The sequence below is a fragment of the Plectropomus leopardus genome, chromosome 17 (genome assembly GCF_008729295.1).
Source record: "Plectropomus leopardus isolate mb chromosome 17, YSFRI_Pleo_2.0, whole genome shotgun sequence".
NCBI lineage: Eukaryota > Metazoa > Chordata > Actinopteri > Perciformes > Serranidae > Plectropomus > Plectropomus leopardus.
In genome coordinates, this window is record NC_056479.1 from 29,412,862 (window position 1) to 29,484,946 (window position 72,085).

Below are 72,085 nucleotides of genomic sequence, written 5' to 3' on the forward strand. Positions count from 1 at the left end.
TGAAATTGTGAAATCATACAGCCGTCGTACAGCATAATTTGGCGTCCCCTGCAGCTCTCTGTGATCTTTTCACGTGTGCAGTCGTACAGACGAGGTGGTTTGGCAGCACACAGCTGGAGCGGATAGTTTTCGGCATGTGGATAAACCTGCAGGCTTTTCCTCCGTATATATGAGCAACGTGTGTTTTACGATCTGCAGCGTGACTGCATCAGTAACAGCTTTGCAGCGGGCCGCTTTCCTGTCATACGGGACACAACGAAACAATGATTCCACTGATGTCGGCTGCTTTTTATCGGCTGTTTGTGGTGAGTGAGACACATTTCTCTCACTCGGCTGCCTCTGTTTGCGGTGTTGAAATAAGTCCATCGTGCTGCTGCATTTAGTCGCATCAGACTTTAAACAAACGTTGCAGCGGACTGTGGTTTGTTCAAGATCTGACGCTGCAAAACCGAACCAGCTCCAGACGACAGACGAGACTGAGCCTTTTGAGGGATCGGACTCTTTATTGTCATAAACTGTTGCTGTCATGTTGTCATGTGTGTATCTCTGGGAAGGAAGTGCGGGGGGAGGTCGCAGCCCTCTGTGAACTACCCAAAGAAGGCAGTGGAGGACGTTAAACAGAAAATTTTAATTTTAAAAACTGTACGAAACCACAAATTCACATTAACTGATAACATCGATTTATGGCCCAGCCCTACTTTCTATTGCAATCTGCATATCATCCAACCCTACTAATAACTGTAGCCCATCCTAGTCCAAGTCTTCATCCCCCAGAGAGAGTAAACCAGGCAGCCGGACCTGGACCAGAGGCGGCCCACAGGAGGTCCACTGCTGCCAGGATGCAGATTACCTGAGCTTAACGACCGAAATATCTGATTTAAATGAAAAATCTAGTCATTGAATTTAATTAGGCATAACTTATTTTCATCAGCAGTCATGTATTAACTTACTACACAGCACACGACCTCATCAACCCAAACACACACACACACACACACACACACACACACACACACACACACACACACATACATACACATACATATAAAGCCTCCACCTGCCCTCCTCCCTGACTACACATCATGCTGCCATCACTGGCATGTATATGTTTATACTGTGTGTGTGTGTGTGTGTGTGTGTGTGTGTGTGTGTGGTGTATGCGCGTGTGTGTGAGGTTCAGGAGTCCATCTTGTTTTTTCATTTGCCGTGCTCCGTGACATTTGTTCCTGCAGCTGAACATGTGCAGCACAATTTCTCGATTCTTCCAGCAGTGGACAGCTGCGGCGTGAATTACACTAAAGCTGCTGCTTTGGGGGGATTAGGCTGGTGTAGTGTGTGTGTGTGTGTGTGTGTGTGTGTGTGTGTGTGTGTGTGTGTGTGTGTGTGTGTGTGTGTGTGTGTGTGTGTGTGTGTGTGTGTGTGTGTCTCTCTCTCTCTCTCTCTCTCTCTCTCTCTCTCGGGACACGTTAACCCCGTGCAGTCAGAGGTCCTGCAGGTCCAGGACCAGGATTTGGACTTTTACTGTCTCTCTAACTCTGTCGAATTGACTTTCATCTTTTTTTTTTTTTTTACCAAACTGATTAAACGTGACTTGGCAGAGAGGAAGATGTACATGAACTTATATTTCGGGAGATAAAAGTCACTTTTCATGACTACACGTACCACAAAGAGTCAGCCTCGCTTGGTCAGTTCATTGTGTTAAAGTGAAGATTCTCCAAAGTTTGTTGGTTTGAACTTAATCTCTGAAAAGTGAGGCCAACAGCTGTGGCAAGTTCATGGAAAATCATAACTGTTGAAGGATAAAAGACACATATTTGTGTATTTTTTCTCGACTCGCTGGAACGTATGACCATCATTCGCCTTTGATTGACCCTCGCTGTCCGCCGTTACTATGGTTACACTTGTCATCTTGTGGCTCGGCCAGATTAGCAGTAACACTGGTCATCTTCCTCTCATGACTAATGCGTGGTGGATTAGGCACCTGGACCTTCAAACTGTCGCTTTCGTTAAAGTTTTTACTGAACCCCCCAATATTACACACACTCTTATTGCTCTGCACACAACATGCGCTTTTCAAAATCAAGCTTTGAAAAATATTATACATTAATGTCATTTTCTACTTTGATTAAGATTGATATTTTTAACCAATGTCAGTCTGAATTATTACGGCCATATTTTCAAAATTTTTAGCCTTTAAATGCCAGGTTTTTTCTCAAGATGCCACTATGTATTTAGATTAAAGAAATATATATATGCTACATGCGAAAGTAGATTTTTTTTTTTTGTTGATCACAGTCCTGGGATGTGTGAATGATCAGCAGCAACATTGATTGTGCCTGGTGGAAATAGCATGTATTTCCTCCATATGCCAAATATGATCAAAATGACCCCATCAGGTGGGAAATAGTCAAAATAACAAATTCCAAGGAAAAATGACACAAGTCCTGTTTTTCTGCTCTGATGGCTGTGGGATCAAAAATGTCAGTTTGAATGGGTTTCAATGGAGCATTTTTGGACCTGAACAGTCTGAATGTAACTATTTAGTTTCCACAGTGTATTTTAGACTTATTGTAAGAGCTGAGCTGCAAATTCAGAGATTAAACAAAAATACACCATCTTGCCAAAGTTTGTGCCATATGCATGAACACAGGCAAAATAATCAACAAATGAAAATTGAAAAGCGCATAAAAAGAGCCAAATAGTCCCTAAAGGGTTAAACAATGCGTCAGAATAAGACATAAACAGAAACATGAAGAAAAATCATCTTCTGCCTGGTTTCATTTTCAGTCTTTCTTGCTGCTGCAGTGACTGGACTTCCTCTTTGGGATTATTGTTTGAGTCTCAGACAAATCACAGTTGATGTCACATCTGTAGTGAGAAATGTCGGAGTAACTCGGCCGCCTGCTGGCTGACGGTTTCGAGGGTTAATCTGAAGGTCTGTGGATGAGCACTTTGAAGTATGGCCTTTCAGCGGCAGCAGCGGGCGGCCGCTGAGCCCAGGATTCGTTTTGGTTAGACCTTCACCGTGAATCATTTTTTTACCACAGAGAATATATTGATTTCCACAGGAAGACGCTTAAAACCCCTGAAAATCGGTGCTGGGTAACAGGACACCGTGCAGCAGAGAGGGGATTTCTGCCGCTCTGAGAGCCTCTTGTGTGTTAATCGTCGGCTCGATCTGCAGAATCTGAGCGTTGTGCCAAGTTGAAATCCTTTCATTGATAGTCTGCAGAGGCAGAGCGGGAGGCCGAGGCCGTGCCAGAGGTCTAAAGCTCCATTTGGTCCGGAGCTGCTTTTGCTCTGCTGGAAATGACCTCTGACCTCTGAGGAAAAGGTCAAGGTTGACTTTTTTGTGTTATGAACTTCTGTATGGACTTTGATGCAGAGAGGTGTGTTGAGCAAGGCACTAGGCTGGGTGCTATGTGATATTTCATACCTTCATACCTTCCTGACATTTCACCGGGGTGTACGGCGTATGCTACCTTACTCTCAGCTTTTCAGACTAATAATTAAGCAATATTACACTCGAGGGTGATCTTTAATATCATTTGAGCTCGACAGTGATCCGCAAGCATCACTCAAATGACGTTTGAACACACCCCCTTGTTTAATATTGCGATTATACAACTATAACCAACAAAATAAAAATGTATAATCGAAATGTATTCCAGTTTTGGGGCAAGTAGCTCTCAAAATAAAAAAGCTTTTTACAACTTTTATCTCTGTTTCCATGGAAACACACTGACTAATTACCACAAAACAGTCAGTCACGTTGAAACCTAGTTTACTACTTGGGCGCGTAGGTCGATGTTTAGTAACGACCTGCAGCGGACACATTTTCTCGTCCCTCCTCAGTCTGCCGGTCAACTCGTGCTGATACTTTCAAGAGATCGTGGGGTTTTCCAAACTAAATAAATACTCCAGATATAAACACAGCAATGTTATGAATAAGACATCTGCTGACAAAAACACATTTTCCAAATACAGATTTAGCGATTAAATCTGCAAACTTTACCTGTATTTTTAGCTCCGTGTTGCGGCACAGCTGCTGGAGGATCCCAAACATTTCCAGTAACTCTTTTCGATGGCGTTAAAACCTTTTTTCCGCAGTGGAAAACCAATCACTCATGCCTCGTGCTGGACTGAGTGGTTTTAGGTTTGCAGCGAAGTTTGCTGTTTTATGTTCATACACGCAAACATCGCTTTTTGTCAGTGTTTATAATGTGTCCGTTCAGAACATGGTGGTTTATGCTGGTTATTGGCATCTTTGTGTTAGTTTGTAGTTTAACCTTCACTCTGCGATATCGGCCTATTTTTACAGTACAAAGTCGAGGTTTTAATCAGGCTCCGCTCAAAACTGAACATAGCAGAGCACCATATAAATTACAGTTGTAATTTCGATAAGAATAAGCAATATTTCTGTGTATTCCTCTTTTATACAAGCACTACGAGCAGTCAGAAGCAGCTCTGGATTTTGTTAGTGTCTACAGAAATATTGGAGCTATTTACATGTCGATGATTGCCTGGATACACGTACGTTTGCGTCCGTTAACAGTTGACACAAATGCGTTCTGCTCACGTTTCATGAATGAGTTTTAATAAGAGGAGCGCCTTTATTTATGACAGCATTGAAAAATAAACCTTCAGAATTTCTAAAAACTGTAACTCTGTGATCCAAGCATACGAGGCACAGGCCTGTGTGAGTGTGTGTGTGTGTGTGTGTGTGTGTGTGTGTGTGTGTGTGTGTGTGTGTGTGTGTGTGTGTGTGCCAAAAATGAAACATTGTTTTCGAAGTATTCAGGATCTGGTTTAACGCTCAGAAAGTGACAAACACAAGAAACATTTTAACGCTGAAACCGAATCATTGCCTCTGAACGCTGCCCCGAGTAACTGACCTCTGATTCAGTTTGGAGGAATCTGACTTCAACCTGCTGAAAACACACTCACACACACACACGCACACACACACACACACACACACACTCACACACACACACACACACACACTCACACATACTCACACACTCACAGAAGAGAGAGAACATGTGGTACAAAATTCAACCTCTTTTTGTTCAAAGCCACAGAACTTTATTTCACTGTGTTCTTTGACACAAAAGCACGAACCACACACGCGCTGGAGTGATGCGTTCTCTCCTTCCTCTTAAACCTCCACACGCGTTTGGTTTCCATTAAAACTAAATCACCACAGAAGAAGAGTCTTTTGGTGAAGATGTAAAGACAGTATGTGACCCGACTGTAACACAGCACGACCCTTTGCTTCCTTTAACGGGCGAATGAAACCGCATCTGGGGGTCCGTCGTCAGTGGAGGCTCTTTGTTTTCGGGCCGATTTGTTTATCGAGGACTTCTGAAGCGGAAAACCATCTGCGCGTGTTTGTGAGGTGTTGTTTTCTCGGAGCGCCACGCCGGCCTCAAGGTAACGGGCTCTTTAATGAGGTGTTTTTACGAACGAGGCAAGTGGCAGCGTCGCGGGCCGCCACGAGGACGAGTTTACGAGCGCCCACACAGGGAGGCGGTGGGCGAGCGGCCTCGGTTTGATGGAGGGCCCCTCGATCTTTACGGCCTCTGAAAACGCAGAGAGGAGCGGTGGAGAGGAGGATCAGGTAGACCGAGGAGGAGGCGTTGGCGTCGCTGAGATGATGTTTAACGTTTAACAGACGAACAACTGCTGCAGTTGAAACTCATCATGATGGTCAGCCGGGATGACCTTTCCTGGTCAGTCAGGACGAGTCCCAACAAGTCCTCGTATCCAAACAAGTCACCATGTCAAAAAGACTTGAGTGTTTTCGTGTCGTGGTTAAGTTTAGGCATCACTGGATGCAGAACGTGGCTTTACGCCGCCATTAAGATCCACATTCTTCCCTCCGATTCGGCATGTTACTGCATAAAAATCTCCTTTCGTTACGGGAATCAAACAACGTTGGTCTGTTTTTTTGACGCGGCCTGTCAAAGTTAATTTGCCACACCTTTTGAAATGTCTCCTGCCAAAGGACACCAGATTATGATCCTGTTTGCACCGGGGGTCTGATCTCAGATCGTCCCGACTCCCTGCCTGACCAGCAAACGTCCTGGGACCTGATTTTAGGACATTTTTTAGGATTTAGGGGGTTTCTAGGATCATTTTAACAACTTCAGGACATTTCTATGATTTTAAGACATTTGTAGGATTTTAGGACAGCAGTGTCTTAGCTAGGACCTCTGGTAGGGGGTGTGGGGGATCCTCCCCTGGCACTTTTTTTTAAATCAAAAAGCTCTGTTTTAATGCTGTTTTATGCACTCAACAATTCCCAGTGTGAATCACTTTATTTTTATTCTTAATTAAAAAATGGTTGATGGGCCATCCAGCACCCTGTCAGGGGCCAGATTTGGCCCGCAGGCTGTATGTTTAGTATCACTGGTCTTAACTTTTAGGCAAGAAGGCATTATGCAAGACGGCTAAACTTTTAAATATTTTGCTTTGTGCCGAAACATTGCTAATATTGGTTGACGTTAGATATCAAAGCAGTGCCCACATGAACCAGTATGAATTTGGCCAGTTCACCCTGAGGAACCATCATGACTTCGTAAAATCTAACATCAATGTACCGAAAGAGGAAGATTTGCATCCGTTATGATTTCAGGGTGAATTGGGTTTTTCTGCAGATCGCTCTGAGCAGCAGCAGCAGCAGCAGCAGCAGTAATAGTAGCAGTAGTAGTAGCAGTAGTAGTAGCAGTAGTAGCAGTAGTAGTAGCAGTAGTAGCAGTAGTAGTAGCAGTAGTAGCAGTAGTAGTGAAGTGAAGTGACAGCTGCAGGTGGCCTCAGAGCAGCAACTGTTGGCCCAACGCCGGCAGATAAATAATAAACCAACTGTGAGCTGCGCGCTGGACGAACAGAGAACAAGAAGTGATGCAGCGGCGGCAGTTTAAACCTCGGCACTTGCGGTTTGGCTCACATCGATTAGGCCTGGAGTTTTAATTAAACAGATGTCGCAGCAAATATTTCGACTTTTGAGCAACACGATACGGACGGGAGTGATGTAATATGTGGAGGGGTCAGCCACGTGCAAAAGGCCACAGCGATGCCTCACTGCTGCGGACGCTCTGCGTGAGGGGACAGACTTCAGTCTCATCTCTTTTCCTTCAGTCACTTTGTTCTGTGGTGCTGTGTTTAGTTTTTATTGATCCTCCGTGCTGTGAAATCCAACCTTTACCACGTCATATAGAAACAATGAAAAATCACAATGCTTTCTGGGTACGATGTTGAGAAGGGAGGATGCCCCTAGTGCCAGACAATTTGGACCATAATATAATACTCGTAATTAGAGCACTAGTACGACCTCTCTGATGTTTTCGTAGAAGGTCCGGTTGAGCATGCATGTTTTAGGCCCAGACACACCAAACCAACGCAAAAGAGCAGGCAGCAATGACGCCGATTTTTGCATCACCTCACGTCCCCTCACTTCGCCTCACGTTGCCTCACATTGACTCACTTTGCCTCATGGTGCCTCAAGTCGCCTCGTGTCTCTTTATGTTGCCTCATGTCTCTTTATGTCGCCTCACGTCTCCTCACGTCGTCTCACATTGCCTCACGTTGCCTCACATCGCCTGGGTCTTGGCCAAAAAGTTGCAGATAAAAACACTGCAACGACTGCAACCAACTGGCAGCCAGCACGTACGTTCTGCAGTTGTGTGAGAGAAAATAACTACATTGTCGCAGAAGCATGGATCTCATTCTCCAGTTCCCTCCATGGTAACACTGGTAGGTCAGTCAGCACTGTTGCCACTGTTAGTGCTGTTTTTTCAGTTAGTACCGTTAGCTGCTAGCTACCAGCTCAGTCTAAATCGTAGATTTGTTCAATGTCGTATACTGCTCCTTAAAAGTTTTTGAGGAGGTGAAGATCATCTATCTTGCTTTTACACCTCAACTCAGATACTGAAATGAAGCCTCAGTCTTCACCCCTAAATAACCTTTTATTTTAACCCTTTGAAACCTGGAGCAGCATCACTTTTCTAGCGCTGCTCTCACCTTTCACAAGTCTTTAAACCTTTGAAGCCTGTGTGCAAATTGGTGTGATTTTTATTTCGCCCCAAAATATGGGGAAGAAAGACAATGAGCAACTCAGTAAGAAATAATATATTAGCACCAATTTTTTTTAATGTTTATAATTATCATAGCTACAAATATAAAATTAGGTTGCAAAATTACTGTGATTTTTAAGCACTTTTCCATTTTCATGTTTGTTTTTTAACTTTGTTTTTCTTTTCTTTTTTAAAAAATTAATTTATTTATTACTAATTTGCTTGTTTTTTTGTTTTTTTTTTACTAGTTTCTTGCTACATTTTTGGTTGTTTCTTCTTCGACAGCCCACTGACTTCCTTTCCATGTTTTTATAAGAAATTAAGCCAATTTGTTTAGGTTTCAAAGGGTGAAATAAACAGCAGAAGTGTTGTCTTTTTGATTTCCAAAATAAAATATTTTCATTTCTAATGTGCAGCATGCTGTTCTGCATGAACCAGTATTTGAGAAAACATCATTATTTTTCAGGTGTTGTTTTTTTAGCTCTTGAATTCATTATGTTCATTGCATTATCAGTAGATAAACTACTAACTCATCCCAGTTCACATACTAAGTCATGCTCCTTAAATTGTCGATAGTGATGATTTTCACCAGTTTGTGGCATATTTTTACCTCTAAAGTCGAGTCTGTGTATGAAGATAAACTCATCAGCTGAAGAAACAACACACTTAGTTCTTACTGACAGTTCAAAGGAGGAGAAAACAGAAGACTTATTGTTTTTTCCTGCTTATTTAACTGCAGTTACAGAGATTGTTAAAGTCTCGGACCTTGTGCGAAGTCCGTCCAGTAAACTAGCTGGTCGATGAGTTGCCCACTTTGCGAGACAGATTGACAGCTGCTGGTTTTGACGCTCTGAGTCGACAGCAGATCACGTGTGGGCGGTATAAACGGCCTGACGCTCGAACTGTGACACGTTCCATCTTCAGGGGGCATCGGAGGGTGAAGCAGCTGGGTGACACGCAGCCCAGGGGTGAGGGAGGGAGGGAGGCGGCTTAAGGGCTCGGGTGGTGTAGTGGTGGTCGTTGGTCCTCTCCAGCCACCTAACCCCCCCCCCCCCCCACCGCCACCACCACCACCACCGCTCCAGATGCCCCACGATGACAGAGGCCCCCGCCATCGGCCGCAGCAGGACACTTGGCAGTGACGTGAGCTGCCGGTTCTCCCCGAGGCCGGAGCGTGCCAGGCGACAGCTGCAGGGCTCAGGGTCTCTACTCATAACAACCCCCCCAAAGAACATCCACATCAACCCCCCCAAAACCCTCCATAACCCTCCATCCACGCCAGGCCACGCGGGGCAGCGTCCTCCTCAATACGACCATTGTTGTGCTCCGGGTCGGCTAAGCCCTCCATATCAGAGGGATGAAACCCCCTCCTCAACACACACAACACACACACACACACACACACACACACACACACACACACACACACAGCAGAGTTGGAGTGCTGTGTTAACGTGAAGCTGAGGATGATGGACTGGACTTTGATAGCTCAGCAGCTGTTTGCTGTGTAGAGACGCAGGAGAGAAAATCCACCGTTAAAAACACACCAAATACTGCAGAGAGGTTCATCCTGATGCATGTGCTCGTCCTGTGACAGACTTATTGTTGGTGTTGAGTACGTACTTTTAATTAGGGGAGGGCAATATATTGAATGTACTCGAGGTGCTGTGGCTGGTTCCATGTGCGATATATAAAATGACCATATTGTGAACGTTGAGTATAAGGCCTAAAAACGTCTTTTGTGCCATGTCTTCTTCAGTTGCTTATTGCATTTTCCCCATGTGTTTAAAGGGTTAACGTGGCATGAAAGGCCACAGAGGTGAGTTCTGTTACTGGATTCTTTTATTATATCACCAGCTTATAAAAACATCCACCTTGACGTCTGGGAGGATGAGGTGTTTTCTCTGATTGGCTGCTCGATGCAGCTTCTGGTCAGTAACTGATCGGTGTTTACTGAAAGTGAGAGCCGCACTCGTGTTTGTGGCGAGGAGGAGGTTATGTAACTGGTATGTTGCTATGGACACCACTCGACCTCTGACCCCGGGGTGGGTGTCGAGAGGAGCCCGATGACGCTCGGGCTCGGTGACCGGCATGTCATGCTACGTGCCACACAACTCAGGTGTCACAGTTATGTACAACTACTACTGAGGGAGGGGGGAGGTGTTTACTGAGCATGTGCAGAGTCAGGACATCAGGACACGTCGCTCTTAAAGTGTCGTGTGAATGAAGATTCAAAAACCAAAACGTTTCCATAACAGCCTTCAGAAATCAATCGCTGCTCAAAGAGAAACATTCATCCAGTTGTCTGTAAATGAACATGTTTGTAACACGCGTCCCATGTAGCTATATAATATTATGTGAATGTGGTAGGTGTAGTAGTACTTTGGGTGGGGCCCTGGGTACTTTTTAAATATAACAGGGCTCTCACCTGTAACCTAAAAATATCATAACTGTGGCCGATGGCGGGATGTCATGTTGCATCGTGAGACACTCAAAAATCAATAAAAAATCTGAGATTCAAATTGCTGAGATGAAAATTATACTGCAGTACTCTTTTTGAACAGCAGAGGGCTTGATATAGAATAGAATAGAGTAGAATATAGAATAGATTATATCTTTATTTTCCACCAAGGTGGAAATTTGTCCCACCAAACACAAAAGACAGCACAAAAAAACAGCTATATGCAGACATGTATTTACCTCCTGTCGATCACAAAAGTCCAAATCCATGAGATAACTGCTCATCAGCCACTAAGTCACGAATGTAATATCTGTCATACAATCAGCAATATTCACTGATATCTGGCTTCTGCGTTTCCCCGAGGCCTCAACCTGTGCAGCTCAGTTTATCCTCGCCTGTTTATGGCTGAGGCTCATAAATATAACACCCCCATTTTTAACCTACAAAACTGTTGAGGGATATTTTTGATTTGACTGCAGTGAGAACACATTCCTTTTTTAAATCAGTGCGCCTGCGGTCATGGAAAACCTGGAAAAGTCATGGAATTAACACTCATTTTTTCAGGTCTTGAAAAGCCACACAATTTATCGTTTCTGAATTGACTTTGTGATGCACAAGGGTCGCACCGCAAGACGTGCAATGTCGAGAAAAAACGAATGAACTCAAGTTATTTATTTGCTGAATAATAAAAAAAAAAACCCTTTTTTTTTCATTTTCCATGACTTTAAACTGTCAAATGTTCGGCTTTATTACAGGTTATGTGTACATGTGATGTCATGTGGAGGCATTTGTTGTGGGAAGCGAGACTTTTCTCTGTGTGTGTGTGTTGTGTGTGTGTGTGTGTGTGTGTGTGTGTGTAGAGACGGGGCCCAAAACATTTCTCATCGGTCCTTGAAAAGTCAGAAAAGGTGAACTTTAAATTTTGACTCACTGCTGTCGTGTTTGTTACTTTCTCTCATCATACTGAAGAACTGAAGTGTGTGTGTGTGTGTGTGTGTGTGTGTGTGTGTGTGTGTGTGTGTGTGTGTGTGTGTGTGTGTGTGACTGTGTGACTGTGTGACTGGGTGGGTGTGTCAGTGAAGCACTCTGACCATGTGATTTACTTTCGTCTCTGACACTGAGACCTCACTGTTACCAGATCCTCCACGACACCTCGAGGACGTGGAACCCACCTCATCAGCAGCTCTTACACACACACACACACACACACACACACACACACACACACACACACACACACAGAGTTCTGAGAAGTCTCGGGGGAAATGTGCTGGTGTGTGAGGACGCAGTCGGTGGTCGGCCGACCTTCATGACCCAGATCATAAAATGATGAAAGCAGTTAGTGTCCTTAAACCTGATCCATCACGTCACCACATTTTGATTTCTGTTTCATAAACTTCTGTTCTTTAACCTCAAAGACCCAAGGACCTGTGAGATGATGGATTTTTAAATATTAATAAAAAAAATATAGATTTTTGCGTACGATATTTTACTTCAATGATCTGAGGACTTCTTAGATGACGATGTAGTGCGTTCATCGTCTTGTGTTTGGGCTTCTTAGACGATGCATTTTCAATTGAAAAAAAATATACTACTTCAAAGATCTGCGGACTTCTTAGATGATGGATTAAAAAAATATATATATATTTACTTTTTTTGCATAATGATATTGATACTTTTACTTCAAAGATCTGCGGACTTCTTAGATGACGATGCACTGCGTTCATTGTCGTGTGTTTGTGGCTGTGGGCTCTTATGCTCTCTGTTTTTGTGATTTTTTGACTTTTACACTGAAAGTGAACCTTTGGAAAGTGCAGTGATTTCGTTTGGTCCTCGTTGCGTGCGCGGCCTCACAGAGCTGCGTGAGTGCTGACAGTTGTATGTGAAGTCTTTAAACAGCAGAGGGAGCTGTTGACTCATTGCTTCTCTGAGCTTTTCTCTGCAGACTTCATGTTTCTGCACTGACGCAGGAGCGTGTGTGTTAAAAAGGTTGTCATAATTTACACATCGTAATAACTTATATCCTCTCTATTTTTAATGTTATTGACATTTTAGTGGTTTATTAACCCATTGAAACCTGAACAAATTGGCATAATCTCTTTCAAAAACATGGAAAGAGTGCAATGAGCAGCTTAACAAGAAATGGCCCAAAAATGAGAAAGAAATTAGTATAAAGATGGCAGAAAGTAACAAAAAAAAGGCATAAAATGACCCCAATAAAAATAACTACACTTTTTTTCCTGTAACTTAATTTTAAATCTATAATTACCTGAATTTTAAATTATTTTCTGGATATATCGCCCTATCTTTTGGATAATAACTTATAATCCCTCCTAGGCTAATATACAAGTAATGTAAAAAATAATTATAATAATTAATGTATCATTATTATTATATATTATCCTAATTATTATTTTTATTTTATTATTAATTTTTTTTTTTTTTTGCATTTTGCAGGACATTTTTTGCCAAGTTACTCGTTACGTTTTTTGACGTATTTTTGAAAGAAATCAAACCAAATTTCTCAGGTTTCAGAGGTTTAAATCAGTGTAAAAGGTGTCTGAATGCAGCACAAGAGAACTGATTATATGCAGGTGTTAAAGGGTTAAAGGCACCGGAAGTGTCACGTTTGGTTTGTACTTGATTTATCAGTTTTAGAGTACTTACTGAAGTGAGTATCATCGTTCTGAGGACGCAGAGCGAGCGTGATCATGCGGTCGGTCACAGCGGTGAAGCGGCGGATCCTCTCTGACTCTCTGATCTTATTGATCGATCTGTGGTTATTCTTGTGACTCGGATCAATAATTAATGAACCGTGAAACCACCAAACTGCAGCCAGCAGACTTTTACATCCGAACACCTGAGATCTTTAGTCAGTTTGAGTCCATTGAAGAACGACTGCAGAGATCTGACAGATCGCCTACAGGTTCTAATAACTTTCCGAAGCAGCGTTTGAGAAAGCCTCAACCCGTGACTGTAAGTGGCTTTAAATTTCAGATATACTGTAAATAAGAAGGTCAAACTAATTTTGGACTTCAGAAGTAAACAGTCTTGTATTTGACACAGAATCAATGCGAAGAAACCAAACGTGATGTGATAGTTTTACTGGAAAAGTCACCTTTCTCAGTCTGGAGCTCAAAAAGTTTGACTCTTGTAGTTTTCAGCTCTCAGCTTGAGTCATCGTGGCTGTTTGATGCTTCATTTACTTCTTTATTAACAAAAAATTAGGATTTTACTCTTGTTAAACTTAAACCCCTTTGAAACCTGGATCAACATCAGTCAAATGCAAGTTTCTTCTAACGTTTCTGTATGTGTGTGAGTGTCATGTAGGCATGTCCGAATCCAATCCAGATTTATTTATGAAGCATATTTAAAAACAACAGAGTCGACCAAAGTGCTGTACGTGGATAAATAAATCAAAAAACAACACTGATAAAAAACAATAAATAAAAAAATGACATAATAGAGGACAAGAGAGGAAGAAAAACCAAGAATATGCGTTTATGTTATTTTACTGGTCGTTCTGTTACGCCGTGTGACAGTTTGTATGTTTTCTAAAATTCAATAAAAATATGTTTTTTAAAAATATATCAAGACACATGTAGTGCATTGACATATACCCTAAAAATATCACTATATCTTCAGCCCAGCGCCAGCATGTGGAATAACAGAAAACTTTTGCAATCAAATAACCCATGCTGTGTTTTTTTTTTTTATCCCAGAGCAGATGTGTTTCCCTGCAGCCGCTACTGCTGCTGAGTGAGGAGGAGGAGGAAGAGGAGGAGGAGGAGGAGGAGGAGGAGGAGGGAGGAGGAGGAGCGCGGATGATGGTGAGCTGTAATTGGTCAACAGCTTTGCCTCCAATTAGTTTTTATCAGATTAGACTCAAAGTCTCAGTCGATCTGCGCCAGACTGAAACTGCTGAGTGTGTGAAAAAAAAAAGTAAATTGAACTATATTTGCAATTATCGTAATAACACATTTAAAATTATTTTACACAAATATTGTAATTTTAAAGCATTTTTTCCAGGTAAATTCTTGCTTTGTATATTTTATGATTTATTTTTTCCAGTTTTTTTTGTTTTTGTCTTTTGTTTGCTTTTAGCGAATTCTCTGGTTTTTTTTTTTTTTGCTTTTTTTTTCGTTGCTAACCTCTGGGTCATTTCGTTTGGATTTCTCATCTTTGCTGAGCAGCAGTTTTGTGGGAAATGAACTAAAAGCTCGACACTTATAGACACCCAAATATCAGTTCAATGATTTGAGCAACAATTAAATAGCCCGCACAATAATTTACGTTTTACAGTATTTAGCTCGTTGTACGTGTGTGTGCGTGTGTGCGTGTGTGCGTGTGTGCGTGTGTGCGTGTGTGTGTGTGTGTGTGTGTGTTGGGGCATCATGTCACTGTTGGCCGCTCGCCCTCTGTCTCTCTGTCTCTCTCTCAGCAGCCAAACTGAACCTCAGGGTTTCTTCTCTTCCGGCCGCTCTGACGCTCTGATTGGTCACAGGAGAGCCTGTTGCCAGAAATCACTGTAATCCTCTTAGATAAAACGGAGCCCTCGTCCAATCCCACGCTCCAATCCCTCCCTCCTCGTCCCCCCTCCCCCTCCCTCCCTCCCTCTCTCTCTCTCTCTCTCTCCATGGGGAAGAGGAGTTTTTAATCCAAGTGGATTACGTTGCAAATTGGGTGACAGTGGAGGCGAGCGGCTGCAAAATCTGCCGCAGACTGCCGGCTTTGTGTCTCACTTAATAGCTGCAAGATGGAGAAATTAACACAATCATTGGTCCTGGTTTCATGAGGAGCAACCTGGAAAAACCTGGAAAAAACCTGGAGCAGGTGCACAGGAAACTTCTCTCCATCATGTTTTTCTCCTGTTTTTCTCTGAGAAGGACTCATTTTCATCTTTAAACTCAAAAGTTTTTCTTTTTGCACTTAAAAATCTGCTTGTTTTACATCTTTAAAGTTATTTAAAAGTTTTTCTTCGGAGAGGACGAGAAGCTGAAACAGGAAAAAGATGCCGGCTTTAGGACAGATTTGTCTGACGGAGAGCGCTCAGGGTCCGACCACCGTCATTTTCTTCTTCTTCTTCTCTCTGTAGCCAACATGAGGAAGCCGTTTCCCACAAACTCTTCATGATCTGAACTTCAGAGCAGTTTGTAAAAAACGCCTCCGAGATTTTCCAGTCGGCGCTGCGAGGAGCTTCGTGTTGGGAGTTGGAAGCAGGATGGAGGGCAGGACGCCGGGAATGAGGAAGCTCCTGAGGATTCTGGGATTTTTCTGCCTGTGGATTACAGCTCAGGCTCAGATGAAGATCCCACCGGAGACGTAAGTGTCCCTCACGTCCTCTGCTGGACCTTTGTCTTCCAGCTGCTGCGGGAGAAATCATTATCACATGTGTAACCACACAAACTCATTTAAGTCCTTAACGTGCAGGTGTCTCCTCTCAGGTAGAAGGGCTGTTTTTTTTTCATCAAATGGGAATATTCTGCATTTCTCAGCATATATTAGGAAACATTTGAAAATTATTTTTTTACATGGGGAGTGTACAATGAGTTACAAAAGAAGAAATAGCCCCCAAATTTGCAAGAAATTATTAAAAAATGACAATAAAATACCAGAAAAAAACCCCCCAAAAATTACCCAAAAAAATTAACAAAAAATTAACCTGGAAAAAGTGTAGTTTTTTTATTTAAAGTAAAAACAAAACTTAAATAAAGACTTGTCAAAAGTGCTTAAAATATATAATTCAGTAACAGCTTGTTATTATGTTTTGTAATAAGTTGTTTAACTGATTAAACTCCTGAACGTTCAGGTGTCTCCTCAGGTATAAGGGCTGTTTTTCTAAAAAACTGCAGCTTTCCATCAAAAAGGAATATTCTCAATTCATTTTGCATATTCAAACACAATGACCCCAGAAAAAAAGTCTTTTAAAATATATATTTAAAATTTAATATTGCTCTGGCTTTTCTTCAACAAATTAGCAAAAAGTTATTTAGAAAAAAATGACCTGAAAAATTGGTTTTTAAAAAAAAGTAAAAAAAAAAAAAAAAAAAACACAAAACTTGCCAAAATGTGCCTCAACATTATATTATTCTGTAACAGCTAGTTATTACTGTCTTTAATATAATATTTTTGTAAAATAATTCAAACCTTTAAGGTGCAGGTGTCTCTTCTCAGGTCCATGAAATTGGAATATTATCAGTTTCTTTTTGCACGATTAGACATATATTTAGTATATATAATAACACTTAGCCATACGTTGAATAGACATGTTGACATTATTTTTTATTACAAGCTGGCATGTCTGAAGACGGTTTCATTTGTACAAATCCTGCTACTTCACATGTGGACCGTTTGAGATTCTCATCATGTTATTTTGGGATTCCTTCATGCAGCCGTTTGAACAGTCACATTAATAGACCTAATGGGCTCTTCCCAGTGTGCAGTGTGGATTTTAACAGACAGCTGGTATAAAAACCGTCCTGACTGGAGTTGTTCCAGATAAACAAACTCCCAGAGTGCACTCTGTTTTCATGGCGGTCCTGAGGGAGTACGTTTGTGTCAGCTGACTGCAGTTTTCCCGCAGGACGCACTGAAATCTGCTGTCCTCTGTTTCTGAGCAGAGACATTATTCCACGTCCTGCAGATACAACTGCTTCAGCTGATATCAACTGTTTAATTTAGAGCTAAGCATTAACCCTTTGAAACCTGAGAGAACTCCCACGATTTCTTTCAAAAACTAACAATGAAAGAAGAAATGACCCAAAAATTAACAAGAAATTAGTAAAAAGTAAAAGGAAATTAGCTGAAATTTTGTCTAAAAAAAGAATAAGATATTTTAGATATTTTCCCTAGTTGTTTAAAAAAAGATTAAATGTACTAATTTCTTTTTAAGAAACACATACATTTCAAACCTGTGGTTCACCCCCCCCAAAATCCCCATTTAAACCACCAAAAATTTAAGAAAAAAAAAATGCTTTTTTCCCCTTAAAGATTTCCAACAATTCTTAGCTCTAAAATTTTAAAGGAAAAATTGCCGACATCTCTTAACCCTTTGAAACCTGACTGAATCAGCTTGATTTCTTTCAACATGCGAAGAAGGCTATAAACAACTTTTGCTAAAAAAAATTTAGCAGAAAGTTACTAGAAACTGACCTGATAATAAATGACAAAAAAGAAAAGTAAAAAGCAAAAAAAAAAAAAAAAATGTGATATTAAAAAATGATTTTACAAATTTAAGAAATCTTTTTTTTTTTTTTTTTTTTAAATATAATTATAAAATATATAAATATAGTCTTTTGGATATCATCCCGTAGTTTTGGGGTAATGATCTAACAATCCCTCCCAGATTATGTCATTTTCTTGTTACATTGTACTGTTTATTTACAGTTTTTTTCTCCATGTCATCAAAAAAAAGGACAAAAAAAGAATCAGACTGTTTTTCTCAGGTTTCAGAGGTTTAAATACTTGTGACGGCTGTCTGAACCAGGTGTGAAGGGTTAAGAAAAAAAAATCGCCAAACTTTTTCTTTGAAAATCACCGACACTGGGGCACCTGGTGGCTCAGTGGATCGAGCGGGTGTCCCATGTTTAGAGGCTGTGTCCTCACCGCAGCAGCCGCGGGTTCGATTCCAGCCTCAGCCTTTTGCTGCATGTCATCCCCTCTCTCCCCCCCCCACACTCATGTGGTCCGATCTATTAAAGGCAAAAACGCCCTAAAAATATCTTTTAAAAAAAAGAAAATCACCAGTATTTTAAAATGTGCAATGAAAAAGAACCGATAAGGAGTATCGATGGTCGTTTCAGGAAATGTCGTCTTGAAAATTTCATGGAAAAGTCAGAAATTTATTGGTTAAAAAAAACCCCAAAAACCGTGTATGAAGTGTGTGCAGTTGTGGTCGCTCATACTAACAGCCTCATTAGCATGAAGCTGTCGGCCCGTGTTAGCGTCCAGCGCTGCAGCTTCTCCCTCCTCTCTCACCATCTGCGTGCCCGCACGGATAACTGGCCACCGGCCACGCCCCATCAGCCCCGTCAGCCCGGTCACCTTCCACCCTGACCCACATTCCCCCGCCGACCCTCCGCCGCCGGCCTCCACAGACCGCCGTGTCACCTGGTGTCACCTGTGAGAAATACAGAGATAAAGAGATTCAACTTTTTGATAATGTGGAATTTAAATCAGTAAAAGTACAAACACCACACAGTAAAAATACAAATAAAAGTCCTGCTTTAAAAATGTTACTTCACTTAAGAGTGTTCAAAATCAGAAAAACGTAGTTAATAAGGATATTTTTAATATTATGTTACAGGACAAAAATGTTTTTTTTAGTACTTTTTAATGTCATTCTAGTGTTTTTGTTTTGTTTTGTTTCAAATTTTATTTATTATGATTTTTTAAATTGATTTTTTGATAATTTTCTTACAACTTTTTACCAATTCGTGCTAATTTTTGGGCCATTTCTGGTGCAGTTGTTCGTCTGTTGCTCCTCTCCACCTTTATACTCGGTCAGAGCTGGAATTGAACCGTTGACTCTCCGGTTCTTAAACCAGGACCCCCTCAGATACACAGACTTAGTTTAGTGTCAGATTTGTGATTTATGAATTTTGATTTGTCGACTGATTATTATTTTAAAGCCGTATTTAGGCCTTGTCTCTGGAGCTGAAAACAGATGGCATATCTTACAAAGAGATCATCACCTCGTAACAAGTTTACTTATCAAACTTTAAGGGAAAAAAACATCCTAAAATAAGAAGTTATAACTTTCTCAAAATGTTTGTGTAACTTTCCGGGCCGTCGGTCATCTCTGACACAGATTTGTAGCTTCAGCCGGTGGATGTTTTTTTTGTTTTTTCATGTCACCGCAGTGTCGTAATGTTTGACCTCCATCCTGTCGGTTGTAAATTTGAATATGATGAGTCGCGTCTGTCTCTGCGTCCACGTTACGGTCGGCAGATTTGGCTTCGGTCCGTGGGGCAGATCAGCCTCAGCACCGAGGATCAGATGATTAGATTTTAGAGGTGATCTTGATGGAGGATTTGTATTTTGGGGAGGATTTTTAGATGAAGTTGGTGACAGATGGAGAGAGACGGCAGGTTCATGAGCTTCATTATTTTATTATAAATTAGCCTGATTCAAATTTCTCTCTAAAGTCAGCAGCTCCTTACATGTGTCTCAGATTTTGGTACGTTTCAAAGATTTGTGGACGTTCATAGGGTTTTAGGACATTTCTCAGATTTTAGGAAATCTCTAGGATTGTAGGACATTTCTGGGATAAAAGGCCCTTTATTAGATTTAAGGAGGTCTCTAGGATTTTAGGACATTTCTAGAATTTTATGAAATTTGTAGGATTTTAGGACATTTCTCAAATTCAAGGACATTTCTCAGATTTTAGGACATTTATAGGATTTCAGGACATTTCTCTGGGTTTAGGAAGTTTCCGGGATTTTTGGACATTTCTCCGTCTCTTGAAACATTTATATGACTTTACAACCTTTCAAGGACTCTTAAGAAATTTCTCAGATTTTAGGAAATCTCTGGGATTTTAGGACATTTATGGGATATAAGGCCCTTTATCAGATTTTAGGAAGTCTCTAGGATTTTAGGACATTTCTCAAATTTAAGGACATTTCTAGGATTTTAGGACATTTCCAGGATTTTAAGAACATTTCCTAGATTTTAGGACATTTCTTGTATTTTCTGAGGTTTCTAGGATTTTAAGACATTTTTCAGATTTAAGGACGTGATCAATTTATTAGAAAATGATTGGGGGTCCTTCAGCGCCCTTTCAGGGGCCAGATTTGGCCCACAGACCATACATTGAGTATTACTGTCACAACCCATAAAATCTCCGCGCATGCGTAAATTGGAAAGACGAATAAGAGTTGCGTGTAGAGGATTCTGGGAGCTGCACCGCGCGTCACGTCCTCGCACTGACGGCCCTGTGTGTGTGTTTCTGTGCGATCTGATGGCTGAAGCTCTTTTGTTAAGAGCCTGAGATAAAAAGTAAATCTGCAGAGAGCTGAAGGATTTATTGTTGCCTCAGGGTGAGCAGCACTTTGAGAGGTCGTCATGAAACTGAAAGACAACACGTTTAACGAAAAACAACACAAATTCATGCAAAACCCGTCATCCGGTGTTTTTCTCGGGCTCTTGGGACTGTTTTGTGATTCCGCCACCACAGACACAAAGATTAAGAAGCACATAGACAGAGCCGCCTCCCTCCTCCATCCAAAAATAGTGAGTTTGTACACAGGAGGAGGACGACTAACTGCTTCCTGCACAGCAAAAACGAGTTTGACTGAAAACTGATTAAAAAAAAGGAGAGATCGAGATGAAGCAGCGCTGATCAAATATAAACCAAGATTCTGTCACTGATTTTTTATTTTTCACCTCAAATCGTTAAGAATAGTCAATAAATAAATATGTAAAGATAAAAATTTAAAGCGGATCTAAAAAGGCAGGGTTTTGAGTTTGCGTTTTAAGTTTGCGGCGTGAGGTGACGTGAGGCGGCGTGAGGTGACGTGAGGCGGCGTGAGGTGACGTGAGGTGACGTGAGGTGGCGTGAGGTGGCGTGAGGTGACGTGAGGCGGTGACGCCGTAGGCCGCATTGTGGCTGGATAAAGTATTGCTTAATGAAAATGAAAATGAACTAATATTGCTATTTGCTAATAAACAGTCAAACGAGAGAAAAAGAATCAATCTATCAAAGGCTCTAATCTTAAAAAGCTGACAGAAATGTAATATTTACTTTAAAAACTAACAATAAACATGAAAACAAACAACAGAAGATACACAACGTAAACAATAATTTGTCAAACATTTGAAAAGAAAGAAAACTCAGAAACATCTCCTCAGTATTTATTCTGTATGATTATTTATGACACACTGAGACTGAAACTTTGGCTGCACCGCGACTCTGCAGGTGTGAATGTGTGTGTGTGTGTGTGTGTGTGTGAGTGTGTGTGTGTGTGTGTGTGTGTGTGTGTGTGTGAGTTTGTGCTGAGCACACACCTGCAGCTCTCTGCTGTGACCCAGATGAAGAACAGATTATCTAAATCTCTTTCGTCACCGTCATATTTGACGGCCTTTTTCTGCCGTAAACTCGCTGCAGCTGCTGCAGAGCGTCACCATGGCAACCAAACACAAAGCAACACACGCCAAAAACCCACTGTTACACACACACACACACACAATCACCTGTGTACACAAGAGCCTTAAATCAAACGTATGAAACTCAACACATAAACAAATAATGACAAGTGGATGATGTGAAGTACAAATTAACATATGAGGTGTTTAACCCTTTGAAATCTGGAGCGACGTCACTTTTTCGTGCTGCTTTCAGCAGAACAGAGAAGGTCACCCAAAAAGTCACCCATCAGCGGGAGCGTTTGTTAGTGCAATGCATTGTGGTTGTTGTAGGTTTTCTGTCTTTTGAGAAAAAGTGAATCTCAAAGACCTTTTCTCTGTTTTCTCTGTTTTCTCTGTTTTCTGTTTTCTCCGTTTTCTCTGTTTTCTGTTTTCTCTGTTTTCTCTGTTTTCTCTGTTTTCTCTGTGTTCTCTGTTTTCTCTGTTTTCTCTGTTTTCTCTGTTTTCTCTGTTTTCTGTTTTCTCTGTTTTCTGTTTTCTCTGTTTTTTGTTTTCTCTGTTTTCTCTGTTTTCTCTGTTTTCTCTGTTTTCTGTTTTCTCTGTTTTCTCTGGTCACGATGCAGCAGTTTCAAATGTATTAGTGTCTTTCTTTATGTGAAGACTCTTTTTGTCTGTGAAATACTATTTTAACCCTTTAAAACCTGAGCAAATTGATTTCTTTCAAAAACACGGGAAGAAGACAATGATCAATTTGACAAGAAATGGCTGAAAATTATCAAGAAATTGGTAAAAAGTCACAAGAAAATCACCTGAAAACAAGCAAATAGTGATAAATTAAAAAAAAAAAAAAGAAAAAGAGACAAAAACATAACCTTGAGAAGTGTGAAAGTTTTTTTTTTCCTTTAACATATGATTAGAGTTATATTTATAAGAATTATAAATATAGTTTTCTGGACATTTATCTTTTTTTGATAACATAATTTCCACACAGCTAATTTTTTAAAATCATTTTCTTTTCACTTTTTTACTTTTGAAATTTTTTATCTCTATATTTTTCTTTTTTACTCGCAAAGTTGCTTATTTAACGGCCCTTTATGCTTTTATTTATTTATTTTGCCTACAAGCATTTTTAACTTCTTTTTATATAAAAAGAAACGGATAACTGTGTGTGTGTGTGTGTGTGTGTGTGTGTGTGTGTAACCAACATTTGCCTCTATGTGTGCTCGCTGTTATATATGGAAGTGACAATAAACTTATTCTGATTTCTCTTTCCTGCGTTTTTAGGAGATGAAATGCTTGGGAAAGGTGTGTGAACGCAGCGCAACAAAGCTGATGTTGATCCAGCTTCTAAAGGGTTAAGCGTGTCCTGTATTTAGAGTAGGTTTACCTTGATGAAGACAGAGACTTAAGCCGTTATATCACTCGCTTTAACGCCAGACTCCAGAGAAAAACACTGATTTAACATAACATGTTTACGTGTCGACCACTGATACAGAAATAAAAAAAGGACGCCGTGTCCTCGTGTCCTCGTGTCCTGCAGGTTTTGTCCTCCATGTTGACTCGTTGTCTGTTTGTGTTTCAGGGTGCAGGAGTGGGCGACCGTGTTCTCCGTTCAGCTTCGAGAACTCACCACCAAATACTCCGGCTCTCTGCTGCTGCAGAAGGTAAAGGAAGACATTATGGTTCGTTTTTTAGATCTTGCGTTGGTGTCCGAGCGTCTGCAGAAGTTTTTTAAATGTGCAGTTTCTGCGAATTGTCTAAATGTGGCTGTTCATGGCTCTGCAGGCGCAGCACGCACAATGATCCCGATACAAGTCGTTTTATATTGAAAATGGTGATAATACAGCTTCACAGAGCGCACTTCAGGAACACTGAATTAATCCAGTGTATGTGCTCGACAATTTAATCCTTTAAACTTGTGATAAAATCACTTTCTTGTGCTGCTTTTAGATGTCTGTTTAAACCTTTGAAATCTGAACAAATTTGTGTGATTTCTTTCAAAAACATGAAAAAGGCAATGAGCAACAAGAAATGTTCGACAAACTACAAGACGTTGAATAAAAAAATATAATTTTCATTATTACATGTTTGAAATAAGGGTAGTGAATAATCATAATATTTTTTAAGAAATCTCCCAAGGTCATTTTCTTTTCTTTTTTTTTTTTGTTCTTTTTTTTAATGTATTTTACTAATTTTACATAATTTTTTGGCACTTTTTACTAATTTCTTGCAATATTTTTTGGTCATTTCTTTTTTCATTTCTCATTGCCTTTTGCAAAAAAAAATTGCACAAAAAAATTTACTTAGTAAAAAGTGTTCTGCAAACAAAAGGAGAATTAAATCCACTCTGCAGCATCGTAATAAAAGTACAGAACACTATAAATTATCTATGTTAATAGAAAAAAAGACACATTTATTTGATGAAAATTATGTGAAAATATTCCCACAAAAAAGGAGGAAAATCCAGAAAATAACCTCTTTTCTTGTTGTTTTTTTTTCCTTCCCTATTTTATATATTAATTTTTTTCTTATTTTCAGGTAATTTTCTTGTTATTTGTTTTACTAAAAATTTTCGGCCATTTCTTGTTAAGTTGCTTTTTTTCGCTCTTTGAATGTTTTAAAAGAAATAAAGCCAATTTGCTCAAAGGGTTAAATATTTGAGCAGGATGACACTTTGGTTTGGATAATAGTCGTCAGATGATACGGTGTAATTTTGTTTTGGACCGACAAAAGTCAAAAAAACTTAAATAAATGCAGTTAAACTCAAACTGGTCCAAAGGCCGACGGACTGGCTGAACTGGGAATGAAGAGCGACAGAAGTGACTGTCTGTCTGTGTGATAGCGTCTGTCTGTCTGTCTGTCTGTCTGTCTGTCTGTCTGTCTGGCTGTCTGTCTGTCTGTCTGTCTGTCTGTCTGTCTGTCTGTCTGTCTGTCTGTCTGTCTGTCTGTCTGTCTGTCTGCGTATTTATGTGTGTTTACCAGCACGCGCACACACACACACACACACACACACACACACACACACACACACACACACACACACACACACACACAGGGATCATGGTAATGCCCAGATTGAGGACCGAGCCCTCTTTACCGGCGTCAGGATTTGCGGCCTGTTCTGGTTTTAGACATTCATCCATTTATCTGTCAGATTTAGATTCATCACAGACGGTCTGCAGTTTGTCTGCGGCCACAAACACACAACCACAACAAACCGTCAACACGTCCCAGACAAAAGGAAATCCACCCCATAATAACTTCTGATTGTTATTCTGTGACTCTCTGACTCGCTGAGGTCCACGGCGATGTGTGAAAAGACGACTCTTCACGTCTGAACGTTTTGGTGTTTTGGTTTTGGTTTGTACGTTTACATGCACAGTTTAGTGGAGCTGCAGTTACAGCTCGATTACTTAATGTGTCTCCTGTCCTTGTCTCAGTATACGAGCAGGGAGGGACAGTCCATTTATTGATGAAGTCTGTCCAACTCGTCCACAGCAGCTGGAGATCTGCGCTCTGTCCGCTCGCTGCTATAAACCTTTATTTTTATTTTTAGTCTATGATGTTTTTCATATACTGTATGAAAAGCAGTCATTTTACTGAACTGAACGGCGGAGCTGCTGCTCTACTGCTGCTCTACTGCTGCTCTACTGCTGCTCTATTGCTGCTCTATTGCTGCTCTACTGCTCTACAGCTGCTCTATTGCTGCTCTACAGCTGCTCTACTGCTGCTCTTATTGCTGCTCTGATACTCTACAGCTGCTCTACTGTTGCTCAACAGCTGCTCTACTGCTGCACTATTGCTGCTCTATTGCTGCTCTATTGCTGCTCTATTGCTGCTCTACAGCTGTTCTACTGCTGCTCTATTGCTGCTCTACTGTTGCTCTACTGCTGCTCTGTTGCTGCTCTACTGCTGCTCTACTGCTGCTCTACTGCTGCTCTACTGCTCTACAGCTGTTCAATTGCTGCTCTACTGTTGCTCTACTGCTGCTCTACTACTGCCCTTCAGCTGCTCTTCTGCTGCTCTACTGCTCTATTGCTGCTCTACAGCAGCTCTATTGCTGCTCTACTGCTGCTCTACTGCTGGTCTTCAGCTGCTCTACAGCTGCTCTACTGCTGCTCTGCTGCTGCTCTACTGCTGCTGTATTTGACTGTAATTTTGCAGGTCCAGTTTTAGTGAGACTGACACACGTAGTCAGCACAGTTAAATGGTTAAGAGAAAGTTTGCAGATATTTATCAGCCCTAAAAGATGAATCCATGCATCAGGAAGGAAAAGCTCACCCAAAAACAATATAAATATATATACTTTGTTTCGTTACAGTTTAGTGAAAATAGTTGTGTTTGGATTTCTGTGAGCGACATATAGATTTAAAACGCTCAGATAATGATGCAGGGAAATTTTCAGAAAGTTATTTGGAAGTTTTACAACTTTTTTGCTTCATTTCCTTCAACCTCGGTGAGCGTCTGTTAGCACTGATGTAACGTAATCTTCTGGGCGCTCTACTTGTTGTGAACCTTTGACCGTTACCAGAGAGCCAACGGAGATGAGGGATGCATTTTTCTTTAAATGCCAGCCTGAGCTTCCAGGTGTTTGTGTGTGAATGAGTGCAGATCAGAAACAGGACCGCTGAGGTAACACTGAGCGTTTGGCTCCGCTCACCTGTTCGTGTCAGTAAGTGGGTTGCTTGGACTAATTGGAATTAGCGAATGACTTAATCGAGTGATTCAGAGAGTGAATAAGCAGACTGGGCCGTCCCTCCTCGCTCTCAGCCGGCTGATCCACCTCCAGCTTCTTGATCCAGAGAAAGTGGCCCGATTACCTCAGAGAGCCTCGCTGTCAAAAACAACAACAAAAACACACCTCTCCCCATCACAGCTTCATTTAACCCTTTAGGGACTGTTTCCTGCATTTTACGATCTTCATCCTTTATTTTTTGATAATTTCTGGCTGTGTTCATGAATACGGCGTACATTTTGGCAGGATTGTGTATTTGAGTGTAATCAGTGAATTTGCAGCTCAGCTCCTACAATAAGTCTAAAATACACTGTGGAAACTAAATAGTTACATTCAGACTGTTCAGGTCCAAAAATGCTCCATTGAAACCCATTCAAACTGACATTTTTGATCCCACAGCCATCAGAGCAGAAAAACAGGACTTGTATTATTTCTGGGTGTCATTCTGGGCTTTTGACTCTGAATTTGTCATTTTGACTATTTTCCACCTGATGAGGTCATTTTGACCATATTTGGCATATGGAGGAAATACATGCTATTTCCACTAGGTGACCTGTCACAGTCAATGTCAATGTAGCTGCTGATCACTGACATATCCCAGACTGTCAGCAGCTACACTAACACACTGACATATCCCAGACTGTCAGCAGCTACACTCACACACTGACATATCCCAGACTGTCAGCAGCTACACTCACACACTGACAGATCCCAGACTGTCAGCAGCTACACTCACACACTGACATATCCCAGACTGTCAGCAGCTACACTCACACACTGACAGATCCCAGACTGTCAGCAGCTACACTCACACACTGACATATCCCAGACTGTCAGCAGGAAAAAAAAAAAAAATTGCGTGTCTTATATTGAAAATAATTAAATTTTTATGTTTTGTTTTTTATCCAAAAACACAGTGGCATCATGACATAAATGTAACATTTAAATATTAAAATTCTGAAAATTAATGAATATTTTAGATTAAAAAATTAGGACTAATGTTGGAAAAAAACCTCAGTGAAAGCAGAAAATCTAATTAATGTAAAGTCATCTAAAAACATAGTGGCATGAGAAAACCTGACATTTAAAGGGTTAAAACTGAATATTTGGTATCTATATTTAGAACTGATGTTAGTAAATAAAAAAACAGTAATAACTCAATGAAAGTAGAATATAATATTAATGTGTAAATTTTTTAAAGCTTAGTTTAGAAAAGCGCCTTTTTGTGCGCAGAGTGATACGAGTGTGTGTTAAATATTAAAGCGGGCCTCAAGGGTTAATCCGTCAATCCGAATTACGGACAGAAACAAAACAAACTGCCAGCATCATCAGATCGGTTTCGCTCTTTCACCTGTTTGACTCGACGGTTTGGAGAAACCCTGAAATAACTCTGATTTAATAACACGGACAGCCGATGTGCCGTTACAGAAGTTTAGCAGACAAATACAGAAACACGAAAAACACAAACGCTCGTCTTGATTTCTTTGATCCCGTTAGTCAGACTCCGGCTCAGCTGCTTCTCTTCCTGCGATCAGTGAGGCAAATACGGAGTTCTGGCATCGTTTTTCAGTCCGTGTTTGTTGCCTTTCAGAAACTGAAGGACGTGGAGTCCATCATTAAGATGGTGGAGCTGGACGGGAAGGACCTGGTGAAGGATTACTCCGATGAAATTGAGCGAATGTTGGGGAGCAAGATGAAGTCAGTGAAGGTGAGGACTTGCCGCTATCCACTCCGTCTCCAAAGATTTTAAGATATGAGTTTACGATATGACATGACGGCAGAGACGCGGCCCTAGAGTTATGTAGCTGAGTGCAGTCTGGTTTTTTTTTTCACATCTGATCACAGTGGTGAAAGACATCAGCAGGCGGGACTATTACAGAGAGAAAAACCAACAAGGTGTGCAGAGACATTTCTCAAAAACGCCTCAAAACCACTTTCATTCATTCTCCAGCAGTTTCCCCAGTGATACTCAACCTAAGCCAGAGGCCAGATCTGGCCCCTGATTCGGTCCCTGTGGCCCCCCAACCGTTTTCTATATCACTATAAAAATAAAGGGATTCACACAGTGAATTGTTTTTGTACTTTTAGTCTCCAAACAGCATCAAAACAGTAAAGGATCCCCCACACCCCCGTCAGAGGTCCTAGCCAAGACGCTAATGTCCTAAAATCTCAGAAATATCCTAAATCCTCAAAATGTCTTTTTAAATCCAAGAAACTTCATAAAATCCCCAAATGTCCCAAAATTCTCTAATCTTCTAATTCTAATCTTTCTAATCTGAGAAATATCCTAAAATCCTAGAAATGTCCTAAAATCACAGAAATGTCTTGTCCACAGCTCTCACTGGTGTCACCTGTGATGATGATGAAAATATTTAATTTTACGGAGTCACATTCGAAAAAACGGCTGAGAATCACTGCAGTAAAGGATGTTAACGGGCGGATCTTTTCTGCGCTGCGCTGACTTTTCCGTTTCCTGTCTCAGAGGTTAGCGGAGTCTGCAGAGGACGCCGACCTGTACCACGAATTCAACGCGTCCTTACAGGTCAGTGCTCCGGTCTCGTGTTGAATGTTCACTCAGTGTTTCTGTGGGTCAGTATGTTAAAAACACGAACCAGCTCACTGCCTCCTGATGTTGTGCTTTCTTAACCCTTTGAATCCTGGAGCTGCATCCTTTGTCTTTGGCTTTCAGACGCTGTTCAGAAATCTTTGAACCCAGAGCACACTGATGCGATTTCTTTCAAAAACATGGAAAAAGAGGCAATGGACAACTAAATGAGAAAAGTTCCACAAGAAAGAAGTAGATTAAGAAGATTAAAAAAAAAAAGACAGGGAAAAATGTCTGGAATTAAAATTATCTTACAAAATTATAATATTTTTGCTTTTGTCTGTCTTTCTTTATTTTTTAATAGTATTTTTTTTAGGTATATTCTTCTTTTTACTATTTTTTTGCTCATTTTTGGGTCATTTCCTCTTTCATTGCTCATTGCTTTCTTCCCATGTTTTTGAGAAAAATCAAGCAAATATACTTATGTTTCAATGGGTTAATTTTAATTTTTTGTTAAAGATCCAAATTTTAAAAATTTTAAAAATATGTGTTTAATGATGCACAAGAAATTCTGAATATTCCCATTTAAATATAAGCTACACCTTTTAAAAAAATACCGCTTCAACCTGTGAGGAGACGCCTGCACATTAAGGGTTTTAATCAGTTTACCAACATATTATTATATTATATGCATATTACTATACTATTACTATACATATTATATATTATATGACAGAACATAATAACAAGCTGTTGCAGAATTACTATAACTTTTTACCTATTTTTCTAACTAATTTTCAGGTAACTTTCTTTACTTTTCAGAAATTGTATGCTTTTTAAAAAAATGTATTTAATTTTTACTTTTTTAATTCTTTTGTTGCTCATTGCCTTCTCATATTTTTGAAAGAAATCAAGCAAATATGCATTAATATCTCCAAAGTGGCTCAACATTTTTTTTTACCATACAAACTATTTTTGAAATGTCCCTCTCCCTTCATGTTTTTGCATTTTGACCTGTGAAGCTGGACTTAACCAATTTTTTATAATGTTAGTTTCAATAAAGAGAGGCGGGACCCTGGGAACAGAGGGCTGACCCTGATCACAGGCAGCAGCAGCAGATTGAAGCTTTAAAGCTTCAGCTGACACCTGAAATTAGATTAGATCAAACTTCACTGATCCTGAGAGGAAACTGGGTCGACACTGCAGCAAAGAAACGACGCACAGAAAATATACTATACAAATATACCGACGCACACCAGCATCACATTAACAGCACAAAGTGTGCCGTCCAGCTGCCCTAAACTGTTAGGAAGCAAAAAAGTCTCACTGCTTTCGACCAATTGTTACAATTAGCAGTTCTGTCTCTCTAAGGCTTGATTTCTTTCAAAATCAAGGGGAAAATGTAATGAGCAATTAAAGGAGAAATGACTCAAAAATATGCAAGAAAAAAAGAGTAAAAAGTAAAAAAGTAAAAACTACAAGAAAATGACCTGAAATTAGTTTAAAAAAGAAAGAAAAAAGTTTTAAAAATTAAATAAAAATGAGGCAAAAAGTGATTAAACATGTATGTAATTTTAACATAATTTTAAATATGTAATTATGATCATTATAAATTTGGTTTTCCCTAGCTTTTTTTTTTAAAGTAATTTTTTTTAAATCACATGTTTTGGATTTTCATACGAAGTTGCTCATCGCCTTTTCCCCATGTTTTGGAAAGAAAACATGCAGAAAATCGCAGCAGGCAGTGAGCAAAAAGAAGAAATTGCAAGAAATTATTTTAAAAATGCAAAACATTACCTGAAAATAAGTGAAATAAATAAATGAATTAAAGCAAATAAATAAATGAAATTCAAAACATGTCAGTGACTTGGGGAAAGTTCTTTAAAATTCTTAATAATTCCTATGTAACAGTTAAAATTAGAAATATAGTTTTTATAACTTTTTTCCCTTTTTTTCCCTTAGCTTTTTGAAAATGAATTTTTTAAATCTACTAAAATCGTGACCATTTCTTACCAAGTTGCTCATTGCCTTTTCCCATGTTTTTGGAAGAATATCGCAGAAGGCAATGATCAATGAAAGAAAAAGAAATGACCAAAAAATTGCAAGAAATTAGTAAAAAAGTGCAAGAAAATTTCCTGAAAATGTGTGAAATAAATAAAAAAAAGAAAGTAAAAAACAAACAAACAAACAAGGAAATGACCTGGGGAAAGTTCCTTTTTCCCCTTTAAGTCAGTGTCTTACAGGATCTTCTTCATGGCCTTCTTCCTGTCTCCCGATCAGTTTGATTACTACAACGCCATGATGATCAACACGGCGGACGAGGACGGGAACAGCGTGGAGCTGGGCGGAGATTTTCCCCTGGAGGAGAACGAACACTTCAACAACCTGCCGGTGAACACGCAGCAGAGCGACATCCAGGTTCCCACCAACGTCTACAACAAAGGTCAAAAAAGGGCGTCCGCCTCCTCGTCTGAAATGTACCCAATATTTCCTGTAAGCTTTACTTTTTTTTCTGTCCTCTGTGTGCAGATCCCAACATCCTCAACGCCATCTACAACTCTGAGGCGCTAAACGACGTCTTCATTAGTAACTTCCAGAAGGATCCCACGCTCACCTGGCAGTTTTTCGGCAGCTCTACGGGCTTCTTCAGGATCTATCCCGGTCAGTTTGAGTTTCACCTTCAAGAGAGCTGGTTTTTGTCTCTAGATGTAAAGTGAAAAAAACAACTTTTTAGCAGCATGCAGACGAAGTGGAAGACAATGTAAAACTCTGCATTAGGATGTGCACTCTGCATCACAAGAGGCTTGAACTCTTAACCTCATACTCCAAGTCAGTATCCCAGTGAGCTCCAGGCCCAGAGAGAAACCAGAGCGGCTTCACACTGTGACTGAGCCGACCTCCAGGGGGCAGGATATCAGCTGTCTGTGCATGGAAAGGCAGATTTCAAACTGCTGCCAAAAACTCACTCAAAACAAAATTATAGAATTACCTAGACAGCATGGAGATATTGATCGTTTGTTTTTACAAAGATTGATTTGCCCCTAAGTGAAAAACTAAAGATGGCATTTTCCCACAGACCGCAATAGTTTTACATGAGGGCGGAATTCAAAATGCTGTTCAGTTTTTGAGATAAAATTCAGAAATGTCACACGAAAGCAAAATTGTCTTTTTTTTTTTTTTAAAGTCAAACATTTTGATTCACAGTACATCAATAATCAGTGCAGATGTTTTGTGTCTGAAGATACTCAGTTTGCTGTCAATTTAGAAAAAAAATGTTTGAGAGGTTTAATTAATTTTACAGTTTTTGATACGAAAAGACTGATGGACTTTATAATTTGTCCCAAAGTGAAGTGAACAAAAGTGTCTTCAGAATTGTAGTCATTTTTCCAGTATAATGCCATAAAAACAGCCAAAGTCGATGTAATATAATACCAATATGGAAATAAAAGTAACTTTATACAATAAACACATTAAATAATTAAACAAACAAATAGATAAAAATAAATATATGGTAAAAAAAAACAACCACATATTTAATTCAATAATAATAGTATTTAAGATAGTAACATGCATGTTTGTATAAAAACATTTGTATGAAATATTAGATCTTGCCAAGTTTTTAGAAAAGCAATTTGATCACAAAAATGTCAAACGTGCAGTTACAGTGGATGTTAAAGAGTTAAAAGTCCAGTTTTAGTCGCACTAATTCAACTTTTTGTAACATCTTGTAAACGAACTGATCGCCTGCGTAAGGCCCGTGTTTGTTTGGTTTGTCTCTTCTTCGGAGGCTCGGCCTGCCAGCTGCTTTCAGTCAAACACAGACGCCAAACATTTTTCTTTAATTTTAATAATAGCAAAGCAATTTACAGGACTTTAAAAAGTACATTTTACATATATTTGTTAGTTCTGGAAGACATGGCTCAGTATGATTTCAGCTGTGCTGAAGAGTGTTTGATAGTCTCAATGAGTCCTTACAAACATAAAAATGTATAAAATTAAACATCTGTGAGAGGTATTTATGTGTTCTGCCAAACTGCTCTTATAAACAAACTGGTCCTGAATCTGCAGTATGCATTACTGACGATATACGGTGCACATCGCGTGTTCGTTAGTTTGTTGTTGCTCGTGCATTTCCAGGTTTGACAGTAATATCCTGAGAGTCAGAGCGGCAGATGTGCTGTGAACTGACTCTGTGTGTCTCTCAGGTATTAAATGGACTCCGGACTCCAACGGGGTGGCAGCTTTTGACTGCAGGAACAGAAACTGGTGAGTTCAGGTCCAGGCCGAGCTTCAGAGTGCTTGAGTCTGGGATCAGTGAGAGATGTTGGTGGGTAATATGTGTGATCGGTCTGTGTTTTATCCATTCATTCAAATATTCAATTCCGCCTGGAAAACTAAAAAAACTAAAAGATAAAATTTTGTTTATTTTTCTGTATGAACCAAACATTGGAAAACGTGACGTGTTTTTTGCATTATTTGCCTGAAACGACAAATCAAATAAACAAGAAAACAAAAACACAATAACTAAGTAAGTAAATAAGTAAATAAGTCAACTTTACGTTGTTCTTTAATTTAAATTATTTATTTTTTGTTTTCCGTGGTGTCATCACGCTGCGGCTCTAACGAAGACTGACAAAGTCGGGGATGAGATACTGATGCGGACCGATCCGCTCCTCTCATTGTCCAACGGTGTCTCCGAATGTCCACTCCGCTCTCACTGACCGCCTGTGTCTCTGCTGGTGTCTCCACCGGTGTCCGTCCGTCCTGCTGTCATTGTCCGCTGCTCTCTCCAGAGAGAGCTGAAAATTCAAGATATTTTGAATTTTCAAAATTCAGAATTTCAGTTTTAAACCAGAAGCTGCACGTTTTAACTGCAGTCGGGCTGATTTTGATGAATTTGTATTGAATTATGACGTTTCAAAGGACATTGAATCGACCGGATTAGACCGATAACTCGCTCTGTCTATTTTATGTATTTGAAATAATTGAAATAACTTCAGATCAGTCATAAGTGATGCCGTGTTTATAAACACATGAACAGAATAATGAAGTGAACATTTGTATTCGCAGACCATCACACTGAGCTGATGCACAGCTGGTAAATGCAAAGAAAGTCTAATAAAGTGATGTTTATGAGGTGGGACACACAAGTCCCACCTCATCATTATATCCAAAATGATCAGAACAGAAAATTATATGCAAACAAGTAACACATGTAACAGCAGCTGATCAGAAATTGATTCATTGTCCTCAAAAAAACCCAAAACCAACAAGATAAATTGGCCCAGCAGTGGCTGGTTTACTGTCAGTATATATGTGATTATGCAAATTGGGGGTAATTATGCAAATTGCCAAGCATATATGTCATAAGTAAGCATCCGGTAGTTTCCTAATGTAATACTGTACATTTAGAAAATTTAACTTTATGACACACAAAGAGAGAAAACGCCGTGTGTGCCGCTGAGCTTCAGCCTGCTGGCCGTGTGTCGGCTGAGCAGCGGCCAGCCAGAGTCCTGATCCTCTGGAAAAGACGATAAGCTCCTTCCTTAGCCGGGTCACTGCTGCCCACATGGCACCATATGCGGCTGTTCATGCATTTCTAAATAATACCAGAGAGCCGCATATGTCCCCGAACGCCTCGTCACGCTGCATCGCTGCAGCTGAGCCGGAACAAAAAGCTGCTGCCTGCAACTCCGAGCGACACATTTTTATTTCTTTTTATCATTGAAGTCAAGTTACAAAAATAAAATGATGCTCTTTTTAACCCTTTATATATACCATATATATATATATATACACACAGTATATAAATAGTATATATATTATTTTTATTTAATTTTAAGAATTATATACTATATTAATATTAAATATATCTATTAATACCACAAGCTAATTTTCAGTTTATGTCCTTGTCATTTTTTACTTTTTTTTTTAATTTATGGAAAATTTCTTTCCAAGTTGCTAATTATATTTTTTTCCCGTGTTAGAAAACTGATGACAATCAGTGTTAAAGCTCTAAAATTTGTTACAAAATTATTTTTTGTAGGTTATTTTTTGAAACTATTTTTTTTTATATTATTATTATTACTATTATTATTTATTTTCTATTTTTTCAGTTCAGTTTTACATATTTCTTACAAAATTTTGGGTAATTTCTCCTTTCGTTGCTTATTTTCCCTTTACCTTCTCCCGTGTTTTTGAAAGAAATCAAGTCAGTGTGCTCAGGTTTGAGAGGGTTAATAAATGTAATGAAACAAGTGAATTTCAATCAGTGACATGATCAAACACTCAGTCTTTGGTCGTGCTGTGTTCAGGTACATCCAGGCCGCCACGTCTCCCAAAGACATCATCATCATGGTGGACATCAGCGGCAGCATGAAGGGGCTGAAGATGACCATCGCCAAACACACCATCAACACCATCCTGGACACGCTGGGAGAGAACGACTTCGTCAACGTCATCGCTGTGAGAAAACTAACTTTTTCACATCGATATGGTGCTATAGAGTCGCTTTGAAGTCACTTTTTATGCTGCCTTTGCATTTTTACACAGAGTCAAACAACGGCGGCATCAGCACAGATCCACAGTCTTTGTTCTGGTATCACATATTCAGATATCAGTTCATTCTTTCTACATAAGCAGAGTTTAAACTCACTACGACTGAAGTCACACCGCCACGAGCGACTCCTCTTGTCCTGCCTGTCACAGGCATAAACACACACACACACACTGGAAAGTGCCGGACTTGAGTCCCGGCCGTCCCAGGTCCTTTCTGTGTGGAGTTTGCATGTAGTCCCCGTGTCTGCGCGTTTCCCCGTATGTGTACATTAGGTTAAAACAGCTGTTGGTGCGCCTGACAGAAGATTTAAAGTCTGTCTCTGAGAGCTGCACACAGCTGCTAACTGCTCCGTAGAGGATGGGTAAAAAAACAAAAAAGAAAATAACTCATGTTTGGTTTGTCCCTTCTGGGCTACTGTAGAAACATGGCGATCTCTGCAGACAAGGACTCGCTCTCTATGCAGAAATAAACGCCTCATTTTAAGGAAACAAAAACACAATAATTCAGATTTTCAGGTTATTATACAGTAAATAAAACACACTGATCATACACCTAAATCCTACATACTGAAGCTTTGAGGAGAGCTTTTGTGTATTTGTACTTGCAATGTGTGCACTGAGATGCTGCTGTTAGTGGTGCTGGGATTCGAACCTGTGTCCTCCTGTGTGCAGTACACTGACTACGTCCGCTACGTGGAGCCGTGCTTCAAAGGAACTCTGGTCCAGGCCGACTTGGACAACAGAGAGGTAAGACCATTATCTGCTTCACGGAGGCTTAAAGAGCTGAAGAGGCGTCGCAGCAGCCAACACACACACACACACACACACACACACACACACACACACACACACACACACACACACACACACACGCACACACACACACAGGGATACACTTCAGCGTTATTTTAGGCCGACCCATTGGCCTAATTCTTGACGTGACAAACCGCAGCAAGTCATCCGGGAACTCCTTGTGTGTGTGTGTGTGTGTGTGTGTGTGTGTGTGTGTGTGTGTGTGTGTGTGTGTGTGTGTGTGTGTGTGTGTGTGTGTATGTGTGTGTGTGTGTGTGTGTGTGTGTGTGTGCAGTACTCTGTTAGTTGTAGAAGAAGTATTCAAGTATTGGATCTTTAACTCAAATAAAACTATAAACACAATGACTACAGCTAACTTGAATAGTTTTGATTTTTTTTATGTTTTACATTTTACATAATTTTGAATATAAAACTATATAATGATAAATATAGTTTTCCAGACATTTTATTTTTATAATTTTATAATAATTCTTGCCAGTTTAAAACTTTTTAGGTAATTAAAATTTTTTTTTTTTTTTTTACATTTTTCAGGACGTTTCCTGCAAAGTTTCTTGTTGCCTTTATTGCTATGTTTTTGAAAGAAATCCAAATAATTTGCTCAGTTTCCAAAGACACAAATATCTTTAAACCTGAACAAAAGAAGAAAAAGCCGTTACAGTCCACTGATGTCATAAATGTGTCTCTTTGTCTCTCAGCACTTTAAGCTGCTGGTGGACGAGCTGCACGTTAAAGGAGAAGCGAAGATCAAGAACGCCATGAAGGAGTCCTTCAAAATCCTCAATGAGGTTTGTGTCCTTCAATGACCGAAAGAGCAAAAAGAAAAGAAAACAAGACTGAGGGCCGCGTTAATATTAATTCATTTTTTTATGTTCATACACACTCATATCGCTCTGCGCACAAAATGTGCTTTTTTAAAATCCAGCTTCAACAATATTATACATTATTGTTATTTTCTACCTTTACTGACTTGATTTTTTTAACCAATATCAGCCCTAATCATAAATATCAAATATTTATTAATTTTAAAATGTTATCCTTTTAAATGCCAGGAACAAAAGCACTTCAAAAATAAATACTTTTCAATACACATTTAAGTAAATATTTTTTATCATCACAGTCTGGGACATGTCAGTGATTAGTAGCAACTTTGATTTTTACACATTATTAATTTTTGTGCAGTTTATAATACTCTCACTGCTCTGCACACAAAATGTGCTTTTCCAAATCAGGCTATAAAAATTATTATACAGCAATATGATTTTCTGCTTTTATTGAGTTAATTGTAAACCAACATTAGTCCTAAACATGAATTTAAAAAAATGATTAATTTTCAGAATTTTAACCCTTTAAATACAAGGTTTTTGTCATTATGCCACAATGTTTTTAGATGGAAAAAAAACCCAAAAAAATTAAAAAAAACATTTTTTTCAGTATGTTACACACAAAGTAGATTATTTGTTTGTTTACTTTCTTTCCTGCTGACAGTCTGGGATATGTTAGTGTGTGAGTGTAGCTGCTGACCGTCTGGGATATGTCAGTGTGTGAGTGTAGCTGCTGACCGTCTGGGATATGTCAGTGTGTGAGTGTAGCTGCTGACAGTCTGGGATATGTCAGTGTGTGAGTGTAGCTGCTGACAGTCTGGGATATGTCAGTGATCAGCAGCTACATTGACTGTGACAGGTCACCTAGTGGAAATAGCATGTATTTCCTCCATATGCCAAATATGGTCAAAATGACCTCATCAGGTGGAAAATAGTCAAAATGACAAATTCGTGTAGCTGCTGACAGTCTGGGATATGTCAGTGATCAGCAGCTACATTGACTGTGACAGGTCACCTAGTGGAAATAGCATGTATTTCCTCCATATGCCAAATATGGTCAAAATGACCTCATCAGGTGGAAAATAGTCAAAATGACAAATTCAGAGTCAAAAGCCCAGAATGACACCCAGAAATAATACAAGTCCTGTTTTTCTGCTCTGATGGCTGTGGGATCAAAAATGTCAGTTTGAATGGGTTTCAATGGAGCATTTTTGGACCTGAACAGTCTGAATGTAACTATTTAGTTTCCACAGTGTATTTTAGACTTATTGTAGGAGCTGAGCTGCAAATTCACTGATTACACTCAAATACACAATCTGGATTACATTTAGGACACATGCATCAACACACACACACAGTTATCATAAATGAAAGAATGAAAAGCGCCTAAAATGCACTAAACAGTCCCTGGTTGACACATGGTGAGCCTTTGGGGGATTTGAGGGCCCCTGGAGCAGTGCACCCCTCAAACTGTTGCTGCTTTGCTTGGTCAGTAATCCAGCCCCGATTCAGCACGAACTCTATGAATAAATCATAAAACTTTGCGTGGAGGACTTAAATCGTCAAGGGAATATGATGCAGACTGATCACTGAACAGTCGCTGTGACAGTTCTGATGTTGTGTTTTGAATCTGGAGTCATTTGAAGTTGTGCTTTTACTCTGTGTGTGTGTGTGTGTGTGTGTGTGTGTGTGTGTGTGTGTGTGCGCGTGCGTGCGCGTGCGCGCGTGCGTGCGTGCGTGTGTGCAGGCGAGGGCGAACGGTCAGGGCAGCATGTGTAACCAGGCCATCATGCTGATCACAGACGGAGCCATGGAGGACTTTGAGTCCGTCTTTCAGGAGTTCAACTGGCCGGAGCGCAGGGTGAGAGCGAGCGGCCCGATGTTTTCTACCACGATATTCAACTTGTTCCGATTGATTTCGGATGTCATTTAACGTGACAAATGGGTGTTTTTCACACAAAATTCGAGTTGTTCTGAATGACGTCCTAAACACCAGGTCTTCTTATCTAAAATAATGGGAGTGATTAATTGCAGAATTTCATTAGCTAATTACATTTTTAAGTCATGTTTTCAAATTCATTGTTTTGCATTTCAAAACAGTTATGACATCCATTGTAATTGTTTTTATATATAAAAATTAATAATATATAATATATAAAAATAATATATAACAAATGTGTGTGTATATATATATATATATATATATATATATTTTATATATTTATATATTTATATATATTTATATGTATATGTATTTAAGGCATGCGTCTGTGTTGTTAACCTGTCTGATGAAGACCATGTACCTCGAAACATCACCTCTGTGGTAATTTTACTAAATATTTAGTAACCATTAATTGTTTGGGGTTTTTTTTCTGTTTTTGTTTTTTTTTTTTACAGGTGCGAGTCTTCACCTACCTGATCGGCAGAGAGATGACCTTCGCTCAGAACACCAAGTGGATCGCCTGCAATAATAAAGGTCAGCAGACAGTCTGTGTGTGTGTGTGTGTGTGTGTGTGTGTGTGTGTGTGTGTGTGTGTGTTTGTGTGTGTGTGTGTGTGTGTGTGTGTGTGTATGTGTATAAACAGTGTGTTTCTGTGTGTTCTCTCAGGTTACTACACACACATCTCCACGCTGGCCGACGTGCAGGAGAACGTCATGGAGTACCTGCACGTGCTCAGCCGGCCAATGGTCATCAACCACGACCATGACATCATTTGGACGGAAGCCTACATGGACACTGTGGTGAGCCGAGGCCGGCCAATCAGAGAGCAGCTCTTTCTTTATCAATGGGATTCATATTTTTTAAGAGCATCAGAAACAAAGTCATAAATCTTTTTATACATTCTCGTTTTGGGGTGAACTACTCCTAAGTCAACATACTGTACAGTCACCATCATCATCATCATCATCATCATCATCATCATCATCATCACTTCATCTTCATCTGTCTGTTTTCTCCCTGTGTTTCAACTCATTCTCCCATGATCCTCTGGGCCTTTTCCTCCATCGCTCCGGCAGCTGCCCAACACTAAGGAGGTAAAGAAGAAGAGTTTGTAGTTTTAGATACAATCCGTTGTTCGTCCTGCAGGATTTAACGTGCAGAAAATGATTTTAAGACATTTTACACATAAAAATTAAATATTTTATAATTGGAGGAAGTCATAAATATATTAACAAATACTAATACTATAGTGATTGTAGTACTGTTACCACCATGGTGCTTTTAAAATGTACACAGTACTGTAGTAGTCCTACATCACCATCTGGAGTTCAACCTCAGAGCTGCACTACTGCATGTGATGTCATACTGTCACATTTGGCACAAACGTGTCCTTGGACTCCACGATGAACTGATTAGATTTCGGTGGTCAAAGGTCACTGTGAACTTAAGTCTGGGTCATTTTTTGTGAATGCATTTTATCTCAAGAGTGCCTTGAGAGGGTTTCCCTTATATTTAGTATAAATTTAAATTAAATGTCTTTATCTCATTTAAAACTTTTTCTTTGATCCATCATTCATGTTTGAAAGTTACTAAATTAAGAAAATAACTCACTGCTTGTTGATTTTTTTTTTTGTCTCAGCTCTTCACCACCAAAGCTCAGAGAGTCTGCTGCTGATGACCTCGGTGGCCATGCCGGTGTTCAGCAAGAAGAAGGAAACGGTCAGTGTCGGCTCGGTCTCCTCTAAAGGCCTTTGCACGCTGAAAAAACCCTTTTTCCACCAAAATTAAAGCGTATGTGCGCGTTTTTAAACACAAGTAAACCTGCTAAAAATAGGCTATAGAGTACTGACCCATTGCCAGTAGAGTAAAGTTGTGTACACGGCTCTGCAGCAGACAAGTATGCCTTTCTGTGTGTGTATGTGTGGGTTTTTTTATTTGTTTTTTTATGTCATGTTCGACATCACAGACAGGCCAGATAACCGGCTGACCGTAAAAAACAGCATGGATGGAAGTCAGTGAAAACTTTATGCTGATTACTTTCATAAAAATATATATATCTTATGTATTTAGTATTTTCTTCAAACACGTGAGCTACTTGGGCAGAGACAGATGGTAATTTTGGGTGGCACATAATTGCTTCTTGCCAGTTAACGAGCTGAAATTAGTGAATCCACTCTGTTGTGTTTCCATTAATGCCGTCAGAGCCGGAGGCGATAAAAACCTGCAACGACTGTTGACCCGGGTGTGAATGCTGATTGTAACTTTTCCCATTGCATTGAAAAGCCAGATGTTAGCAGGTTTTTGTGGGGTTTTTTGTGCAGCTGAAAACGGGATGATGTCTGCTTTTTTTTTGTTTTCATCCTGTCACGTGTCTAAAAATAAATACAACCTCACATTGTGTCGATCATGTTTGCACACTGACTGCAAAACTATCTTAATGTCATTAACATTTTCGGGACAGATTTGATCTGCATTTTCTTTTGGATCTGTCAAAAACCTTGAATGAGTTCTTTGATGGGGAAACAGTGGAGAGAATCAAGGGAGCAAATGTGTCTTTTGTTTTGTCTCGTATTGCAAATTTTGCAAACGAGTAGAACAATAAAACAGGTCTTTCATTAATTTGTTTTTAAAGAAAGAGCAAAAACTGAAATCTCTAAGCAAGTGTTTTTGTGTGCACCCTGACTCTCCCTGCACTGCCTGTTCAAACTTTTATGATCCATACTGATAAGCTGATTTTGGCATTGCACATATTGCATTTATTTATTCATGTTTCTTCTGTGTAATACAGTAGTAACATAGTAACCCTGCTGCCTGTCTCTCCAGCTGTCCCATGGGATCCTGCTGGGCGTGGTCGGCTCCGACATCCCACTGATGGAGGTGATGAAGCTGGCGCCCAGATACATGGTGAGCTCCCGATTGGATGTGTAGAAAAGTTGGTTGCTTTTCACAATAAAAGCTTTAAATTTGCAGCATTCCTGGAGCTTCCTGTCTATGTGTTTCTTCTTCCTCTTCCACAGCTGGGAGCTCACGGCTACGCCTTCCTCATCACCAACAACGGTTACATCCTGGCTCACCCTGACCTTCGACCTCTGGTGAGTTCAACATGACTGCAGACGACAGATTTAACTCAAGATCTCTATTTAATGAATACAGAGCAGCAGATGTCCTGAAGCAGTGATACTCCACTTCAGGGCTGGGGGCCAAATCCGGTTCCTGAAAGGGTGCCTGGTGGCCCCCCAACCATTTTCTGATTCACAATAAAAGCAAATTGATTCACACTTGGCATATAAACAGTATATGTACTTTTATTATACATAAGGTGCCAAAGTGCATGAAGCAGCATCCAAATAGATCTTGTTTATCAAAAAAGTGCCAGCGGAGGATCCCCCACACCTCCTGACAGAGGTCAGGACCCTAATGTCTTAAAATCCTAAAAATATACTAAAGTCCTAGAAGCGTCCTAAAATCTTGGAGATGTCATAAAATCCTAGAAACCTCCTAAATTTTAGAATTTTTGAAATTTTAGAAACTCTGACAACTTTTAAGTCAACGCTAAAAACATTTTTTTTTTTTTTACACTGCCTGCCCCACCCGCTAATAACTACAAACTTATTTATAAACTTGTATTTCTTATCTATTTTCTCTTTTCTGATTAATCTGCATCTTTTATGATGTTTTTATATTTTATTGCTCTATAAAGCACTTTGTCGTATGAAATGTGCTATACAAATAAAGCTGCCTTGCCAAGTCCTAGAAACATCCCAAAATCTTCGTAAATCCCCAAACCTTAGAAACATCCTAAAATTCTTGGAATATGTACTGTAGTCAAAGAAACTTCCCAAAATCCTAGAAACATAGTAATATCTGAGAAATGTCCTACAATCCTAAAAGCATGTATGTGGCTGCTGCGACTGGCCTCATTTTGCAAAAGCAAAAGGCGTTACGAATCTCTGTCCTTAAGGGTACATTAAGGGAAGATGATATAAAGTATTTATAAGTACAGTTATAGAGTATTTCAGTGCTATCAGTGTGTACATTAACACTGTCGTCTGTCCTGCAGTACAAAGATGGAAAGAAACTGAAGCCGAAGCCAAACTACAACAGCGTGGATCTGTCCGAGGTGGTGGAGTGGGAGGATACAGACGAGAAGGTAATTACAGTTTTAAACTTAACGGACTAATTTTCCAGTCTGAGAGGAATAAAAACCAGTTTAACTTTGTGTTGAACTTTTTGTCTGGTTTGCACTTCCAGCTGAGAACGGCGATGGTGAAGGGAGAGACCGGCAGCATCTCGCTGAGCATCAGAGCATCGGTGGATAAAGGGGTGAGGAATCAATCAGTTCACATTGTGTTCAGCACAGTATTTTAATATGATTTCCCCAAATTATTCCCATATACCCTACCGTCCAAAAGTCAGTAATCCGCTGTCTAAGAGCTTGATGCGGTCCAGCCAGATGTGTGGGAGGACAGCCCTCTTTGTTTAGTGGTCTCTGATGATTTTAGGATGTGGAAAGTTCCTTTTTATTAATGTATGTTACTTATTATGAAGGTGTTTTTTTACACATGAAGAACAAAACTCTGTAAAGTGGTTTAAATGACGCTGACATCTTAAAGAGACAAATCCCCAGACTGGTAAAAAAATATATTAAAAAAGGAAGCTTAGTATCTAAAACCCTAATTTCAAAACACTTGGTGCGATGTGTAAAAGCAGTGTGACCAATCATTTAGATAAATATACGCAGGAGAAACACAAGCCTTTATTAAGCAGAGAAAAGAGAAACAGAAACCTGTTCCTGTTAAACCTGCACACATTCACAACCCCAGTTTCCAAGTGGATGCTGTTTAAAACATAAATAAAAGCAGAATGCAGTGATTTACAATTTTTTTCCACCTTTATTCAGTTGAATACAGTACAGAGACATTATATTTAATGTTAAAAACTCATAAACTTTATCATTTTTTTATAAATACACACTCATTCTGAGGTTGATGTCTGCAGAAACAGGCAAAAATGTTGGGAGCGACAATAGTCTGTAAAGGTTGTGGGATGCTCACAAAGCTTAAAATCTAAGCTCAACTAAAGCTCACACCAAAGGTTCGTGTTTTCGCCATCAGGCCCCTCGGCTTCAGAGCGACCTGCCTGAGGAGATAAGGCTGGCCGAATCACTGACTTCTTTTAAATCACTTGATGTTGAATGGTGATGTTGAATTTTAATTCATCTTTTAATTTGTCTTTTTACCTTTTAATATTTCTGAATTATCTTTTAATTTTAGCTGATAATTAGACAGAGCTCATTTCTGGCGATAATCGAAAAATCCCATTCAAAAATCTCTTAAGGTTTTTGACGAGGCAGCCAGAGTGATCCTAACTTCCTGGTTGGCCTACAAAAATACGCCATGCCTTCACCACTCTATAAGGGACAAGGCTGAAAATCAACACTGAGCAGCCGTGACCTTCAACCCCTCAGACTGCCCTGAAATGACCGTATGAAGGATTTGAACACGTGGGCTCAGGAACACTTTGGAAAACCATTGTCAGGAAACACAGTTCATCAAGTTCAGACTCTACCATGCAAGGTGAAGGCCAGATATCAACAACCAACAGAAACGCCGCAGACGTCTCTGAGCTCGTCTGAGATGGACTGACACAAAATGGAAATTAGAAATTTGGAAATTTTGTACGTCGTGTCCTCTGGGCTAAAGAGGAAAAGGACTATCCAGACTGTTACCAGCTCAAACTTCATTGCATGCATTATGGGTAACATCACATCACATCAGTGAAGGCACCATGACGCTGACACGTACACACAGGTTTTGGAGCAACATGTGCTGCCATCCAGATGACGTCTTTTTCCGGGACGTTCCTGCTGATTCCAGCGAGACGATGAGACACATTTTGCACGTGTTTCAACAGCGTGGCTTTGTATTAAAAGAGTGCAGCTACGACTGTCCCACCTGCAGTCCAGATCTGTCCCCCATTTAACATGTGTGGACCATTATGAGGCACAGCATACGACAACGGAGACCTCAGACTGTTTACACACTGACGTCAGAAAAAAGCAAGAAGGGGAAAGAATTTCACGTTAAAAACATCAGCTGTCAGTGTCAGTTATCAAACACTTTCCGAGTGTTGTTAAAAGAAAAGGTGTCGTCAAACGGCGGTAAACATGCTCCAGTTCTGATTTTTGCAAATTTTTGCAGGCATGAACTTCAGAATGAGTGTATATTTATAAAAAGAATAGTAAATTTAATGACCTAGAACATTAAATATCATGTTTTTGTACTGTATTCTATTGAATATAGGTTGAAAAAAGATTTGCAAATCTTTGCATCCTGTTTTTATTTAGGTTTTACACAGCGTCTAAACTTTACTATTAGAAAATTAGGCCTGTTTTTATACAGCAGCTGCTGTATGAAAATATCCCTGTACGTATGAAGCAGCCAGAGTCTGAGACGATCAAGATAATAAATGTAAAAACCACAGTAAACGGAGCTCTGCTTAAACGTAGCCTGAGGCTCAGGTTTATGTTTCAAACTCATGATTTTCTGTTAGTTTGAAGAAAAGGCTGAAAAGTTTAGTTTGTGTGATTAGATTTGAAATAGCTTCTTGTGTGAATTAACTACACAGTCACGAGAAAGACAAAAGTAGTAAAAAGTATCAACAGGGGACGACGCGTTTGTGTTTTCTTCATTAATCAGTCACCAGTTTGGACGAAAGTTTGACCTGACAAACTGATATGATGAAGCTCCGCCCATCAGCTGACTCACTGGAGACAAACAGGAAACAGGTTTTTATTCTGTCTCACTGAGACGATACACTGACACACGGAGAGACGGAGGACAATTCACCTTCAGACCAAAACCACAACTTCCACTGAGAGAGGACAGCTACAGGAGGAGATACTGGGAATACTGGGAATACTGGAATACGACCAGTTCAACCAGCTGCAGACTGAACTCAGTGAAGGAGAGTTTTACAGAAACAAAGACTCAAAGTGAAAGTAAATTTTTGGGGACAGGGAGTGTCTGAGCTGTCTGCCTGCTGTGTTTCCTGCTTCACTCTGAGACTAAATGGCTTCGAGACTCGAGGACGATCTCTGCTGTTCTGTCTGTCAGGACGTTTTTAAAGATCCTGTCATCCTGTCGTGTTGCCACAGCTTCTGTAAAGACTGTCTGCAGAGCTGGTGGACACAGAGACAAACACGAGAGTGTCCAGTTTGTAAGAGAAGACACTCAAATGAAAAACTGCCTCCTAACTTTGCCTTAAAGAGGCCGTGTGAGCGTCTCTTACAGGAGAGAGATCAGAGAGCTTCAGAGGCTCTCTGCAGTCTGCACTCAGAGAAACTCAAACTCTTCTGTCTGGACCATCAGCAGCCGGTGTGTGTCGTCTGCAGAGATTCAGAAAAACACAGCGACCACAGATTCAGACCCGTCGATGAAGCTGCACGACAACACAAGAAGAAACTTCAGGAGACTCTGGAGCCCTTAAAGGAGAAGTTAGAGGTTTTTAAACGAGTTAAAGTGAAGTCTGAACAAACAGCAGCTCACATTCATGTCCAGGCCCGACGCACAGAGACGCAGATTAAGGAGCAGTTTAAGAAGCTCCACCAGTTTCTGGAGGAGGAAGAGGAGGCCAGGATGGCTGCACTGAGGGAGGAAGAGGAGCAGAAGAGTCAGAGGATGAAGGAGGAGCTGGAGGCTCTGAGCAGAGAGATAGCGGCTCTTTCAGACACGGTCAGAGACGCAGAGGACGAGCTGAGAGCCGAAGACGTCTCCTTCCTGCAGAGATACCAGGCTGCGGTGGACAGAGTCCAGCAGCGCCTCCTGCTGGAGGATCCACAGCTGCTCTCAGGAGCTCTGATAGACGAGGCCAAACACCTGGGCAACCTCACCTTCAACATCTGGAACAAGATGAAGGACATGGTCTCCTACAGTCCTCTGATTCTGGACCCAAACACTGCTCATCCAGACTCATCCTGTCTGAGGATCTGACCAGCGTGAGAGCAGGAAAGAGACAGCAGCTTCCTGATAATCCAGAGAGGTTTGATTGGTACTGCTCTGTCCTCGGCTCTGAGGGCTTTAAGTCAGGGACACACAGCTGGGACGTCCAGGTCGGAGACAGTAAACTCTGGTCACTGGGTGTGTTAGCAGAGTCTGTCCAGGGAAGAGATTCATAGAGTCTGGATTATGGACAATAGCGTTTTTTAATGGTAAATACTCAGCTCTCTCTTCATCAGGTCTAAAAACTGCTCTCGTGGTGCAGAAGCAGCTTCAGAGGATCCGAGTGAATCTGGACTGGAACGGAGGAAAGCTGTCGTTCTCTGATCCTGATACTAACACACACATACACACCTTCACACACACTTTCACTGACAGGGTGTTTCCATACATTTACACTTTCGAAGACCTCCCACTCAAGATTTTACCAGCGAAACTCTCTGTGACTGTGGAGCAGAAAGAATAGATGATGATGGTGATGATGATGATGATGATGGTGATGATGATGATGATGATGATGATGATGATGATGATGATGATGATGATGGTATGATGGTGATGACGGTGATGATGTGATAATGATGATGATGATGATGACGATGATGATGACGGTGATGATGACGGTGATGATGATGACGATGATGATGATGATGATGGTGGTGATGATGATGATGATGATGGTGGTGATGATGATGATGATGATGATGATGATGATGTGATGACGATGGTGATGATGATGATGGTGATGATGATGAGGATGATGATGATGATGATAAATAGATCAGTTCGTGTGTATTTCAGGGCAGACTAAATTTTCTTCTGTGATTAACTGACGAACATGTGACCAGTTACTTTGAAATATGATAAGTTACAGATTACTAGTTACCTTGTTAAAAATGTAATCAGTTACCGTAAAACGTGAACATAAGCCTGCGATTAAACGCCCAGATCGTTTTTGTCTGTGTGAGGTCCAGTTTGTGCTTTTACTGAGTTTGTAAAATACAGAAATATTCAGTTATACTTCAGGACTTTAAAGTCTCCGGGATCCTGGTAGAGGAAGCAGGTTTACTGAGGAAATCTGAGGAGATTTTCTGGACTGAAAAACAGTTGTCTCTGCTGTCATGAGACACTGTGGGGACATGGAGGAAACGGGAGTTTGAATCATGTAATTCTTCTTTTTTTAATGTAAATAGTACAGTCGGTGTCTGATAAGTTTTAGTTGTTATTGAACTAAAGTTTAACAGCTGATTACACATTTTTTGTTTGTTCTCTGTAAATAAAAGTTTTGTTTCTGATACTGAGATTAAAACTTTTAAAGTGGTTCCTTAACTCTGCCATTAGCACACAGGAAATGATGTCATTTAAGTTCCCAATTTGTTTAAAATTAACAGCAGAAGAAGAAGAAGTGCTGAGTCATAGTTACATTTGAACTCTGTGAATTTTTAGTCCGTCAGTCAATCAGATCAAATCATGCCAGACTGAACATTTAAAACAGAAACACAGTGAGTCCAGACCCAGAGGAGATTTTTGTCATCGTTTTTAATAATAAAGCAGCTCTGCAAAATCTGACAAATGTAGTGGAATAAAAAGTGCACTATTTCCCTCTGACATTTTGGTTAAATTATATATTAATAAATAAATGATTGAATAAATAAATTAGCATAAAATGGAAATACGTATCTGAAGTACAAGTACCTCCGATACAGTACTTGAGTAAATAATAATAATAATAATAATAATAATAATAATAATAATAACACTAAATGTAATTATATCGTACCTCTAAAAGCTGAGTTTACAGAGAAGTTGACAAAGAAGTAAAATGGACACAAAATGTCGATATAAAACACAGAAAACACACAAACAAAACACTAAAAGCAACAAAAAATAAAAGGAAATAAGATAAATAAAACATAAATAAAAATAGGTAAAATAAATAAAAAGACAACATCACATTACGTATATAAAAAAGTACTTTGTTACATTGCACCACTGCACATGAGCGCAAATTTAGACTTTATATTTAAATGTATTGTTTTGTATTACTTTGAGATACGGAGAATATTTTTGGTCATAATTCAAATTAAAAGTTGTAATAGAAAATAAATCAAGATCACATTAACTAGAATATTAATTTACATCCAGGAGTAATCAGGCCACGATTTAACTTAACCATAATTAAACGTATTTATCCTTTTTTTTTTATCTCTATCTCTATCTAATTCGTTCTTTATCCCTCTGATGCCCCTTTATTACCTGCCGTTTCCTTCCAGCTCAGCAGGTGGCAGTAAAAGTTTGTCAAAGTTGCTGTTTTATTTGAAGAGGAGGAAAAAGGCTCGTCTGCTCTGTGTTTTTGAACAGCTGATTTCAGTCTGTTTTTTGCGCAGATCTTAAACACTTTTTGGCAGCCTTCTGTGCTTTGACTTTTCACAAATGATGCGATGAAAGTGTAAAACAATAAAGAAAAGACCGTTTAAAATGACAGAAAGGTGTGAGACACATCCGGCTGCTTCAGTCTGCATGTTTGCTGATCAGTCTGCTGGAATAAAGATTTTAGTCTGCTGGAGATAAAGATTTTAGATTTAAAGATGTTCAGCGAGAATAAAGATTTTAGATTTAAAGATGTTCATAAAGATTTTAGATTCAAAGCGAGCGACAGCTCAGATCATAACGTGCTGCTCTTCTCCTCCGACAGAAACGACCGCTGTACCTCATCAACGAATACTTCTACACAAACATCGACGAGACGCCTTTCAGGTAAACGCAGCTGTTTTTTGTCTTTTAAACAACTTTAAATGTGCTTTTGGGTTTTTTTGGGACTGAAAGTTTGTTGTTGGATCTGTCTGTGCGCGCTCCCTTAATTTAACCCTTTGAAATCTGAGCAAACTGATTTCTTTTAACAACATAGATCACAAGCAACTAAACAAGACAAGAACTAAACACGAGCAAAAAGGGTTGTGGAAAAAGTTAAAAAAAAAAAAAAAAAAAAAAAAAAAAAGCAGAAAAATAAAATAAAGACAAAAAATAGAAATACAGACACACACACAACACGTATAAATATATATAATATATAAATATATATGTGTCAACATAATTTTCAATAAATAACCTGGATCGACATCACTTTTCTCGTGCTGCCTTCAGATCCCTTTCACAGGTTTTTAAACCTTTGTAAGTTGAAGAAAATTTGGTTTGGATTCTTCTGAAAAGGCAATGAGTAATTTGGCAAGAAATGTCTTACAAAACAAAAAAAGAAAATTATTCGATTAAGAGGATTATTTTTTTAAAAGCTGGGGGAAATTGTTGAGAAAACTATATTTATAATTATCATAACTCTATATTTAAAATGATGCAAAGTAACTTGTATGACTTTTTTAGCGCGTTCCCAGGTTCTGTCCTTGATTTAAAGTTTACTTTTAATTTTTGTTTCTTGTTCCTGGTGTCTAGTTTCTTTCTAATTTTGGGGTCATTACTCCCAAAGTTCCTCATTGCCTTCTATCCATGTTTTTGAAAGAAATCAAACCAATTTTCTTTTATTAATTTAAAATATATTGAGAGCTCCTGATCAAAAATGTTTATGTGCAAATGACCACTAGAGGGCAGCATCTTCGGCTGTGTTGTTAACTGAAGGGGACGTGTGTGTCCTCTGCGTCTCTGCAGCTTCGGCATGGTGCTGACGAAGGGTCCGGGGCAGCTCATGTTTGTTGGAAATGTGTCTGTGGAGGAAGGTAGGATCTCCCACAATGCCCTGCTGCACAGACATTTTTAAATCAACTGCTGTATTTGAAGCTTGCTAGAAAAATACAACACATGAGCACAGCGTGTGACGCTGGCTGCTGAACTTTTTAATTTTACTTAAAAAAATCAGCCTATGATATAAGTAAGATATAAGATATAAATATATGCAGTATGCTGCTGTGAGATTTGACTGCCGATGAAACTTTTTTGTTATTGTTTGAAATCTGCAACAGTTTTGAATTTTCTTTTTTCAAATATCGATTAATCGATCATTAATTTTACAGATTATTCAATTAAGGAGATTCTTACAGTTGCAACCGTAGTCACAAGTCTTAATAAAATAATTGTTAATAATTAATTCTTAAATCATGCACATAAGCATGGAGGAACCAAAACACATGTACCACATCCAGTCAGATTATACATTAAATAGTTGTTTTTTTTTTTCAAGGCAAACTAATGCGTACTTTTATAATAATGTATGTTTATCACTTGATAATGCATGCACATGCATTATTAAGTCTAAAAAAATATCTTAAATTTAATATCTCCTAAGCTGTAGGGGCCCTGTATGTGTGAACCTCATATTCTAAAAAGACGTCAGTTTGTATATTTTTATTTGACCTGATTTTCTTGTTTTACATTCCTCCGCAGGCCTGCACGATCTCACCTCCCCAGACCTCAGCATCGCCTCCGAGTGGTACGTCTGCAACCACAAAACGTCACACAAAAACTCATGTTTGCAGTTTGGCTCCTTTACAGTAGCTTACACACTAAAATTTAAAAATATTACACAATTATTGAAAGCCGACACTCAAGGAGCAAAACCTCAGCCCAGATTAGCACAATTTATTGAGAATAATCCGATTTTGATAAAGTGTTTTTACTCTCGGCACACTTCATTAGAGAAGTAGAAAAGTGTTTTAGATAAGCGCAGTGTTTGTGTGTACAGTTCATGCAAATTTATAATTTTAAGAAGAGTTTATATAGTTTTTGAAATAATGTTTTGAACTTTTGCAAGAGATTTTTTGTATATCTTGCATATCTGATTTTGGTTTTCCTGTCTGGAGTTTTGAAAAACAGGAATTGTGTTTTTGCAAAAGTGGAAAACTGTAATACAGCAGGTTTTATCTGATTTACTCTTTGTAAATCAGTTTGTTTGTGCAGAAGACACAAAATATTTAAAGAATTTATTGTGTCCTAAATTACAAAACGAATGTGGGAGTAATAAATTTTTTAAAAAATATCAAGTTTTATTTTATTAAAGGTTTTATTTTCCCTTAAATATTTCCCACACAATTCTAACATTGTTCTCATATATCAAATAAATATTTTTGTCCTCATTTTCCCTAATTTCCATATCAACGTATCAAAATCAGCTGAAGACATATTAAACTCCCAGCAGCATCCAGAAAAGTTTCTGTGCAGCCGTCAGTTGATTTAATGAAACCTCCTTTTCTTCAGGACGTACTGTGAGACGGACATCGACCCGGGACACCGCAAATACACGCAGCTTCAGGCCGCCATCCGCTACCTGCTGGGAAAAGAGCCGGACCTCGAGTGTAGGTTTCTGACGCCAAAATTATTTCTGTACATTTATATTTGCTACATTTACATGCACACTTATAATATTCTGATTTTTGGGGAAAAAAGGAAAATGAGAATCAGATTTTATCACTTTTAAGAAATTATTATCCACAGTTCGGACTCATCTGAAACTCTGTCCGTTGCCTAGGTGACGAGGTGCTGCTGCAGCAAACGCTGTTTGACGCCGTGGTAACGGCTCCGCTGGAAGCGTACTGGAACGCCCTGATGCTCAACGACAGGTGAGATTATAACGTTTAACCTGATCACACTGTGTGTTTATACATAATTTAATCTTTAAGATGAAACAGTTGCTGCATATAAGAGCCATTTTTAAAATTTTTAATAACATATTTCAATAACCAAATCGTATTTTCGATGCGGCATTAATGTGTGACACTTTGCATTATGAACATTACACACACAAAACATGAAAACAGATCTCTTAATAAAATCCAAATACTGTTTAACCAGTTTTTTTTCCCTCTGAAAACATGAAAATATCTCATTTAACCCTTTAAAACCTGCAGTGACATCACTTTTTTTGTGCTGCTTTCAGAAGTATTTAACTCTTTTAATTTTAAACAAATTAGTGTGATTTCTTATAAAAAAAAGGGGGAAAGGCAATGAGCAACTTGATAAGAAATGATCCACATTTTAGAAAATGTTTGTTTTTAAAGCTACCCAAAGCGTCAAGGGAAAAAAGGAGAGAAAAAACTGAGGGAACACTAAATTTTTTAATCTAAATTATTATGATTCGATTTTAAATTATGTAAAAAAAAATGATTGTAATATTTCTAAGCACTTTTTCCAAGTGTTGTTTACCTCGTTTGCTTGTTATTTTTTAAACTCTTTAAGTTCTTTTCTTTTCTTTTCTTTTCTTTACTTTTTTCTTTCTTTCTTCTTCTTTTATTTATTTAATGTAATTTTGTGTACTTTTGACTAATTTCCTGCTAATTTTCGGGCTATCTATTCGTTTGTTGCTCGTTGCCTTCTCATGTTTTGTAAAGATATCGAGCCGATTTGCTCAGTTTTCAAAGGGTCAATAAAAAATCTAAATACTGCTAAACTACTTTTTTTTGTTTTGTTTTACCAATTTTCTTTTCTTTTTCTTTTAAAGCAACATACGACTAGGATGATGTGATATTTCACTGCAAATTAGATCAAAATGTAATAAAAAATGTTCTCAATGTATAAAATAATAATTCCTAATAATTCTAATAATCATCTGTGTGTGTGCAGGGTGGAGCCCGGCGTGGAGACCGCCTTCCTCGGGACTCGCTCCGGCCTGATGAGGCTCATTAGATACGCAGGAGTGGAGACCAGAGTGGCAAAGTAAGACTCGGACCTGACAGCAGTCACAGTTAGTCTCTGACAGACGACGAAATATTCACATCCTTTAAGATCCTTTAAGACCAAATGCTGTTAACCATCATTAGTCACCTGTTAGCATCAGGTAACGCCCCCTAAACAAAGACACACGAAGAAGACTGGAGAGAAGACACAGAAAAGGGCAGCGAGAAGAAGAGCTTCTGCAGGAGTGAAACTACGTACTTCAAAATAATTAGAAATAATTAAAAGAAAAAGCAGCAAGTTCTCATACATACAGTTTACATGAGAAGCTGGAACCATGAAATGTTTCATGAAAAATAACACAATTATGAAAAAAGGTTTAGCTTACCATTATTTTCTAATTAATCAACTGTGTACTGTAACACACTGTTTTACAGTATTACAGCATCAGTGCACCAAGAATAGCAGCATTTCTGCAGCCCTGAAATGTAATGATCCAGCCCTTATAATTCCTCTGAAACATGATCTAAATTTGATTAAACTTGTTTTTCCTTGTGATGGACAACAGTTTGTCTGTCAAATCTAAATGTTTTTCTTTCATCTGCTCTCGACCACTCGGAAAATTTTCTTTTACTTAAGAGAAAAGCAAAAACAAGAAAACTTCTGGATACGAGTAAAAATCGTTGTTAAATATCATTTCTTTCATGAGGCCCGTTGTTTAGCTCAAGTGTAAATGTGCATATTTTGAACTTTGTGATCATGAGTCAACGGTACGCTGTATATTTATTGATGTTTTTCATCGATAGTTTAATGTTCTTTCGTTATTGTTATACGTAAATGAAACATTGGTGAATCCCAAAAATCAATGAGTACCAACAAATAAAGAGCAAGTCCTGGATACGAGCAAAAATAATGTTTGTATATCGTTTCTCTCATGATGCCCGTTGTGTAAAGTTTATCTTCCACTCCACAGAAAGTTCCTGACGGCGACTGATAAAGACAACCTGTTCACCATCGATCACTTCCCGCTGTGGTACCGCCTCGCCGTGGAAAACACTCCTGGAAGCTTCTACTACTACCCCGTCAACGACAAAGGTCCGTCTCCACCGCGTCTCCTAACTCAGTTGGTGCATAAACATCTTCATCGGATGTATCAGCTGATCCTGAGGTGACTCTTCTCTCCACAGGAGTGAAGTACGTGATCGCCACGACGGCGGCGACGGTGTCATCAGAGGGGAAGACGGCGATGGCCGGAGGTGAGTCACTCTGCTGCAGCTCTGATTCAAACACTGTGTGTGTTTGTGATATTTGTCTCATCTGTGGGACGTCCTGGATATATTGTGGCTTTCTGGTTTTCTTTTTTCTTTTTTTCGGTTTTTATAATTGATTCACTGTATTTGTGTGACGTCAGAGAGAAGTTTCATCTCGAACTTCATTTCCATCTTTAGTTTGAGAAAGAATGAAATTACAGTATCGTATCGTATTGCATTGCATCATGTTGAATCATATCGAATCGTAAACCAGCTCATACTGAATTAGTAATAAGCACTTTGACAATGTGATTAACATAAAGCAATGTTTATATGTTCATAAACGGACCAATGAAGCCACCAATAGATAACAGGCTGTGAGCGGAGCACGGCATCATGGAGGAGATCAGCTTTCAGTGGAGGTGGGAGGGGCAGAGAGGCGCATGCTGTGTTTGTTTACTTGAAAATTTATGTGTTTTTTGGGGTGATGAGCGGAGACATGGCAGAGTGACTCTTTTAAGAGTAAGTAAAACTGCACCAATATGACAAAATTTTGGATCTGAAGCTGATGAAAAAGGCGTCCTAAGTGGCTGCAAGGATTGTTTCGGGCTGAACTTTAAACAGATGTCATGTTTCTATTTATTCCTGTTGCTTGCTTTGAAAGCACCCTTGCACGTGCAAAGAGTTGAATTCATGAAGTTGAAATGAAGCTTTACCTATGCAATGCCTTTTTTTTTACTACAAAAACCTAAAAAAGGTCGCAGGAGGGAGTTCACCAGAGAGCTGAAAGTTTAAGATAAAAGACCATCACTAATAACAAGCTAGGCTACCTGCTGCTGGCTATAGTGTGAATAACTTCCAGTAAATACCACAATAAAACAGATTTTCTGTTTAAAAAGAAACATTACAAACGTAGCTCGGACTTTTTTGGGAATAATTGTTGTCCAAGTTTGTTTTTTACTTTATTTTTTAAGTGTTTTTTCTAGTTTTCAGGTAATTTTCCAGTTTATCTTTTTTACTATTTTCTTGCTTATTTGCGCAAGTTTCAAAGGGTTAATGAATGTGGTGTCCTGGCTGTTGTTGGATCACCTGATTTGTGATCGTCGTCATGTCGAATAATTTTAATAAGAAAAAAAATCCAGTTTAGATAAATAGAGTTTATTATCTTCAGCAACAGTCCTTGAGTTGGATTTGAGACCATGTTTATGTGCTTATCACAGAAAATAAGGACAGAACAAATGAACACACACGTGGACGTTACAGTGATACCCTCACACGCTCTCCGTCAGTATCTCAGACTTCGCTGTTTTGGGAATAATTGTTGTCCCTGTTTTTTGCTGGATTGAAAGCTGTTGTAGCTCAAAGCTCGGCCTGCGGGTGGCAGCACAGCTCTGCTGTTGTTTGAATGCAGTTTTCGTCGGTGATGAAGCAGCATTTCCCGGACAGCAGCAGGACCCTAACAGGGTTTAGGGCAGGCATGTCAAACTGGTCCACAGGGGGGCCGGTGTGGCTGCAGGTTTTTGTGCCAACCAACCAAGAGCACACATTTTGACCAATCAACTGTCTGAAGACGGAGATCAGTTGATTAAATGAGTCAAGTCTGGTGTGCTGCTACTTGGTTGGAAACAAAACCTGCAGCCACACCAGCCCCCCTGTGGACCAGTTTGACATGCCTGGTTTAGGGTGTCTGTTATTTGGAGGGAATTCAACAAACAGAGGAAGAACTATTTCTCAATGATAACATAAGAAAATACATTTAAAAAAAAACAAGTGTGCAGGAGAAATGTCACATTTCACAGATTCACAGACATTTGTACTTTTGGGGCTTGTGCTTGTTGGGCTCAGATATGACGACAGACAGCCTGAATAAAAATGTGGTTTCATATTTCTAAACAAAAACACAGATGAGGGGAAGTTAAGGTGCCAAACAGCAGCTTCAGAGGAGTTTAAAGGCTGGCTGAGAGATGCAGCGTGGGGAATAACAACTCACAGAGCATCCATACATTAGAGGAAGTGCTGCAGCATTCCAGTTTCTCTGAATCTCGTCCGGTCCATTAGCTGCACAATCAGTCCCCGCCCCGAGGTTTCCTGCACAATCACAGCGCCGCAGGGTTTCTCTCTCCAGACGTTGTCTCATTGATGATGAGAGCTGAGGAGCAGAAGCAGCCAGAGCGTCCTGGAAGATCTGAAATCAGTAGGAAGCGGCGGGTCAGAAGCTGCTGATTCGATACCCGTGCACGATGCCGCAGGCCTCTTTTGGCGGCGACTCCTCCGGCGAGGTCATGGAAGACATTTGCCCGTCCTCCATGTCTGTGTCGGCTCCGGACTCGGCCATGAGAGGCTGGCCGCGGTTCTTTATCTCCCTCTGGTAGCGCGCCATGAGCGAGGCGTAGACGCAGCCGTAAGTCGCCGCAACCACCATCATGACGCACACTGTGCCGCAAATCACGCCCGCGACTATCTGCGTGCCGTGCGCTCGCCGGACGCTGACGGGCCGGTAGCGCTGGCGGACGCATTCATCGTTGCTGCTGATGCGGCCGGGCGGGCAGGGAGGCCGCGTGGCGTAACCCGGGGCGCCCTCTTTGGTAGGATTCTGCAGGCAGTAGCTGAACATCTCTGCTGGCACGCTGCGGATGTCCCTGCCCTTCAAATCCACCGGGAGACTGCACTGCATCGCGTCCACCTGCCCATCTATAAAAGAGACGCAGAGGGTAAACATAAAAAGAGAGGGGGAAGAGCGGGAGGGGGAAGATAAAGAAGAAGAGGAGAGACAGGGGAGGATCGAGAGAAATGGAGGTCATTTTATTCTTAGATGTCTTTGCTCAGCATACATCCATCCTGCAGAGCCGAGATTAATTGCTTCGATTAGACAGCTTTTGAAGTACAGACTCAAAATACAGAGAGATTCGCTCCGGTACGCTCTTAAAGCCGACTGCCAAACCTCAGCTTCAGAGTGTTTGAGGTTTGGAGAGGCCTGCTAACAGCCCTGTTCGCACTCAGATCTCGTCACATAGCGCCGCTTTGTCAGTGCTTTGGCGTACGAGCGTGCCGTCAAAAGCCATCTTCGGCGTCAAAGTGAAACACAACTGGGCGGCGTCAGATGAGAACGAGGTCGGACAGAAGCGATGGTGTTGTTATTGTACGCTGGCGAGTGTCTGGAAGCCACCTGGTGCGTCCACATGCAACACACGAGCAGCGCCACGTGAGAACGCAGCCAGACGGAGCCGGTCGCGTGCGCATGAAACACCGAAGGTGATAAAGCTGCTGGTAACCACGTAATTTAAGGAGCGCGAGTCGATTAGTGTGCGGGCTGGTGGGGAGGTGGATGGTTCTCAGAAATAACCGTGTGTGGATGTGTGTGTTTTTTAGAAAGGCGAGCCCTTTATACGTGGGAGCGGCCACGTATGAGGGATTTCTGGGAGCTGATAGTCCACGATTTCACAGAGGAATTATGGATTCAAAACTTTCTTAAAAAAGATATGTGATGCAATAACAGCTCTTGTAGCTCCTGCTGCATCATGGGAGCCAGTTCCTGCTGAAAGCACATAGAAACAGCATCATGTGACCTAGAAAAGACTAAAAATACCACCTCAAGTGAGCGTTCCCATTAGGCGTATTTTATATCCGCAATTCGAAGGTTAATGGAAACCCGCCTAGTGACTTTGTCGCCTAATGGGCTGCGTCATCCCACCATGTGCATTTGTTTACATCGCCGTTACGGCATCTGGGAGCGTAAACAGCTGACGCAGAGGGATACATAAAACATCGCAGGTAGACGCCGAAGGTCACTGACAGAGCGGCACCACGTGACGAGTTTGGACGTGCCGGCCGCGCTCACCCCTGTAAATCAACCACTCCATCCAGTGCTTGAAGTCTCTCAGCTTGCAGTCGCACTCCCACGGGTTCCCCGCCAGCTGGAGCTGCTGCAGCCCCACCAGGGGCTCGAAGGTGACTCGGTCCAGAGCCACCAGCCGGTTGCTGGCCAAGGACAGCCAGGCGAGTCTCTGAAGCCCGTCCAGCAGGCCTCTGGGAAGCCACAGGAGGCCGTTGGCGGACAGGTCGAGCCCTCGCAGCCGCCACAGCCCCCTGAACGCGTCCTTGCTCAGGCCGGCACTCCCTTGACTTCCATTCAAACCCTGGAGGACGTCCGCGTCGGGGTCGGAGGTCACCGGGCGAACCCCGAAGTAGTTAGCAGAGAGGTTGAGCCAGCGCAGGCCGCTCAGGCCCGAGAACGCGCCGGGCTGCAGCGTGGAGAAGTGGTTCTGGGAGAGATCCAGGAGCTCCAGGCTGCTGAGGTTGGACAGCTCGGTCATGCCCAGGGAGGAGAGGTTGTTGTGGGGCAGGCGGAGGATCAGAGAGTCCGGGTCCAGCAGCCCGAGGATCGGCGTCAGAGAGAGAAGGCCGGCAGCGGAGCAGTCTGTGGTGTTCCCGTAGCAGGTGCAGACACCGGGACAGCCGTGGACCGAGCCCAGCAGACCCAGTAAAACCAGCACCAGACCGGACAGGGCTGCACACACTGAAAGACAAGAGAAACACGCAGAGGAGGGATGTTTGTATAAAAACTTTATTGAAACAAGAGAGAAGTCACAACAAAACTGCAACAAAAAATGAAAAACAGGAAAGCTGATCCTTCATAAAGACGCCTCTCTGATCGTTTCTTTAACCCTCTGTGGTACGCATTATAATGCCTGTTGGTAAAAAAAAAATTTAAAAAATGTTTTTTTTTTTTCATGAAATAGATAAAGTAAACATAATTTAAAGACATACTTGAAAAAATAACACTTTTGGTTATATTCCAATACAGTAACATGATGATAAGAAATTAAAAAAGAGACAAGAGAAAATTTCAAACCTTTGAAACCTGGATTGACATCAGTTTTTTTTTGTTTTTTTTCCTGCATTCAGACACTTTTCACATGCTTTTTGACCTTTTGAAACATGAGCAGATTGATTTGATTTTTTTATTTTAATCATACAGAAAACAAGGCGATGATCAACTTGGCAAGAAATCTACCACAAATTGTGAGAAATTTGTAAGGAAATGACACAAAAATTTCTTGAAAATTAATTTTTAAAAAAGAGGAAATGTGTCCTGTGAAATTCAAAATGAATTTGATGAAGTCATCAACATTATCATGTCAACACAACTCACTGAAATTATGCTTGTAAAAGGTTTATCTAGATCAATATGTTACCATTCTTTATCCTGCAGCCATGCATCAAATCAGGCAGCGGTGAAAGGTCCGTGTTTCCTCACGGCTTTTGCTCTTTTTTTAAGTATTTCAGAATAACTGAGGATGAGTTGTGTGAGCGTAAACAGCAAAATGAATGTAAAAAATAACTGGTTATGTTGATATGCAGCATGGTACCATAGAGGGTTAAAACCTGCGGGGTCTTTCTGGAGGCGGATTACGATGAAGCGTGCGTCCAGACTCACCCAGACTCTCCAGGTGACTTCGTCCATACTGGTCCAGCTTCATGTCTCACATTGACTCGTCTGTGGCTTCAGCGTCTCATCCAGCTGTCTTCACTCTGCCGCTTCACGCCAACGTCCAGCTGCAGAGAGCGTCCTGGAAAAAAAAAACAGAGATGTTTTTTTTCCCGTAAATTTGCTGCTAGGCAGGTTTCCGTTACAGATTTGCGCAAACTTACCTTCTAACATCACGTGAATGCAGCGTAAATGAAGATTTTGAAACCTATTCTTATATGTAGTTGGCGATTTTTTTCATGATTCAAATTGGGTGGTTAACGGCACGTTTTTAAAGTGGCAGATTATTGTTTTTGTTAAATGTGTTATTAGATTATGTGTTTTTGGAGCACACAGATGCAGTTTCCCATCAGATTTTATCTTCACATGCTTTTGACGTTTTATGAGGAAAAAAACAGACATTTTCTGGCCCATTTCCGACTCTTTGTCCCATCACATTGTCTGTGAGAAAAGACGACTGTAGTGACTCGTCCCGCTCGGCTCCTCGACTGTAAAGGATAATCCTTTGTGAGCTTTACTTCACTCTGAGATTTACTTTGCTCTCTTCCAGCTTTTACAAGTCTTTGCTTTCATTCATCTCCGCTGGTAGCAAATAACAGATTTACTCGTTCACACTCGTTCCATCTGGTGCGGGGATTCGAACCGATGATTTTCTTTTCACGGGCCTGTTTGTCAAACCTCCCGGCCGCCATAAAGAGTGCAACTCGATATGCAAGATTAAGTGGAGTATTTCGTGTGCGCTGATTAAAAAAGCATCAACAGCTTAGTCTGCGGCGGAGCTGATCTACAGTATATTGGCATTACGGGCCGGGGCTGCGCTGTAATACACAGCATTTTCACTTGTCCTCAATCCTTTTCATTCTTTGCCGTCCTCGCTCGGAGAGAACACACAAGCTTCACGATGAAGCGAAATAATCCTCTGTTTTCATCCAGCAACACTGGAGAAAAGTCAATGCCAACTTCTGTCTAACGCCCCCTCGCAATTCCTGTACGCCGCAGATCCAGAGCAGCGTCTGCATTCTTTCACACATACAATCAAGAAAATGTATCTTCCGATGATTTTTAATTTGCTCTTTTCGCTCTTGATGTCTCTGTCAGTTGGGGCGCTCAGATATGCAGGAAGGGGGAGGTGTGCGTGACAGATAACGCCGCAGAGGTAAAGAAAAGTGCTGTCACTCCATCATCCGTCTGTAGCTGCTATAAAGAGCCACAGCAAAGCTGCCTCAAGGTCTTTCCTTTGTTGCAGGTCTTTCTTTTGTTAAGTTGGCACAATGATGCCAGTCACTCCGCTGCGGCCTGCGTGAGGCGGGAAAGTGCCTTCAGGCCACAACTGACATTGCAAAACAGCAGAAATTACAATGCAGGTAGAGAAAGGAGAGATAATGGGAGGACATATGGAGAGGCACATTCCCAGAAGAATCTTTGACGTCACTTCAAATCACCAAGAGACTAAAAACGAGACGAGTGAGAGCTTTAGATCCCAGCTGACGACCGCAAGCCAAGCGTCTGCGTGTGGACAGAAGTTAATGAACATTAGGCACTGATGCTCAGGCTTTCTGCAGACTATTCTCACCACAAAACAACAAAACTGGTTGATTGTTTGACAGCTTCTCAGCTTACATCCCGGGGGCCAAATCTGGCCCCTGATAGGGTGTCGGGGGCCCCCCCAACAATTTTCAAATTCACAGTAAAAATAAAGTGATTGACACTGGGAATTATTTTTGTCCTTTTAGTCTCCATAAGGTGTCAGAGACATAAAACAGCATCAAAATAGAGCCAGAGGAGGATCCCCCACACCCCCGACAGAGGACACGGCTGAGACACTGATGTCCTAAACTCCTGAAAGTGTCCTGAAAATCTAGAAAGGTTCTAAAACCCCAGAAATGTCCAAAAATTCTAGAAACATCCTAAAATCTTAGAAATGTCAGAAAATCCTCAAAATGTCATTAAATCCTAGTAGGGTCCTGAAATCCTACAACAATCGTAAAATCCCAAAAATGTCCTTAAATCCTAGAAACATGTATAGGGTTGCTGTACCCATGAAGAAGGTATCTTCACCATAGTAACGTAAAGTAAAGTAGTAGTTGTGTCAAATCTTTATGACTATAAACACGGAGACAAATAGAAAACGAAGCGAGCGTTTGAGCTGCACACGTGCTGCAGAAAAAGGTCGTATGGGTCGGTGAGTTTTCAGGTCATCTCTGAAACTTTCTCGCTCTTGAAGTATTTCGACTTTTTGGCTGCTCTCAGGTCGGCTGCATGTGCAGCTCAGTACCGACATGCTGAGAAACACAATAAAACGTCTGCGGGCTTACTGTCGCCGATCAGCTGTGAATGACAGCTGTCAGTCACCTAAGATGAGTGTCAGAGGATGAGCCTTTATCGGAGTATCCCCTGGTAAAGATGACCTCTGACCTCTGGCTGCCTGATGCTCGGAGCAACAGATGGACGTTGAATCGTGTTACACGTTTTAGAAACAGGAGGAGTTACATAAAAACGTGATCTCGTCTTATATAAATCCTGCAGACGGAGCCGTATAGTCGAAACGCAAACTCCACTTTGACGCCTTCGTCCAAAAAGTTTAACTTTTACAACATCGTACACCGTGAAAACACCTCACACACCCACAGCCGCACACACACACACACTCAGACACACTCGGACACCTCCGAAGCCGCGAGCCGAGGACCAAAACAAAAAGCAAACGTCGAGGTTGGCGTGTCATCTCCTGTTTGTCAGAGCCGAAGTCGCTCCTGGCCGCTTCTTCACTTCACCGTCTCCTGCTCATGCGGTCGTCTCTTTGAGCGTTCTCCTCTCTTTCTTTTTGACTTTTGAGGAGTCCACAGAGAGCGCGGAGGCTGCTGGTCCAGGACGTCACTGTCACCTACGCTCAAACTTTACTCAGCAGGTTTATCTGTGAAACTTTGTTCTCTGCTGCTCGTTCGTTTTATTTTAGGATGTAGATCAGAGATACGTAACTTGATTTGCTCAGACTTCAGGAGGCCAGCAGTCTCTGGGATTTCAGAACTTTTCTGGGATGTTTGAGACTTTAGGACATTTCTTGGATGTGAAGATGTTCTGGGATTTTAGGACAATTCTAGGATTTCAGAACTTTTGTAGGATTGGAGGAGATTTTAGGATATTTTTAGGATTCAAGGATGCTTGTAAGACTTTTGGACATTTCTCCGATTTTAAGACAATCAAGGATTTCAGGAAGTTTCTCAGACTTAAGAACTATTGTTGGAGTTTTGGACATTTGCAGGATTTCAGGACGTTTCTAGAATTTTAGGTAATTTTTAGGTTTTTAGGACAAGTTTTGGATTGTAGGACTTATTAAGGATTTCAGGACGTTTCGGGGGTTTTATTAATTATTTTTAGGATTTTCGGTTATTTCTAGGATCTTAGGACATCAGCTGCTGACAGCAGGCGACATGGGTGCTCTTTGGGAAGCCGCCACTCTCTCTGTTGAAAGTTAGTGTATTATTAGACTGACTGCTATTTTAAGGTGAAAAAGTTATGTTGCTTTAATTAAAGTAAACCAGACTGAAGCCCGAATGACAGTTTTGATAAAGTACACATAAAGTGTGGATCTATTCAGAGAAAGGTGTTATGGGTAACTGCAGATCAAAATAATGCTAAATCTTGGCAGGAGGCGGGTTTGAAATGGAAAAGTGCGCCATGTACATTTGCTTATGGAGTCTGAGGAAGCGTGTGTTGATATCTGACCAAGCATTCAGTGCCAAGCTGATAGTTTTTAAACTCGGTGCTCTTTGATCAAAAGTATTGATAAGTAGATGTGTCGTAGAAGCGTCACCCTCTAAATCATTGTTTCCTTGTGCTTCAGGCTTATCGCTTCATACGTGTTCTTACTGATTTTTATTGCGGATTTCACGTGGCTTCGTGTCCATAAATTGGGTCCTTTGACCCCCAAAAACTTTGTTCACCACTAATGTTACAGCAAACAGGAAAATGCTTCCTGAGTTATAGAAACCGCAGAGGAACGTGTCCTCGCTTCCCCACTGGGTGACATTTCTGAGTTTTTGGAAGCAAACAGCTGTTGAAACAACTTGTCAAAAGCACCATCAGCCAGATTAGACGCCGCCCACACAGCAGCGGCGGGGTCACAGATTAAAACTGCGGTTTCAATCCCCGAGCGGAACAGACGCCCGTTCGGGAGTCCAGATGGTGTCGGAAACAACCGGTCACCCTGTGTTTTTCTGTTTTTACTGTCATGTCGTCATCGCACATCTGCTGCTGTTTTGTTGAGACTTTAAAGCACTTTCACAAGACCTGTAGTAAAAATACAGTACTCTGTAGTAAAAACACAGTACTGTAAATACACAGCAGTGTACTGTAAATACGCAGTACTTCACACGTTAGCGGATAGCTTCATAACCAGCGAGCTCCTCTGGACGAGTTTTAGAGGTCCAGCCGCGGCTCTGAGCTGCTGTCTCCGTCTGAATTAAACAGACACGTTTCAGCCCAGCTCTGAGCCGATCAGTTCATTTCTGATCAACCTGATTGATTGTGTGCGGGGCCCGTTTCACGCCGCACGCGTCAGCAGTGCCCGACGGCAGCCTCGCCGAGCTCGCCGTGATTCATGCTCGCGGTGTTCACACATGCAAGAGTTGTTGCAGCGTTGCTGCTGCGTTGGGCAGCTCCCAACACGGTCCTGCAAATGTTTCAAAATAAAATGCCTTGTATCAGCAATGGATGGGATTCTGTCCACACAGACGCTGTCAGGGGGCTTTTATTTTGAAAGCAGGGAAGTTGTAGTAAAACAGACGTGTTTGTGTTTCCTCATCTCTGTGACAGACGGAGTTCGAAGCTGCAGTAAAAAGTGGTGTGCAGTCAATATAATCGTTAAAACACCATTTTCACCGTTTACTGCAGACAAACGCGTGCAGAACGCGTAAAAAAAACGCAGAGCCACCGTTTCTGTAGATGTGCTGCAGCTGAGACGCACCTGACCAGAGAAACATTTTTGAACGCCAACACTTTTTCCGACACATTAATGCCGCTGTAGCGAGGGTTCAGTCTGTTTGTTTACATTTTGCTCTCACCACTGACAGCGGCGGAGATGGACGTCGAACACGACACCGTTTTGTTATTGCGTGTTGACGTCGATGGACGTAGGTCGTAGCCTTTGATTCAGCCGATGATGTCATCGCACAGTCTGCATGCGTCAAACTTGACTTCAAGATTCATGAATTTCACAACATGAACATTTCTAGGACTCTAGGACGTCTCTAGCACTGAAGGACCTTTCTAGAATTTTAGGACATTTCTGGGCTTTTAAGGACATAATAAGGACTTAAGGGTGACTGAAGGACATGTCTAGGTTTTAAGGATATTTCTTGTATTTTTTTGGATGTTTCTACTCATACGTTTCATCGCACATCAGTGTCTCAGCTGTGTCCTCTGTCGGGGGTGTGGGGGATCCTCCTCTGGCTGTTTTTTTAAACAAGCTGTATTTTGATGCTGTTTTATGTCTCTGACACCTTATGGAGACTAAAAGGACAAAAACTATCCCCAGTGTGGATTTTTATTGTGAATTATTAAATGGTTTAGGGGTCCCCCTGCACCCTGTTGGGGGCCTGGTGGTTTGTCTCGGGGGTTTAAGTTTTTATCACTTCCTCTGTTTTTATAACTTTTTCACGGTTTAAGGATTCAAACCAGCAGCCTCGTGGCCTCCAGTTCACTTTATCAGCCTCTCTGTTCCAGTTTGCGAGTCGTCAGAGCAGACATTTTTTTGACGTGGAAGCGCGGTGGATTATTATCTCGATTTGAAACTCAGCTGTTGGGATTCTGTCACCGAGGTTGTGCCGTTGTGATGTTCCCTGCTTCATCTGCAGTGCATCGCTCCACTTTTCTGGGCTCTAACGTGGCGTCCCGCTAGCTGCTTAATGGCCTCTGACAGGCAGCCTCTCCTCCCCCCGCCCCCCCCGGTGGCTGCACTTTTCCTCCAAACAGCCTGAGAAGGAGGCAGTCGAGTGTTTCCGTCCAAAAGGCCGAGAGCACAAACACACTGCAGCATCCGCGCTGAGGCAGGAACGAGCGAGGAAACCACACAGAGCAAACAAACAACCAGCACACACCGACACACACCAGCTCACTCCCACATGCTTTCAGACTCGCTCGCTATTAAAAGCACAAGCACACACTCGTGCAAAGCATGGCCAAAAGTATGTGGACAGCTGAAGATTCCAGCTTTATGTATTTTTCTGCAGAATTTTGCTGTGAGGATGCACGATCGAGCTTTCAGTTCACCCCAGAGGTGACGAATTCAGGGCTCTGTGCAGACATCAAACTAAGAAAACCATTTCTTTATCAAACCTTTGAAACTTGGATCAACATCAGTTTTTTGTGCTACTTTCAGGCACCTTCCACAATCGTTTTAACCCTTTGAAACCTGTGAACATTGGTTTGATTTCTTTTAAAAACAGGGATAAAAAGGTAACAAGCAACTTGGCTAAAGATGTCCCGCAAATTGCAATGAATTCGGAAAAAAGCTGACAAGCGGAAATTGAATTGAAAATAAATTTTAAAAAGACAGACAGCAGAAGTTGTTCTGTTTTGTTCATTTTCAGGTAATTTTTTTGTAACCTCATTTCTAGCTTATTTGGGGTAGTTTCTTGTCAATTCACACATTGCCTTCATTTTATGTTTTTCTAAGTCATCAAACCAATTTGCCAAAGTTTCAAGGGTTTAGACGCTGTCCCCAGAAACGTCCCAAACAGCTAAATAAGAAAAATAATAATTTTTAAATTATTTTATTTTAGGAAAATCATGCATAATACACCTTTTTAAAGTCATTTTTTAAAGTGTTGTGTGTCGAAACCGGAAACAGATGAACACAAACTGTCAAGACTGTTCAGAAAAAAATGTTATAAGAAATGACAGAAAACTAATGAGAAACTGTTTGTTAATCCCATAATCCTCACAGGTGAACTATGCAGGAATTGTCCGCTTCTTTTTGCACACACTATCACTATCGTTAAAGTGAAAGCCAACATTAGTTTGTCCACTTTTCGCCCATTACATTTGCGTTTTTTCTGCACTGTGTCTGTGATTTTCGTAGCTTTCTCATGGATGCGTTCTGCATAAAGTTACCTGGTTGTTGTCTTTTTCTAAAGTCGCAACCTCAACATAAAACTTTCCTCAGGAATTTCCCAAACAGCAACATGAGAAGAAAATAAGAAAATGCAAACAGAGGTCAAAGTCTCTGCAGATGATACACTACGTCATGGCTGAGAGGGATTATATTGTTTTTAGGAAAATCTTGTATAAAATAGCTTTGTGAAGTCATTTCTTGAACAACTTTTTAACTTGTTAAGACAAAATGAAATGTTTAAAGTCGGGATGCAGGATAGAAAAATACAGAGATGACTGGTTCTTTAAAGGCTATAATCAAACGTGGGTCTAAAACGTGTGTCGGGTGCTTGTGGAAAACGTGAACAAACAGGATAAACAGGAAGGAAATTCAGGCACAAACTTAAAAAACGAGGAGGAATTACATCAAAAAGCCTTTCCTGTAGTGGCTAAATCCTTAAAAATGTGTTTTAAGCCCTGACAAAGACCAGCAGTGGTCGAAACATGTTGGCTTTTTTAATCAGTTAGCCACTATAATAAAGGATTTTTCATGTAATTCTACTTTTTCACATTTTTTGACTCTGGATTTCCTTCCTGTTTATCTGGATGCAGGATATTGGATTTTTCTGCTGATATTTAATATGTTGCTATATAGCCCAACAACTCATTTGGACGATTATCAATACCGATGTCAATATATCCACTTTTTTCCCCACATAATTTTGGTGATCATCAAGTCTCATCTGTATTCAAATTAACATCATATTCTGCATACTTTTATTATGACTGACCACCAGAGACATGAAATACAACTTTTAACTGTCTGTAATATTCATTCATTGCACAATGTAAGAGAAATAACTCAACTGAGGGTTGGTATTTTGAACATGTTCAACAAACAAACAAACAAAAATAACGCTTTGCCGATTCTAAAATTTCCTTTCTGCCAATACCGATGACATGCTGATATTATTGTGCATCCCTAGTTTGAGGATGTCACCTTTTGCACTTGAAAACAGGGACATATTTATAACATTATGAAGATAATTCATTATTGATGAATCTAATAAAAATATCAAAATTAATTAAACATCTAAAAAATCGTTAGTTGATGGTCCAGTTTTCAGATTTTCCTTCAAAAAAGGAATACGTACACCAAAGTGCACGGACAGGAGTCATGTATCATACATTCACACACACACACACACACACTCTCACACTCTCTCTCTTACTTTCAAAGGCACAATACTGTACATTCAGTATCTGCAAACACACACACACACACACACACACACACACACACAGCGCTCACCATCTGCTCTGCTGCTTCAGCCTCCAAACAGAGAAAGAAGACAGAAACTGTTGTTCTTCTGCTTCATCTGCAGCGTTCAGAAAAACGGAAACAATCTGAAGCTCGTCTCTCTTTTTTTTTTTTAACCCCCCACCAAAAAAAAAAAATCTGGATTTCAAATCTGAGCCCAGAAATCAGACTTCAAGGACAGAAACTGGAAATCTGGATCCCTCAATAAAACCTTGAAAGCCGGACTGGAGTTTAATTCCAGATCAGACGCTGCTCTTCGTTTTTGTCCTCCTCCTCCTCCTCTCTGTCCACATCTCTCTGCTCTGTCTCAGCTCCCTCTGATTGTCTCTGAGCTCCCGTCCAACACACACCCCGCCTGCCGACTGAGGGCGAGCGAGAGGGAGAGAGAGAGAGAGAGAGAGAGGGAGAAGCGTCATGCTGCCTCTAATGGTGTGTGTGTGTGTGTGTGTGTGTGTGTGTGTGTGTGTGTGTGTGTGTGCGCGGCACTGAGCGTGTAATGTGCATTAAAGCAGAGTTTGACAGAAATAGTAACAGCAGAGTGTTGCAGCTGCAGGCTGAGCTCTGAATGAATGAGAGAGAGAGAGAAGCACTCTTTGTTTCACAGAGAGAGTAAGATAAGGTGTAGTATTCCTTTGCAGTACTTCCGAATACTAATACAAGAAATTTGAATCATTATTATTGTTCCATGTCTATAACTCATTATAACGCATTATGAGCATACTTACAATGTGTTATAATGCTTCTGTAGAGCTGTATAATCCTAGTTATAAGCACTCACAGTTATTTATAATGCTTTATAAAAAATAACTTATGATGCCAATGTCTATAATAAATTATTAACATGCTTATAATGCATTATAATGCCTATATAGAGCTGTATAATCATAGTTTTTAAGCACTCAGTTATTTATAATACTTTTTTATAATTAATTATCAAACATTCTTATGATAGACTATAGAGTCGTTACTTTATTAATACATTAAGTATGTTCATAATGTGTTATAATGCATGGGCTTCATAGAAAGTGTTACCAAACTTCAAATAAAAGCCTAGTCCCAATTAAAGTCCCTTTAACTACTACATGGCCAGAAGTAAGTGGACACTCCTGTTCATGCACTTCAGTGTACTACTTTGAAATTGGAATTGTACTATTATTTGAGCATTAGTTAATAAAAACAAATCATTGCAAAAGAAACTCGGGAAAAAAATGTCCACTTAACTACATTCATAATAATATATTTACAACGATTTTACAGAATTATTTTAATTTCTTTCTTTGTAATTATTAATTTATTGTTTTTTATTTATTTGATTTTCTCGTTTTTATGTCAATTTGCCAAGGTTTCAAAGGGTTAAGTAAATAATTTGATATGGTATTTGGTATTTCCATCTTTGCCGAGCAAGTTTGTAAGGAGGAAAAAGTCTGTCTCATACGGACGCCTAAATATATGTATGATGCATTCATGTGTCTTTCACCATCGCTATTAGTGATTTTACTTCATGGTGATTTTCATACTGCTTTTACTTTGAGTAGTTTTATTTTTGTAAGTTTCATTATGTAAATGTTCCCCCTTAGAGGTGGTTTCATTTACTGTAGTGGACTGTCCTGTTACATTAAGCATTCCCTCTGTCTGTATTGAGTTTGTTTTTTATCCCTCCGGTTGCTTTTAACATTTATTTTGGCAACTGGAAAGAAATTCTATGTATTTTGTTTATTTTTGGATAAATGCATTTTTTGCAGCACTCTCAGCATCCATGCTTTTTGCAGTGATGACTGAAATGTCTCATTTTTGTTTCAGATGAGATAAAACTGGAGTAGAAGAGAATGAATGTATCTCTAGTCTGGTTTCCACTACAGATCAAACCTTAAGCAAAACTTTTGAAATGTTGATAAAACACAATGTAGAGATGACTGTGTTTCCACTGAGCGATGTTGTGCAACTTCTTCTCTGGTGATAACATCCCAGTAACCATGGCGATAGATGTTCAAAACATCAGCAGCTTCATTTCTATTGCAGCCACCAAACTAGCCGTCATCATTTCCAATCCAAGGCCACGTAGGCGTGTTATGGAGCCATAAAGGAAAGACGAGCTGATAGTCCACGATTTCACAGAGGAATTGTGGATTTAAAACTTTCTCAGAGTTATGTGACAATAACAGCTGTTATAGCTCCTGCTGCATCATGAGGGAGCCAGATCCTACTGACGAGCACATAGACATAACATCATGTGACCTCACAGCGTCATGTGACCTCACAGCATCATGTGACCTAGAAAAGACTAAAAAAACGTGTTTCCACTGCAGTTTGTAAAATACGGCTTTTTCAAACCACCTGAAATACCACTCTTTCTGTGAGAAAAGGGGGTTTTGGCAAAATTGACTTGTTTTCAATTTGCACAATCTTAGGGTTAATGGAAACCCGCTTAGCGGTGAAAATCAGCTGGTTGCAGCAAAAGTGCTGCAGAATCCAGAAATAACAACTGCACAAAACAACAGACACAATAAGAAGTGTCAAAATCACAGTAAGTTAGGCAGAAATAAAAAGGATGAACCATCAGCAGACCTGTGTCAGAACACGCAGAGAAAATCTGAATAAGCACATGAAATATGAAGAAATGTGTAAACAGAGCAGGAAGAAAATTGGACCATAAAACTTTAATGCTGTCAGAGGAGCACTTAGACCGATTTTCGTTCTGCACTCCACACTCAGTCACATCAGTCGAGAGAAGTTGGATCGAGTAGTGAAAAGAAATACACACAGGATGATAATAATTATGCAGATTTTCTCATCACAAATTCCTCGTGCACACCGTGAATTATTTGTGAGTCCTGTTTGAGACGCGAGGTTGAAAAGTAGAATAAACACGCGGGCTGTGTTTTGTCCCGCTGTGGGCTCGTCCTGCAGACTGCAGCAGAAACAGTGCAGCTGCAGCGCTGAAGGGCGGCGATAAGGACGCTGCTGACAGGAAAGGAGAAAAAAACACAGAAATAAAATCAAACAGCGGAGCAAAGCCGCAGACCACTGAGTCTGCAGAGAGGCTATTTTAAAAAGAATGAAGGAGAGCGATGCCTGAAGAGGTTTAAAGGACCCAAAGGTCACAACACAAATGCAGCGTCACATTTCTTCTGCTACAAACATCCTGCCGCACACTGAGCTTGCAGACGTCAAAACTGGACTTTGAAATGACTCGTTTAGCTCTTCATCCTGTAAACAGGGATTTCTCACTGACCTTTGCATCAAGGGCGAAACAGCAGAGTTCAGCGTACTTACATGGAATAAAA

The 72,085-nt window shown here is 40.4% G+C and overlaps 2 protein-coding genes and 1 pseudogene across 2 annotated transcripts; 2 read left to right on the forward strand and 1 right to left on the reverse strand.

Annotated features, from left to right (window-relative positions):
* Nucleotides 1–9,173: 9,173 nt before the first annotated feature.
* LOC121956328 (voltage-dependent calcium channel subunit alpha-2/delta-4-like) lies at nucleotides 9,174–57,053 on the forward strand. Its single transcript, XM_042504474.1, is given in 30 exon segments — nucleotides 9,174–9,408; nucleotides 15,720–15,861; nucleotides 23,207–23,288; nucleotides 27,951–28,067; nucleotides 28,842–28,901; nucleotides 31,185–31,347; nucleotides 31,434–31,565; nucleotides 33,110–33,170; nucleotides 35,219–35,369; nucleotides 36,135–36,209; nucleotides 36,971–37,060; nucleotides 38,844–38,957; nucleotides 39,494–39,572; nucleotides 39,705–39,838; nucleotides 40,115–40,132; nucleotides 40,678–40,698; nucleotides 40,701–40,757; nucleotides 41,862–41,942; nucleotides 42,056–42,130; nucleotides 43,099–43,188; nucleotides 43,290–43,361; nucleotides 49,731–49,792; nucleotides 50,696–50,763; nucleotides 51,428–51,473; nucleotides 52,238–52,335; nucleotides 52,509–52,599; nucleotides 53,600–53,692; nucleotides 54,624–54,745; nucleotides 54,838–54,906; nucleotides 56,959–57,053. Coding segments are annotated over 30 exon segments (2,793 nt in total).
* LOC121956885 lies at nucleotides 45,862–47,566 on the forward strand (annotated as a pseudogene).
* Nucleotides 57,054–57,109: 56 nt separating the features above from the next.
* On the reverse strand, nucleotides 57,110–60,380 carry LOC121956891 (leucine-rich repeat and transmembrane domain-containing protein 2-like). Its single transcript, XM_042505320.1, has 3 exons — nucleotides 60,338–60,380; nucleotides 58,739–59,416; nucleotides 57,110–57,591 (listed from the first exon to the last, which is right to left on the reverse strand). The coding sequence occupies exons 1-3, from the start codon at nucleotides 60,378–60,380 to the stop codon at nucleotides 57,110–57,112; spliced, it is 1,203 nt and encodes a 400-aa protein (XP_042361254.1).
* Nucleotides 60,381–72,085: the final 11,705 nt, after the last annotated feature.

Excerpts from the sequence above, each read along its gene's own strand:
- LOC121956891 (XM_042505320.1), bottom strand. The coding sequence starts at position 60,380 with ATGAAGCTGGACCAGTATGGACGAAGTCACCTGGAGAGTCTGG. Across the intron at positions 59,417-60,337 it reads AAGTCACCTGGAGAGTCTGG|TGTGTGCAGCCCTGTCCGGT; the intron begins GTGAGTCTGGAC and ends CTTGTCTTTCAG. Across the intron at positions 57,592-58,738 it reads GGAGTGGTTGATTTACAGGG|ATGGGCAGGTGGACGCGATG; the intron begins GTGAGCGCGGCC and ends TCTCTTTTATAG.